This window comes from Pholis gunnellus (genome assembly GCF_910591455.1).
Source record: "Pholis gunnellus genome assembly, chromosome: 4".
NCBI lineage: Eukaryota > Metazoa > Chordata > Actinopteri > Perciformes > Pholidae > Pholis > Pholis gunnellus.
In genome coordinates, this window is record NC_136530.1 from 21644739 (window position 1) to 21716827 (window position 72089).

The following is a 72089-nucleotide window of genomic DNA, read 5'->3' on the forward strand; positions in this document are numbered from 1 at the left end:
TTGTGTTTATGAACCATTCTGCTGGAAACATTGGCATCACGTCTAATTAAGATGGATTTTCTGACTGAATACAAAGTGATAGCTCTTGTGTGTGTGTTACTGCGTTACGGACTAAATGACAGTGCCAAGAGCACCGTGTAGCGCCTTTTTCTCCACAAGGCATTTGTTTCATTGTCAGCACACACACACACACACATCCACATCCGTCACCACCAGCTCTAGCTCCAGACCTGGCCATTTGTGCCTGTCAGTCAGAAATTGCTGGTTCATATCGGGGTGTGTGTGTGTGTGTGTGTGTTCTCTCCGCCTTTTAAATGTCATTTTTGACCTATTGAGCATTCTGATGAGCCGAACTCAGAGGCTGATGGCTGAGATGTAGATGGAATATTGATTTTGTGCATGTGTGAGTTAGGGAGCCGGGGGTTATTGTTAAACATGGAGCTCAGCAGCACTGAGACGATGACAGATTTAACTCTAAATACCTCGCAGGTGTATAATTGGATTGAAAAACAAACTTGGTTTGTCTTCTCGCTCCTTTTTCGTCCCCGTCTCTCCATTTCAACAAGCCTTCTATGTCTAAGGACATTAGTGTATGGCCACAACAGTAGTACAACACAGGTTGGTTTTTCTCTCTTCTATTATTGTATAATTAAACAAAATACAAAGACAACATTAATACAAAAAGATCAAATGAGATGAAGCAGAAAGGTGAGACTATTTCCCAGGAACTCATTTTGCCTTTATTTTCCATTATTACGATGATTCTTTTTTCTTTTTCTTTATTCTCTTGGAATACATTGTTTTTTTTACCTCTTCCTTTTCTGAGGAACATGTATTAGAGACACAGCAACATTGTACTGTTTTGTCCACCCGATGAATGTTTTCCTCTCTTCCAACTCCTGAGAAACATATCTGGCTAGTTTGCACCTAGATGGTTCTTCTAATATCACTAACTTTGTCTATCTCTTGTTCGGTGCTGGGCATTTAGTCTACCGAGGACTCAACAGAGGTTATTTGCTGATAATGGAAACGATGCTCATGCGAGCTGAACCATCAAATTCAGAATTGGGCCTGAAAACCAAAACAATGAGCTAAGAGACGCTAAAAAGCTCTGTAGAGCTGAAGGGAGCTGCACGTCTGTCACTTTTCACATTATGCGCTGACATTTCATCCATCGTTAATACAAACATATTGATCAGAGGAGCTTAAAGAATGACATTTGCAAAGAAATTGAAAGATCTCCTCTCTGAGAAATTAATTATGGCTGCCGAATTCATGTCTTTGCACGCAAGACTGAAAATAAGCGATCTCTTTCTCTCACTGTCTTTCTGTTTCTCCCACTCAAATTTCTAATTCACAACAGCTTTATTCGCATGACTCCCCCCCCCCCCCCCCCCCTTTCAGTTTCCGTCTCTGTCGCACAGAGACAGTTGAACAACGCCTGTGGATGTGTGATGAAAGCACTAATTTAGGAGCGATAGATAAACTGCTGCATATCTGACCAGCTCTCCTTCTCCTGCCCATTATGAGGCCTTCTATTGGTCAGTATTTACTTAGCCTTGTGTCACAATGCATGTAATATCCAAGGGCAGGAGATGGAACATTGATGAATAGTAAACGGGACAAAAGATGTACTGTGCTCTGCTGCTTTTTTTCTCTTGCATGGCCTGTCATATGGGGAAATAAGGCTTTAGAAACATGTTTTTAAGTAAAGAACGATTGTATCACATTAATATAGAAAACAGGGATACATTGCGGACATCTCAATCATCTAAGGCAGGGGTCTCAAACTCATTTTCACTCTGGGCCACATCAGCATCACGGTTGCCCTCAAAGGGCCGGTTGTAAATGTAAGACTGTGTAAATGTAACTACTCCTGACATATTGGTAAGTAACTGTCTCTGCATTTGATTACTGTTTATTCAAGTGTAAAAATATTGTACATGCAGTTATATAAATGTAAAAATATATTTCTGTTATTATAACTTAAATCCTTTTAATTTAGGGTTAAGAAACCCACATTACTCTATCAAACTTTTAAAGAAAATAGCAAAGACAAATATCAAACAAGTTATTACAATAACTTTGTTCAATGCTTAAAATCCTTTCAAGGGTGCGTTTGCACAATCCCACGTGAAGTGTTTCATGTGTTGTAAAGCCACGTTTAAAGTAGTCTTCAATGTACTCACAATACATTTCCATGTCAAATGTAGAGTAACCTGCTAAAGAGCTGCTTCTATGACTGTGTGTTGTAAGTATCTCATTATTTTGACTTTCTATCTCATAATTTCGACTATGGGGATATTTTTATTATCAAGTCTAACTTTTAATTATTATTATTATTATTATTATTATTATTTTTTAACTTTTTTTTTTTTTTTTGCTGGCGGATTCGCGGGCCACATAAAATCACATGGCGGGCCCGCCATGTGTTGCTTTGTGGCTGTTTTGCGCCTCTTTGTGGTAGTGGCGTTATGTCGTCGTTTGGAATCACTTTGTGGTCGTTTTGCGCCTCTTTGCGATGGCTTTGCATCTCTTTGATGTCTCTTTGCATTGCATTGTGGTCATTTTGCACCTCGTTGTGATCGTTTTGCATCTCTCTGGGCCCCGTTCCTCGTACGTGGCTAACTGAGTTAGCCGGATAATTTTCAGGATGAGATTACATAAGTGAGGCTTTTCGGTTCCTCAAGCAAGTTTGGAAAAATCACCATAGCAACACATCCATAAACTTGAACCTGCTCCAGGCTAGATCCGCTGGATAAACTGCCACTCCCCCGGAAAAAAGTGTCAGCTCCCTTCCTCAGAGATCCCATCGATGAGGAAGCGATATTAGTTAGATTAGCGTTTTATAGGGAGAGAGTTCTTCGAGATCGCCAAGATCCGTTATCACATCATGATGACTTGCTGTACGAGCGCTATCGATTCTGCCGACAAGGAATCATTTCTTTAAAGACCTTCTCGAGCCGTACATTGAACACCACACGCTGCAGCATTGACTGTCTCACAGACTGGATGCAGCCTCGCGCTGTGTTGCGAGTGGTTCATGTTTGTACAGTGTCGGCGATGCGGAGAACATCGGGAAAGCCGCTACATGCCGTGCTGTTCATAAAGTTTATTTGGCGCTTAAGAAACTTATGGATGTGTTCATTACATTACCATGGTACATGTTGTATTGACTCACCATTCTGACTAATGTTTGTGTGCTTAGTGTGTACTTGCTCCCGTGTCCTCTTGATGGCTGGGTTGCAACTACATGATGGTTGAAAGCACTCATAATTATATGACAGTATTATTAGTACACCATAGCATATCATTGTTGTAGAACATGATTAAGGTGGACTCATGATAAGAATAGAGAGAATTACACACAATTCATTTTCACCGCTTATTATGAATAATACATACACACTGATCCGCCCATACACAGATTCACACACACATATTCAAACTCCTATTCTATATGGTAATCTACACATACATATATATATATATATATATATATATATATATATATATATATATATAGTACATGATACATAAGTGCATACAGTACATATATCCTCATAAGTAGCCTATCTATTAATTAGTATCAATTAGATACTCTTTGGGCTTGTTCTTATCTACTTATTCTGAAAGAGTTGAGATCATTATTTTCGCTAGCAAGATCTCATTAAGCCTACTGCCAGCAGCACATTTAAAGTAATATCATCTGATTGATTGGGGTGATGAGGCACTTAAAATTAACCTATACATTTTCCCAATACTTGCTCATTTAACGACGTCTGCGATATTTCGCCACGCTTCTTGTCTAGCCCTCGCAGCGTTAGATTTCGCCATGATTATGGTCTTGAATTCCTCATATGCGTTCATGATCATCTCCTGCTCGTCAGCGGAGAAAAAAGAGGCTCTTTCTTTGCGTTTATTTGCCGTTGTACTGTTAGAAAATCATGGTTTCGGTGATCGAAGCTTCCCCCTTTTAAAGTAGGACGGGCACGCGCAAGGATCCTGATGACTGACGTCTGGTTCGAACTAAAAAGACTGTTTGAGCGCGGATCAGCCTTTGAGGAACCGAGATAGCCTGATGTCAATCATCGAGTTAATTTAAGCTGGATAATAGGACATTTGATCGACTTAGTTGAACCACGTACGAGGAATAGGGCCCAGATGTCACTTGGCAATGTTTTGTGGTTGTTTGGAGATGCTTGGTGCTTGCCAGCTAGTCTCTAACTGTGTCCGTCTGCTGTTTGGTGCTGGGCAGGGAGTTTACAGTGGGTTTATCCAAGCTTGTTTGATAAATTGGCAAATATGAAATATTTACACTCTGCAGGTGCTAGTAAACTCTCTCTCTCAATAGATAGATAGATAGATAGATAATAAACATGACTTTGTATTGAAGCTAGACATCTTTCTGAAAAAAGAGGGAACCAGAAAGGGAAGAGACAGAAAATAAATAATGCAGATTAAAAAACAAAATAACATGTCTGTGTCGTTTCCCTGAAGGAGTCTCAGCTGATTCTCGTGTCCAGGTGGCAGTACAAGTACATGGACACTATCATTGCAGCAATCTGAGGAAACAACATAACACAAATTAATCCGTTTTTTAAATTATTTTTAGGCTACTAAAACCGTACAGATCAGATGATAATCAGACATTACAGAGGTCTGTAGTATCAACAAAGAAAAGACTAAAAAACTAAACTGGTCATATACCCACAGGGTTATCTCTTCACACATGTTATTTCTTTTGTATTTTAATTTATTGGTTTATTTGATAACGGACAGTGCACATTAATAAAAACATTTCTGTAAATGCGCCAGAGTTAGCCAAAAGGCTATTTTTCATCTGTAGTCCCAAGAGGAAGATGTTACAAAATAAACCTAAAAACAGAATATAAGATTAAATTATGTATGTATTATATCATTATCAAAAGTTTCTGTACACCTATTCTATATGATGCACATATTGTACTTTTGGGACTTTCATTTTTCCATCCAGATCACATGGTGTGTTTGGCTAATGAGACTGATTGTCAGAAAAGCTGGCTCCATGTAGATGTCTAGGGTTCTAATCCCCCCTCTTATAATAAAGATATAATATTACCACCACTAACTTTAACCAAGACACTGGCCTTGCAGTTGGAGTTTGTTGATTGGGGATTTTTACACTATTTAGTGTGTACCAAAGCACTGACTCACACTTTGTAAAGTTTAGCCTTTCCTGTGTTATTTTACCTCGAAGACTCCAATTCCTGCTGCGATGCCTCCCACGATGTTGGCGTGCTCTTTGAGGGTCTCCAAGATATGTTTGAAACAGCCCTGAGCAAAATGTTTGTGTAAATAGAATGATACATTCTTAACACATTGACACAATTCACGCAATAGACAACAAAGGAAGACACCAATGGCCAAAATATATGACATTCACTGATTTTGCAATATAATACACGTTTTGATAGTAAGGAAATTAGGGCTGGCTGCACCTGATGCACAGTAGCTAATTCTAACTCTCAATGTATTGAAGGTTTTTTCAGTTAAATGAATTGGCCATATTGCCATGTTTAAACAAACATGGCAAATCACCAGTTTTCAGGCTCAAAATCAATGTCCTGAATTGATGACAATGACTGAAATAATTCAGCAACTATTGGATGGACTAGCCATGAGGTCATAGAGGAACCCTCTCTAGCTTTCTTTATGCAGTTTTGTCCCTTTTTGTGTGTGCAAATGAGGACAACGCTATGAATGTCTTCCAGGAGAGAAATAACGTGCGCTTTTTAAGGGATATTGAATCTCCCATTCTTGAGTGTGGCTCAAACTTCTGATTTCCGACGTGGTGAGACAACAAGTCGTACAACGGAGTTCTGATAAATTTACCATATTATGACTGTTGGTAAAAGACATTTTTTGAGTCCCCCACGTGCCCTTTGTTGAACTCTAACATGTTTTCTCATTTTGTTCTGGATACATTTGGGCCTTATAGTTCCTTGAGAGGTCTCTGTAGCTGACAGCCTATCTGTGATTGGACAACCTTGACCAACTTAAATTGAGATAATAAATTATAATATTTATTAAACAATTATTGTCGACGTTGTCACAACCGTGAATAAGGGATGTCACAAGAACCGATGCTTCGGTACCAAGTCAATGCCAAAATGATGAAAACCAGTACGGCAGGTACCAAGCATCAGGGCTCGGAACTAACATCCTCCTGTCATCCTGGGGACAATACGGTATGTTTGTACAACTATCCCTTAGCAAGTGACAAAGTGAGTGCTGACACGTTATACAACTGAAAGGACGCGGTGAACTTATTATCGATGTATGTTGAAGATTTATTGTTTTGTTTTTGTAATTTTACTGGGATATCGAATTGGGTATCGTGAATCATGGAATTCAACTAGCACTGGTATCGACTACGACATTTCTGGTAAATGTTGCCTGTACATGTACCTCTATGAGCAAGAAATTGTTTTACGGTAAAATAAGATTTCCCGTTGTTTTTACCGTTTTAAGGTAATACCATACCCAGTAGTCAATGCAAATTACCATTGCGCCCTTTATGTGTGGGATGGATGTTAGCGTTGACAATATTCCATGTTTACGACTTGCGATTGTTCACGTCATCTATCTGTAGTGCGGTTTTCCACCTCACCTGCACAGCGCTGCGCTCTGCCTCGTAAGGGCTGCAGGGGGCGCTGTTGGTCCAGCAGCAGCCAGGCGGCAGGCTGCCTCCGTTCTCCTTTTCAAACTTGGAGCCGACAAAGTCTGTGTAGTTGGTGAAACCGCAGCACTCCAGCTGGGAGAGGGGGGAAAGCATAGCAGGAAAACACTTGACAAGAATACTTTGTGGATAAAGATGTCGTGTTATCCATGAGCATTGTGCAACCATTTAAGAAACGTAATTAAAGTTTAGTGAGGGCCTTGCTGCTCTGTGAGAGGAAGTTGTGAGTTTAGTCGTTGCTCTGTTTTGTTGTGCGTTTGCATTCAGAACAGATCTGTATTTACTGTGTTGCATTTACTCAAAAAGTGTGAAAGCACTTAAAACTATGAAGTAACCATGACACATTCTCTGGGGCACCACATTGCTTTGAGTTTTACAAATGTCGCTTTTAGACGCTTCGAGTGTCAATAACTAAATTCCATCCACCACACAAAAGCAAATGAAAGCAAAACGTCAAAAAGTTTTTTTGTTTTTTGTTGTTGTCAAGGTCAGACCGCTTAAATGTTTTACTTTGTCAATGTAAACTGAGCCATTGTAGAGCTGTCACACGGTAAGAATGAAAGTTTTTCTTTTGACTGAGTTACCTTGACTGAGAATGTTGTGTGCAGGTGAGCTGAAGTAAAATGAATGGACAAAACGATGTTGCACACAGTGTACATTTCTGTTGTCGCTTTTGTTTGATTTCATTTCAGAAATTCTTGCGCTGTACTTTAGAAACAGGTTGTTTTGCTCTGCTGTTTTACTGAAGGACACAGAGAGAACATTAAGTCCATTAAAATCAACCCTCAGGGGCTCAAAAATCCCGTGGTTCACTCTGTGTTCAGTTTGTGTTCTTTTTTTTTCCAACTACAGCTTTATTTATTAATATGCACTAAAAAAACAATATAGACTGTGTCAAAAACTATCTGTAATGTCTTGATTATTTCCGTTTATGTTGAGCACACATGGTGCATATTCCTTAATAAATATAATGATTTTTCTTAAAGGTGAAGTATACATATGCAATTTCTGTTGCACGCACACATGCAATAGCAGTACTTTAATTAATGCAAAAGTTTAAAAAAATAAAACGTGCCGAAGCTGTACCTCTGTCATGGTGGTATTCCAGATCTTAGTGACCACGGGATCGCTGCCGTAATCTTTCTGTAAAGCAGGGGTCGCCCACGCTTTGAGGATCCCCTCTGCCTGGGAAAAACACAGGCATGTAAGGACACTTATTGACATTTTGTTTTTTCCCGCGCCTCTACAGCACCAAAACCAAGTCTACATTCTCTCATCAGGGCAAAAGTATCTGTCTTCACTCTTCTGAAGTGGTCTCCCTGGCCTGACAGAAATGTCCGCTTTCTGAAGTGTCCTAATCTTTCACCATATCCTAATTTTCTAAATATCCACACTTTCTATAGATGTCTTACTTACTAAATGTATCCTCATTTGTCAAACATGTCCTTCCCCACTTTTCAAATATGTCTTAATTTGCAAAAATGCCATCACTTTCCAAAATCTCTCCCGAAACATTCCTCACTTAAAATGTCATGTCCTCAAAAGTCCACATCAAAAGGTACAAAACACGCTTTTCAGAAGTTAGAACTGCAACCACTAATCATGGATTAAATAGATTCAAAGCAATAATAAAAATAAATGGCAACACATTTCAGCGATTAGTTGGCTCTATGTTATGATCGTAAAGCGCTGTGGCAACGTCTCCAAAGGTGGGGGCAATATAGCAAGAGATACCACGCTTTGTGTAGCTCATGATAATAAAATATAAGTAGCTCAATAATAATTTATGAGTTGATTTGTATTTTTTATTAATTGGATCCTTTGACATTACTATAACTAAAGCTGTCAAAAGAATGTAGTGGCGTAAATGGTACAATATTAGAAATGAAGTAAAAAGTATCATAAAATAGAAATTCTTAAGTACAAGTACCTTTAAAATTGTATTTAAGTACAGCGCTTGAGTAGATGTATTTTGTTACATTCCACCTCTGATTTCAGAAACAGAAACTTGAGCAATATTTGATCAAATTCATATTACTTACATTTACACACTTTTATTTTCAATACATGGCTGCATCCAATGTCATTTTATAATATATGTTGTTATGTAGTTAAAGCGCATGGAACAACGCAATGGAAAATACGTTTTGAATACGCTAGAAATGTTAACATTTTGCTTTTCATCTGATTAATAATCAATTAATCACAGTAACATCATATAGATTAATCCATGATCAAAATAACTGTTAGTTGCAGCTGTATCAAAAACACACTTTTCATCAGCACCAACTCACTGTCTCTTTTAGGATCCAGTATGTATATGAGAGGCCCATACATGCAAATAAGGTCCTGTAGATGGCTATAAAAGCTCATGTCTTCACTGCAGAAGTCCAACAGTGTCACACACATACACACACTTGAGTATACACACATCACACTATGGAAGCCCCTGAAAATAAAATACTGCAGCTGATTTCACGGGCAGGAAAAGTAATTCTCTGGGAGTCACCTATTCATCAGAAATTAAATAAATCTCTCACACAAAGCACTTGGGAAATAAACAGCCCCGGCCTGGCACCTGGAAAAAATGAAAATAAATCAAAAAATGACCTGACATTATTCTCCATTCTTCTTTTCCTTTTTATGGTCGTGAACCGGGGCGGCATTTACATATATATTGATGTTCCTGATGGCTTTGGTCAGGACACATTTTGTCTGCTATTTGTGTTTATCCAAAGTGCAAAAAAACGGCAGGTTATGGTTCAGGCAGTATGGGAGAGTCTTTTGTTGGGGAAGAATTCCTTCACAAACACACAGGTTAGCTTTCTTTCACGGCTTCCCCTCCTCCCTCCCACAGTCTTTTTTTTGCCCATTTTGATTAATAATCCTGTCGCGTACAGTCACGCAAAGACCCATTTGATGAGGAGGGTGAGTGTGTGCTTTACTGTATGTGCATGTGGCCAAGTGCAACTGAGTGTCTATCAGGTTTATGTGTCTGAAAGTGCTTCTTTTTTTCCCCTCTCCTTCTGTGTGTGAGTGTGTGTGTGTGTGTGTGTACAGTGAAGGGGGCAGGCATACGAGATGCCCGAGGGGATGCTGGGATACATGCCACAATTAAAAATGCCCCCCCAAGAAGCTGCGAGAGCGGCTGAGATCAGAGAGGGTTATTACCAGCCGGCTAATTCATCACTGTCACTCTGCCCCGCGCCTCACCACATCCCGTTAAACACACACTCGCATGCTTACACACTGATATGGGCCCCTGCAAACACACACACACACACACACACACACACACACACACACACACACACACACACACACACACACGTCGGACAGGCAGGACAAAGCCTACAGTAACCCACGGCACAGTGAGGCGGGAGGCGATAACACATCTAACAATACAGTAGAGGGAACTCCTGCTTACACGCGCGATAAAAATCTTCAGCTTCATGTGTTATTGATCTCTTGTTGCTTTACCGTGTGTTGCTGCGCCTGAAATAATTATTGATATCTTTTACTTCAGTGACTCGTCGGCTGCTAATTGGTTATTGTTCTTAAGTGGAAAAGCAATAAATGTAGACCGTATTCCATTCAGCTGAGCGTTGCTTTAAGAGGAAAGGCGATGCTTCGTGCCATTAGTCATAAGCTGCATTTCCATCAACCTTTTTGCATGACTATATACAATTTGAAAAGGGAAAAAAAAACGTAGTTGAAAAAATAACAAGAAGATGCAAATAAGGGTGACGGAAGTGCCTATTTGGAATACATCTGTTTGTGCTTCATCTGCTGTCGACAAAGCCCCAGTTTATGCTCTGCATCTATTGTCTTCCAAGTCACAGAGCTGAGCATCACTTAAAAAACAAAAAAAAGACGTCCTCAAGACTAAACGTCTGGAAAAAATCTGCTCCATCTCCTGCACTATATAAAGGTTGCAACTGATCCAAACAAAGACACGGTAATGTTATTGTGTATGAACTACAGCACTGGTGTTGATTCTCTGTGGGTTTGTCACGAGTGACCCCTTCCAAGTAAACACTTTTCTTCCATTTTTGATATAATGCTATTGATTGGTGCAGCATTAAAGCAGAAGTAATTGGAGTTAATCATCTCGCATCACTTACTCGGGCTAATCTTGCCTCGTACTGACGAGATACTGAAGCAAACAGCAATCGGTATTGGATTACGTTTTGAGAGAACATTCCTTAACTGTCCATCGACGTCAGTGCGATTCAATAAATGCCACATCGCATCTATTTCATTCATGCAGTGTGAAGTCCATATCGGCCCCGGTAATAAATCTCCACCCAGGTCACTTCCGAATCACTTGGCGGAGAAAGAACAACCATGACCACTGACGGCCTCTCATAATGCCTGCTGGAATTGCTTATTAAATCTCAGTTATTCTGACCACCTGAAGGTTATTGGTGCTTTGGTTAGATGAGCTGCGGGGGCCCGCTGGCCAAAAGGCAGATTTATGCGGCAGATAAGTAGGACTGAATAGATCAGCGCTTTATTTATCCTCCCCTTTCATTGTCCACGCCTCTGTCTCTTACTTATTGACACAGGCGGCTATATGTATGCATATTAGGTGTATATTGCCCATATTCGTTGTTCTGATGCTATTGTGTTTACTGTGTCTTATCAAAGGCAGGAAATGGACAGCTGGTCTGATGCACTCATAACCGCGATGGACCCAACAATGTCCTTTGTGTTTGTAATGAACAGATGATGCTAAAGCTAACAAACCGCGTTAAATTGACTCTAAGCCTTATCTGTGATCTCCTTCAGGAAGACAAATCTTGAGTTATGTCTTGCATTTCACTGAGCTCTCTCTCTCTCACCCTCTCTCTCTCTCTCTCTCTCTCTCCCCCCCCCCTCTCTCTGCGCTGGCATCTCAGCAAAAGCTGTTTACAATGCTCGCCTAGCTCGATAGCTCACTTTTTGTAAATGACGAGCAAGAGATGGGGCAGATTTATTTCAACAAAACTGCCTCAGCAGCAGCAGCAGCAGTTCTACCAGCTCAGCCTCCAAGGACACATGCACACACATACATGCACAAACACACACATGCACTGAAAAGCACACACATGCACACCCGCTCTTAGCTTCTTTGTGTGAGAGCAGACACAGGGTTGGACAGTATAGCTGAGAGAGAGAGAGAGTAAACATGAAACAAAGAGAGAGAGCGAGGAGGAGAGGTCGACCTGTTCACTGCGAAACAGAAATCATCCACTTATCGTTTCCGTTTATAGTTGAGTCCAATAAAATATAAAATGTTCTTCAAAAATTGAAAAAGATTTGTCAGTGCAGTGAAATATTGTAATTGTTGTCCAATAGAAATCAACATGTTTTCAAGTATTTTCTAGAAAGGAGTTTCTGTATCTTGAAAAATCCGGCTGAACACTGAATCGATGCTCCCAGTAAAGATTTGAGTAAGATTCCGACATTCTGACGTCACGTCTTCATCAGGTATGTGATCAATAGAGTCCATGTAGAATTACATCAGTCACTTTCGTGCAATATCCTTGATCCTGTTTGTGCTGACCTTTTTAAGAGTGCAACCAAACTACTTGTGCTGCATCTAAAAATGGCAGGAAAAAAATTACAAAAATTCAGAGAATTTATTAAAACATCAAGATATCGAGACCAAAAACAATTGCAGGCGGAAATATCAGCCTTCAGATCTCTGTGGTGATCGAACTACTGTTTTCACCATTCACTTTGTGGTATATAACAAATGCCAAGTCACCCTTCAAAACTCTGTCCACAGGAGGACAACTCTTGTCCGACTTAGCCCAAAAACATACTACTAAGATTCCTTGCAGTGCGCTGCTGCTGATCAAACTGGTCTACCAACAATACCAGAACAAACACGTGAAATTCCCAGGCAGTGCAGAGTCCACTCTCAGTTCATCAGCTCCTCCCTGCAGATGGATGCTGTTTAGATTACCTCTTTTACTCCTGGGGACTCAGAGACATCCTCTGATTGGTTTATAAAAAAATCAGAAAAAACTATTTTCTTTATTAGGATCCCAATCTTCACTAACCTCCTTTTACATTCTCATTTGAAAGCGCTGTACTTATTATACGTGGCACTTAATGTACAGGGAGCATGTGTGTGAGTGTGAGAGAGAGAGTGAGAAATAGAGTGAGGGTAACACATATGTAAATAGGCTGTTTTGCATATAAAATGCTTTAGCTTCAATATTCCAGAGTAATAAATTGCTCAAAGTTAGCGACGGCGCACACGGCCCCGGGCTATCCCGGAGTCATTAAGTAGCCCAATGTAGTGAGGCGGACATAAAGCCAGTAATTCAATGATGGCTACGGCTATGATGGAGAATTTACATGGAGATAAAATCCAGAGAGTGGGACGAGGAGGTGAGAGGGTGAAAGAGAAAGGCCGAGAGGGACGAGACGAATTAAGAGACAAAGGAAGGGGAGTGAAGAGGAGGAGAAAGAGGGGTCATAGAAGGGAGGGGATGTGATGAGGCAGTGAATGAAGGTGAAGAGGGGGAGACTTACAAATGAAGAGTAGGCCAGAGCCACGACTCCAGCTGCCACTTCAGCGATGAAAATGATGAGGATGATGGAGAAGAACTGCAGGGAGGGAAGAAGAGGAGACGAGATGTTTTTTTTCTTTCTGTATTTAATGATATAAAAATACTACAAATCATGCAGCTTTCCAAAACCAAGTCTAGAGCTGAAATGACCTGTATTTATATTTGCATGAGAAGGCACGGGTGTGCTCTGCTTAATGTCATAAGCGGTGGGATTACCTTTTGTCAACATTTGCTCTGATGAAGATTGGCTTTTTAAATCAATAATAAATTGGATCTAAGAGTATGGGGCCTTTTTCAAAAAGACTAAATGTGGAAAATACTGAATTAATAAATTAATAATTCAAACATTAAGACTGGTTAAAAAAAAAAAAAGCTGATGAGGTTTGTAACCACCAACACATCTGAATATCCAGGGTCCAGTTAAACAGCTATTGTTGTACGTAACAATCACAGACTTGTCCATGAAGCTTGGCTGATTACACAGAGGGACAATAAGGAGACTCGTAGCCTGAGTGATGCCCTCTTTCAGCTCATCCATTGCAGTTATTCAGTCCATTACAGCTGTTTCTCACGTGAGCCAGATATCCGCCGTGTCCTGCGCGTGTCCAGTCGCAGGATCCGCTGCACCGTCATCATTCAACTCGATGAGAGATGTGGACATGATGGGGGGGCTCTACAGGGGTAAAACGTGCTGCCTGTGCTCCTCATTAGACTCGCCGCAGTGGACTAAGAGGTAGTTAGCATCGTCGTTAATGAGCATAATAATGTACGCCGCTGTTCGGGGGTTGGTGGTGGTGCGGGCATGAATGAGGCAGGAGGGGCGGATGTGGCCATTATCTGAGCTGTTGATGAGCCGGGGTGGAAATGCATGGCTGCGTGGGATACTGCATGAGGAGCGACTGGATGTAAAAGCACACGATGAACCCATACGTGATCAATTTTGGTGTCACAATTGCCTCCTTAAACATCCAGCAGACACAGAGTAACATTGTCATCCCATTGGAATGGTGATTGTGTCCACCTGATGAATGTAAGTTCAATATTCGCTCTCTTTTAGCTCTGGTTTGGTCTCCACCAGCTCCTGAGAGACATATCTGGCTCTTTAGCTGCTACATGTTCCGGTATGTTCAGCAGCCAGTCCGTGACCGTGTCTGTCCGCTGTTTGCTGCTGGGCAGGTAGTGTACAGCGGGTTAATCTGAGACCGAACCAGACAGGTCATGTGTGTTGCGGATAATTCTCTGTGGATTTGTCACCGTTACCAATCTCCTCAATTGTCATTTGATTTGTTGTTAAGAAATATGGACTAGTGGATTGGTCAGTCTCAAGCTGAATTTAGCACATTTTCAATGCATCATTCCTGTTTTTTTGCTGATTATTAAAAGTCTCCTACTTTCGGCACCATTGTTGCATGGAGTTTGTCCGTGCGACAGCTCAATTAGCAACTGAAGCTACACACACTCTGTATATATTTACCTGTCGTTTCTCGCCACTTTCCCTTTGTATGTCTCTTAAAGTCTAGGTATTTTGCGCAATTTCCAATAATCTTCACAGACCTGGCCATAATGTAGGAAACTGCTTTAGAATTCACTTTGTCTACTGTGGGCACACAGGATGAGTGCATCAAATGCAGTTTTGATGTTGAATTTAACAAAGACACTGAGCTTCGTAGCAGCAGCAGCTCCTTGGGAGTTTATCAATGCTCATATTTTACAAAATTACTACAAAATGTTCAAACCTCGACCGTGTTTTGTTGTGACCCTGGTGCAACCAATGAGACAACAGCTGGGACGTTACCAGAAGGTAATTGGGGGGGAAAGGATTATTCTCTTGGTCTCAGCGTTTCTAGAACTCCAGTGTACAACACAGCCTTACTTCCGCTTCGCCTTTGACACCCACCATGAGCAGCAGACACTTGCTCTCCTTGTGGGCCCCACAACAGCCCAGGAGCCCCAGCAGCAACAGCACGGCCCCGATGACGATGCAGAGAAAGCCCACGTTGACGAAGTGCATGCTTTGGCTGGAGAACGGCTCCAGCAGCTGGAGGAAGGCGCCCCCGTCCACGCTCACCCAGATCCCCATGGCCAGCAGGGTCAGGCCGCCCAGCTGCAGGAGGATCAAAGAAAACATCATCAACGTACATTTGTGCAAGCAAAAACTAGTAATGCAATGTACACACACAGTCCCTGTCATTTGTGAAAGCTGGACACTAAGCAGTTATCTTTCCGCAGGATGTAATACACACTTAACAATGGCAAGTTAAATGTCAATCGTTGGGTGGGTTCAACAGCTCTTGAGGGGGTAATATGATTTTGGAAATGAGAGGCCATCTTACATCCCTAACCCCTCTTTTACTATTACCTCTGTGACACCATGACACCTCAATATCATTCACTGCTTTCAGAGAGGAAGATTCCTTTTGTGAGACAGAGGTCCCATTATGTATGGAGGCCAGAGCGACAACTTGGCCTCTTTTTTTTTTGAAATGACTGACCTTTTCAATGGCTGCCTTTATTGGCCCACTCATGTCACACATGGAATCCATTTAGTGATCTACTTGTGCTGCCGCTTAAAGCCAGGTTTGGGGTGTACAGAAGTGGGCTACAGGATTATAGCTCAGTCAAGAGGGGGGGGGGGGGGGGGGGGGGGGGGGTCACTGTCTTGCCCTTACTTCCCTTTTTTATAACAGCCATGTGGGAAGTCGAATCACGGAAGTGCTCAAACTTCAAGCTGGCTGAACTGAATTATGACAGAAAACCATCCGATCGTCCAACAGCCCTTCAAAATAATGGACGGATTGTACCCTTTGAGCCACTGGATGGCTTTTAATGTGAAACCGTTGTGCAGAAAGAGTTACGTTTCATTGATATTATTGAATTAGTGCTGTGAAAATGCGCTGTACATTATCTTAGATTTGTAAAGAACACAATTGGAGATGGGGACATTTTATGCTTGTAACAAAAGCTAATAAAAACAGTCTTATTTGAAAATTAGTACAAACTTTACAGAGAATTGACAATAGTTAAACTTGCTTCATAATCTCTGACTGTGAACATCACAGATGCGAGCAGGCAGTCATTTTGTTCGGGGGACACTGAAGTGCATTTATTGAAACTATTGGCTCAAAACCCGCTCATAACAAACCCGATCAAAACTGTCAGATGTTTCATATTACAGTCTGGAAATCACCTGATCCCACTGTCATTATCTCTCTCTGCCTGCCTCTCCCTCCTCATCCCTCCACCTCTGACCTTCTCCTCCCCCCCCCTTTATCCTCCTCTGTCTCCTCTGTGTATTTTAACCCTGAACTCCTCGCGCTGAGTGATTTCTCCTTCTTTCCTCGTCCTCTGCAGAAACCATGTTTGAAACCTGATATTGTCTGTCAGGCTCCATCAGACTCGTTGCAGTCGGGGGGGGGGGGGCCCCGCTGCGCCTCCCCCCCTCAGGCCCCGACACTCCACATCTCCTGTCAGACGCTGACTTCGCCCACGTGGGGATCATCTCCCCCCTTCTTGGCTTTGTCTCCCCGTCTTGGCCCCGCTCTCCCTATCTATTTTTTACTCTCCTTCATTCTCTCTGCCTCGCCCCACCTTTCACTCCGGGTTTTATTTTCTCGTCTCTTGAACCTGTTCAGTGCCATCAGTGCACCGTTGGCTAAATGTAATACGACAAGCATATTCCCCCTCTAACTCCTCGTGTGCCACCATCATCCCTCAGCAGGTATAATTATAGATGGCACAATGGCTTTCTTTTTTTTCTTTTTTTTCTTTTTGAAAGATGTCTAATCCCTTTGATGGTGTGCCATATGCAGGTGGATGCCCTGTCAGTTGAACACCCACATGGCAAAAGGACTGGAAGTAAATCAGGTTTTTGAAATAGTAAGGGGGGGAGAAGAAGCAGTGTCGTATCTATGGAGATGGGAAATAAAACCTATTAGGGTTAGAGGAGAGGGAATGAATAACAGGCTGCAGAATAGGAGGCCATGGCCTCCAGGGGGAGGTGAATGGAGAGATAGAAAGATACAGAGGTAGCAGGAAAGAGAACGGGCCCGGCCCACCCCAATTTAAATGGAATTGGCTCTCTTTGAAAAGGCTGGATTGAGAAAGACGTCAGTTCAGTTTAAAAACCCATTTTCATGGGTCATATTACTGGGAGCAGACAATCCGATTAAGTTCCTACGCTCGACCGTAGGTCTGAACAAACAGAACGTACATGGAGACACTTCTAATTCCCAATGCATTCAGATCGGCAGAGGAGAGATGCACACTTTGGAGCTGAAATCGCAGGCTTTTTGCAAACTTCTATATCACCGTTACCGTTTGTTCAGCTACGTTTTATTTTCAGATCTTTAAAAGATAATTCATAAATGGAATTGAGAATCCGGGTACTGGTACTCTGTTCTTGATAATGGTAACATGTTTCAAAAGAGCACAGCTTCCTCAACTTCTTCTGCCCTCTCAGAAGGCCCCTATAGATCGTACAATAACAAGTACAAGCTCGTCACTGTATTTTGCATCATTTCATGTCATGTGCTGATTCATTCATTCAGACCGGTCAGACTCACGGGCTGTTTGGTCACCAAAGGACATGTTGGTCGGCCGTCAGTGGCCACGTCTCACGGTGACATCTACTGTACTAGAACTACCTCTTTTGAATGACAACCAAAGATTTCAACATCTTTTCTGTCAACCCTCGTCTTGGACAGCCCAACATTACATAGTGTAAAGTGACTTTCAACAGGACTGCTTGGCCTCACCTGCTGAAGTCAATGGACCGACTGCATCACTGTACAAACCTGCTGCATTTGGCCAATATTTCTCCCCTGGCTTCCACCTGTCTGGGTTTGGTGTGTTCTCCTCTGGTTTATTTTCCCTGAATGAATCTTAATTTAGGTTTTGCTAAGGGGAATACCAAAAAAGTCAATTTGATACAACTGGAAATTGTGAAAAGTGTGCACTTTGAAGAGATATTTCCTTCTTCATAGCATCATATTTAGCAGCTTCACTTCACTGCAAACGTGATTCTGTGACTTCCGATGAAGAACATTGATTCTTATTTTGAATCCTGCCCCCTTATTTCCTCAAAAGATAAATACATTTCGAGATTTTGACTCTAAACGCCGCTGAAAGTGTTTGAGCTAACACTTCAGAGAGACATCGCGGTCAGTGGGCTGCTGTGAGTGTTAGAGCTGCCACACCAGATTCATCGAGCATCGTAACTCGGGGAGAAATGGGGAAATGTGTGTGTGGGGGGGAATGATGACTTGTGCTGGGAGCTTCATCTGTGACAGCGGGAGCCCAGGTGGGCCCGACTCGGCGGGCGGATTCAGCTTACCCTCGCCAAAGTTTCTCTCCATTTCACAAAGCACATTAGTTATCAACATTAAGCCGGGGATGTGGGTGGCAAAATTAGAGCCTTTTGAAGTTAATGAGATGAAAATTGCTACGCTGGGGAGAAAGTGGAGGAGAAAAGAAGCATCATTCTGGCTCAGTGATCCGAAATGTTTATGTACCGTCTGTTTGCATCGAAGGGCGGCATGAAATGATTTTCTAGGCATTGTGTTCGAAAGCTATTGTTTTTCTGTTTTTTACTTTTCATGTTAAGATAAGCATAATCAATGAACACCCAATGAACACCCTCCTCCTCATACGCGAGCATGCAATCAAAGCGGAAACATACTCACAAAGATAAGCAAGTTGAACAAGACCGTCATCAATTTGACGAATGTGAAGCAGCCCATTTTAATCTGTAATAAAAGGGGAAGATAAATTATTGCATTTCCTCTTTCATGAGCGGAGACCTTCTATCTCTCACTCGCACACGATCTTCACACGCACGCTTTGCCATAACATCCAGCCCACATCCCGGAGAAATTGCTGTGAAAATGACATCGCTGACAATGAGTCCTAATGATAACACTCACACAGCTGTGAGGAACGGTGAAGATATCTGTTAATGAGAGATCTATAGGAGCGGGAGAGCCACAATGGAACGGAAAGTTGAACGTGTTTACATGTAGACATTATTGAACACAAATCTTACCTTTTTTTTTAAGTGTGCTAATATTTCTTTATATCCAAAGCTGCTTAGATTTAAACCAGTCCTGGCTTTCAGAAAGCAAAGCTGATCTAAAAGAAAAAGCAACACATGAAAACAAATAAAGAAAAGAAGCAGGCGTTCTTCCAGCCCAGGTGTTTCCAGGTGTGCGGACGTGAGTGCGAGGACAACTCTGCCTGAATGTATCCGTCGAGTGATGATGTCCACGCAGGTAGGAGCTTGTGGCGGAGATCAGTAATCCGATGAGCGGAGTGAGTGGAGGACTGGGTGTGGTCCCGGAGGATACAGGTGACAGCAGGTGGATGTTGTTCAGGTGCGGAGGAGAGGAGCTCGAGTGGCAGCTCTGACCCCTGCAGGTCCACAGTGACACAGAGTCACGGCACAGGGATTTGGAGGTTCGAAAAGATGGACGTGGAAAGCTGAAAATAATCCTCCAAACGTGAGAGTGGAGAGTCGCATGAATATGTTGCACAATATATTATGTCGAGTCTGTTGAGCTTGTATTTCCTCCTGCCAATCACATCATCACCAAACCTGCAGCAGCTTCTCTAAAAGTGATTTATTACAATCCCATTCTGTTTTTATTTACTTTACATGGTCTTAATGCTGTTTTTAATAGCAAACTTTTTTCTACGAGATGATAAATGTTTAAAAGTGATGCCAAAGTTACAAGTCTGCATACACAGAGGGCTGTGAAATGTAGTTGTTTTGTCATAATGTATGAAACAAGAATAGTAAGATTCTCCACAGTGTTGCTGTTCGGGGGGGTTTTCTCTCAAGCCAACTCTGGTTTTGTCACACTGGCTTGTAAAAATAATCATTGTTTCAAACCTGATCCCTCTGTGTTCCCTTAAACAGTAGTTAGCTTAGCAACCAGACAGTAAGTAGGCGAGGAACGCCCTTTTCAAGGCTAGCAAATCCACTCTGTTGTACTTGCTCACTTGTTGTGTTTTCATGTGTCTTGAGTCATGATCATGGGAGGCTGTCATGCAGTAAACATTTGATATTTCTTTGCAGTATATCTCCTGTTGACTTTTTGCCTGGAGCAAATTGATGCCGTCAAGTGCATATTTTAAGACGCCTTCTACATAATTCTGATTTTAAAATGATTTAGCTGTTTGTCTGTAGGCGGTGTTTTCAATTGTCATCGTTATGCAACCTTTGAAGTCGCCGACACAATAAGAGATGTAGCGTGAACGTCTATAAATCGAATTCACGCTCATAAAAACAAAAGAAATACTGCAACGGCACACACTTTGGACCTCCGCCTGTGTTCTGTGGCTGTGTTGCTGCTTTGCTTTCTGCTGTCGACTCCATTGTTCCACCTCTCCTTCCTTTGTTCCTTTGGCCCCCCTGGACCCTGCAGTGGCCCCTGCTGACCACCGGAGGGGGGTAGTGAACTGCAGAGACTGCTGTCAGAGCCTCCTCTCTTCACTACTTGTCCTACAGCTTCAACTGGCCAGGAGTGTTCCTCTTGACTGGAGGAATGTGTGCTCGTCTTTGTCCAGGAGGAAGTGGAAGAAAATAAATTGTTCCCTTATGTTTCTGTGTCATCACCACATCCTGATGCTGTCATTTCAGTGGCACTTTTTTTTGTCACATTTCAAAGACAATCAGCTTTAGATCGTCTAAATAACAGCATTCGAAGGCTCTAACTTTATATTTGATGACAGATGTTGCATGCGTTGACAGTTGTTCTGAATCCTTATCACAGTATTTATGTGTGAATGCAGCAGAGGAAGCTTACGGTCTTCCTTTGTCTCCTCTCTTGTTTCTTCCTAAGATTAGTCTTCAGTCAAAAAGCCCATTCATACTCAGCTGCAGGCGAGAGGTTCAAAAAAAGAAAGAAAAAAAACTCTTCCGAAAAATGTCAGGAGCCCTCCGCCCAATGCCACCTTGTTGGAGAGTTGAGCCCGTATCAGCTGAAGTCTCTCTCAGTAATATAACTTTAATGGCCTTATTGTGAGTTATGACAATCTCACCCACACCGTCATTAACCCACCGGTCCTTAATCTCAGCGAGAGCACCACCTGTCAGGCTTCGTTATCCATTAAACCGTTAATATTCTTCCGCCCCCGCGTGCACACACTCACACACTTCTGCGGCCGTGGCGCGCGTGGAAAAAGAAATGATTAGACGCGTGCTTTTTCATCACCTCTGATGAAAGCAGCGAGGGGTGCTGTGGAGATCTCGGGTGAGATGGAGAAGGTAAAAAAAAACAAGGGTCCCTTAATGAGGTCGGTTAGATTGAGTATTATCAGGGGCCCCCCAGGGCAGCTGCCACATTTATGCATCCACTGCTGCCGAGGCTGCTGCCATTACAAGTATCCCTTGTAAGTCCCATGTGGGCATTGACTCATCCTTTAACTTGATTTTAAGGTTGATATAATATCATCCAGTTTGTGCTCAGCAGCTTTAATGGTCCTAATGCTCATTAAAAGCTCTTAGAAATGTGACTCATTGTAATCAGCCTGGAAATGCGGGATCATTTTAGCAGCTATAATTTACTGTTGACGGGTGAGAATCTCTTAGAACTCCATGTTGTTCGCTGCACTCCATTTGTCTGGAAAACTTTCCTCACACTGGTTTCCTGCCACTGGGTTTGATAACAATTAGCAAAACTACTTAAAAGTGCACATGATAACTTAAATTGTCCAAGCAATATACTAATATTGTTATGCCTTCATTAGAACTGACAGTAGAGAGAGGACTGGAAACGAGGGTAGAGATGGGGAATTAAATACAACACCTGTCCCCAGACAGACCTGAAACGAGGGGCGTTATCGTTGGCACCTTACATCTACGCTCTCAATTACGTTTCGGGGGAAATATATTTTCTACCGGATCACCGTCGCAGTTTGAAATAGTTTGAAACACATTGTAAACTTTGTAAATTGAAACAAAATAAAAATGCAACAACTTAGGTTAGGTCTAGGCAACATAACTCCCTTGCTATTTGACCTCCCCATGCAGACGTCTGTGGACTTATTTGAAACTTATTTGTGATATGACAAAAGCAAGCATACATCCGACAAAACACTTTCCCCTCGAAACGTAATTCACAATGTAGTTTTGTTGTATGGGAATGTGTTGTTTTTTTTTCCCCGAGAGGAGAAAATCACTCTTCGATTGAACTGCTGACACCAGACATGCAACCTATCACGAGAGGTCAAATTAAGGGGTCACAAGCAATAAAAGCGTTAAAGCCGCTGGGTTAACGCTACAAAAACACTACGCCTGTGGTTCAGTTTTTGTAACCATCTTTCGCTAACCTTAACCAAGACGTTTTTGAGTTGCCACAAAAAATACAAATCAGGCTTTAGTTGCCAGAAGTTGCTATGGCAGGAAGTCAATTTACATTTTTATTCAGTAAGAACATTTGACGTTCCTTCTATTTGAAAAGGTTAATAAGCAACATTTCCAGGAGACGGATTTGACCTAATTCCCTGAGGAATTTAAGGGAAAGAAATTCAAGAACTCGCCGGCAAGAAATTACAGAGCTGTGGGAAAAGTGTATTGAGAGCTCAAATTCATAATTAGGGGGAATGGTCTGTTCTTAGCAAGCAGAAATTACTAATTTGATGGGGCCATTTGTCAGAGATTTACTCTGAGCTGTGTCGAAACCCTCTCACATATGTGCTTTGTGCTAAAAGTAAAAAACATGGTTGTTTCTCTTAGTTAGTGCCTGAATTGTTGACAGTGTGAAAATGAAAGGTTTTCACCCGACCGTGATGATCCACTGCCTGCCTGTGTGTGTGTGTGTGTGTGTGTGTGTGTGTGTGTGTGTGTGTGTGTGTGTGTGTGTGTGTGTGTGTGTGTGTGTGCAGCATGGCGCTGACAGGCCCTCTGTCAGACATTTTCTGATATAGACCACAGAGTTCACGACCCCGTGAACTATAAACCACCAGAACGGGGCCTCTTGACTTTGGATTGGCGTAAATAGCCCTCTGGCCATAGACCGTGTGTGTTACAAAAGTCAGATGATGATGATGAGGGTGATGATGGTGATGTATTCTTGCACCTATCCCGACCTCTCCCCCCCCCCCCCCAGGCAGGATGAGTCTCTAATCTGCAGGTTGTTGTCCTCGGTCAATAAAGGGGGGAAAAATACGAGCTGATGAATCTCCTCCAAACGCGTCGCTCTGACATCCAATAATGCCTCTTTGTTCAGACAATAACAATCGCTGCTCCCGATCTTTATGACCTGCCTAATTATTTCCACATGGCAAGTGATATTGAAAGACTTCATCCAAACGAGCAACGCAGTCACTTTATTATTGTTCGTCATCCATTATGTCGACATTACAAATTGATAATTTCTTTCGAGCGAGGGATGAAAATTGGGGGCCGGAGTGGCGCCAATTCAACAGAGAGAGGTACCTCTGTGACCTCTATTGTGCCTCCTGCACTTTAATTTATCACGCACACACATAAGCATTGCATATTAATTCACAGCAATCCATTAGGCCATAGGAGATCCCAGGTCTATAAATCACAACTAAAGGGCTGGCTAATTGACTCACACACAAAGGACCAGGACGGCTACGAGGAAGACGGGAAGAGATAGGAGGAGGGGGGGAGAAGAGATGAGGAAAAGGCGATGGGGAGGAAGGGGTTAATGGAGAATTAAGTGAAGGACGGGAAAAAGAGGAGGAAGAGGAGAAGAGCAGCAGTGTGCAGCGGTGTATCGTTGCCTTTGACCCGTGTGCCTCCTTTGTTCTATGACTGATGGTATCCTGCGATTACACACATTGCTTATGAGCCCCTGTGGCCATGGTCTTGATCTCACCACCTATAGGGCCACTGTGCAGCAGCAGCATATAGGGGCCAATTCTCCCAGGGCTCTTAGCGGCGCTGCTAATTAGCTAAAAGGGGTCATTTGTATGCAGCCGCTCTGCCTCTTTATCTCCCGCTTTTTCTCTGTCGCTCCCTTGGTCTTCTTCTCTTTTTTCTCTCTCGGTTATCAATCCATTCCCCCCCCTTGTCTTTCTCTCAATTTGTCTCCACTACTCTAATTGTATCTCTTCTAATAATTAGCGTAGTTCAGGTCTAATAAATTGGCAGTTAAGAGATTAGAGTTCAGAAACTTTCATTTCCTCCTCCTCAATGCGTCTGATGTATATACAGAAGGACATTGATGCCTTTTAATCTGCTACATGTCTCTTCGATTTCTAGAAGAGGAATTCAAAACAGTTTTGACTTTGATTCGGATAAAGTGTAGTCTTGTAGTCTTTCTAGTAATCAAGACCGGACCTGGAACCGGAGTCAGGACAGGTCTAAATGATGTTCAGTCTAATCTGGTCCCAGTGGGTTCTCCTTCTCTGGTCTGTGTCGAACATGTTCAATACCCAAGTGGATCAATGTGGACTTGCTCTGGTAATTAGCAACAAACAGACATTTAAACAAACTACAAAACTAGTCTCTAAACTTTATCTCTATTTCCCCATAATAACCAACAAATTGTTTCTTTTTTTTGAAATTATGAGGGAAAATTGGACCCATCAAATAAAGAATGACCAAATTCCACTACTTATATGCCAAAAACTAGAATAATAAACCTTAAAATAAGTCTTTAAAAGTCTTTGAAACAGTGTTATTGACCTTTATGTTGGGGAAAAAACAACGAACAATAGAATACAACTGAATGCTAATAGAACAGTTGAGTAAAGCAATACTCTCATATACTCACACTTACAATATGGAAAATCTAAATACTAAAAATCATTTAAAAGGGAGGGGGCGGGGGCTCAGTACTCAGCCCTGGTTCTGCATCATAATCACAGCAGCAGAAAATTATGATTGATGATGTAAATCAAAGAGTGTGAACCGTGAAATGCAGGAAACATGACATGTTTGCTGATCTTGTTGACCACAGCTGCGCGTTAATCGGTGGAACATCATTGCCTCCGCCAGCGTTGGTGTTCTCTCTCTCTGCTTGTGTTTGTTTATTTTCCTGATTTAATTATCCGTGGTTTTATTTTTGATGGGATTGTTCTAGCTGTCCTCTCATACCTCGCAGGCTTCCGGCTCCTGAAAACGTATTTCTTTATGTCAAGTTTGAGTTAGTTTTCGGACTGTACGAAGACCTCTTTCTATTGTGACTGTTTCTTTCTCCTACTTTGTTTGCTCTCCCTCTTTTCCTTCTTGCTTTCCCTCCTCCTTTCCTTCTTCCTTTTTCACACACACACACACACACACACATACACCAACAAACACACTCTGTCAATCTCGGTCCTTTTCCCGGCTTGTGTTGGGGATTGATGGAGATATGGGAGGCTGTCATGCAGTAAATGGCATGGACATTGGCTCCCCGCCACGAGATGGGAATCAAGGCTGCTTCTTGTGCGCTTAATGCTTCCCCTCTCCCACTGTAACTCTGGACTTCCTCTCACCTCCTCCTCCTCCTCACCTGAAAAAGAAAACGTTAAGTACGGACGGTGGAGGGCAGCGAAGCCACTGCGAAACCTCCCTGCCATCCCTCAGCCTGATGCACGAGCCAATCTGCCTTCCCTAACAAAAGCCTCTCGAAAACATTACTCCTTGTCCTCCTTCTCTCTCTCTCTCTCTCTCTCTCTCTCTCTCTCTCTCTCTCTCTCTCTCTCTCTCTCCTTCTCTCCCTCTCCCCTTCCTGCTCCTTCTCTTCCTCTCCGTTTCTTTGTTTGGCCCGCTGAATGAGTTATTTCCCTGCGTCGTTTCATCAGGCATGCAAAGCGCCTCATCGCGGCATCATGGACAATGAGTCCCTCTGGCTCGTGAAAGGTTAATGCTTTGGATGATTGTAAATTGTTTGGCTATTTCAAGGGGCTGTGAAAGGGATAAGTCAACCATAAAATTTGATCGGCTGCTCTTACTCCTACGCCTCTCTCATCTGCAGCGTCCCCTGTCACTTCCCTCAATCATTCTAATTTTCCATCTTCTTTCTATCCATGCCGTCCTCATCCCCCCCCCCCCCCCCCCCCCCCCCATCACTCTCGCAGTTCACATTTGGCATTTTTCCCTTTTGTTACGCAAACACAAGTTCAAAGGTGATGAGACTGAAATCTCATCCCTGTGGCGTCCGCCGTGGCCTCGTCCCACATTAAGGGAGGATTTCAGGGAAATTGCTCCTTCTCGCTTTATAGCTTTAGCCACAATTTACAGCATGAGGCGACAGTGGACTACAGAGTAGAATGACTTTTATGTGCTCACATGGTTATCATTAGGCCCAGCTGGAGTCGACAGCGTCCCAGCGTCCCCCATGTCGCCCTCCATAAAGCGATGACCCCTCAACTCTTTGAACAATAAAAGCTGGCGTCTGGGTGGCTCAGTGGGCCGAGACATGTTTCAGTTTCCCTTCAATGTATAGAATGAAATGGAATGATCGTATACTAAATTAGTTTGCTGACATGATTATTACAAGTATTTCAATGACAAAACTGGTCGTTTATCACTGCCTTCCACAATTCAGTGCTTTTAATCAAATGACTACAACATTAAAGGCTGGAATTCTCCTATATTGTCCCTTTATTGTCATCAACGTATGCATAAAAATACTAAAACCGACAATAGATTAATCATAATAACAAACTACTAGCTGTATAACCAGCTGTGCAAAGCAGGCAATTGCCACAGACCCATAGGGGCCCCAAAATTCACTGCATGTTAATCAATTTGGTAATTTGATTAATTGCATTTATTTTTAGAATATACACCTTTAAAGTACACTATCAACCTGAAATTTAAAATCCTGTCTTATTTAAAGTTATATTGTGTTTACACATGTTCCTAAATAAAGTTTTGTTTGATTAAAATAGCGCAAACTAACTGTCAAGAACAGAGACCAGGTAGTTTTATTTGAGCAAAAGAATTGTTCTTGGTCTCTGGTTTTCTATTGTTGTCAGGAAAATCATTAAAACGATAAAGGGACCATATACAGTATATACCAGAGAATGATCTGTCCACCATTGACATTGTCCCGAACGTACTGTACATATACATTAGTAAACTCAACCTTATAATTTGTGGACAGTATATTCAACCTTCAAGACTTCACTGCACAAAATGACAACGCTTGTAGAAAAGTCCTAAAACAAACTGTATTAGAAACACGATAAAGGGTTTTACTGGGAGGTTGTTTCACTGGTTTAAAGAAAATAGGACTCTGTAATAAACTGGTTCAGGTGTATAACACGGCTGCAGTGTGTGCCCGTGTTTTTCACATGTATCAAATGGCGGCAGGCTGTCACATGGGAGATTCTCTGTATAGACTGCCTCGGGGCAGATAATCACCTACCTACAGTACTGCTGCTCACTACAGTAGCAGTTCAGAGGTGTAGGACACTGCAACACATCTCAGCTCCAATGAACACACGTGTCGACACACATGAACAGCACGTGAGCGCACCAAGGAAACACAATCTAGCAAAATGTCTTGTGTAATGACTGTGTGTAATAGAAGAAGAGCGTCCTGATCTACCAAATGAAATGAATACTTAAAAGGCCAGAGTGTAGGATCTGGCAGCATCTATAGTAGGTAGGTTGCAGATTATAACCAACTGAAACTTGTCCTGGGTGCCAAGCGTTTAGGAGAACTATGGTGGTCAATACAAAAACGTGAATGGCTCTTTCTAGAGCCAGTGTTTGGTTTGTCGGTTCTGGGCTATTGTAGAAACATGGCTGTGCAACATAGTGAGCTCCATGTTGGGGACCCCCTTCATATGTAGATATAAAAGGCTCATTCTAAGGTCATGAAAACACAATGATTTAGGTGCTAATACATGAAAGAAAACCTTGCTATTAAGATGTTAATTATGTGCCAATGAAGGAAACAATGTAACATTTATATAGCCTAACGAAAGTTAAGGGTAACGACTTTGACACTAAGGCCATGTCAACACTACTACGTTTCCATTTTAAAACGCATTTCTTTTGTTATGTTTACACTAAGCGTCCAGACAAGGCCGGAGTTTAAAAAATGCTCCCGAGAACGGATACTTTTGAAAACTCTGGGGTTACCTCCTAGTGTGGACGGGTGTAAACGCATCTGTTTTAATTAACCTCTTGAACCCTCGGCCTATTTTTAGCCCTGTGCTCGAAAATGTCCTACCCTTACGCAAAGGGGCTTATCTCGCTAACTACAAGGTCTATTTGAATAATTTAAATGGCATAATAACACAAATAAATGTGAGCTTTGTTAATATGTGTACATATCATTGTATATGTTATTGGTAAATGCTGGACAAATGTTACACACAGCTCAAATTGAACATTTTCAGGTTCGACTTTTTTTTTAACCTAAAAAGCACTTTTATTGATTTGAAATGATGCAGAAGCTGGCCTAAACTCTCCCAAATCATATCACAACATGTCAGCAGTCCTTTTAAAAAAAAAATTGGCTTTGATAAAGTGAAGTATGCCTGAGAAATCAAGGTCAGCTGAGGTCAGCCAACGTCAATTCTGATTTTGGAAGTAGCCCAAATAGCTGTTTTATTGGACTTGTATATACTATATAACTATATATTTCACTTCTTTTATCACTAATAGTGTTCAATATATCTAATATAGCAGTTTGGCATCATTTTGAGAGCTTTGGCTATATAAAAACCTGTAAAATATGGCTCATTTTCGTCAGAATATGAGTTTTACGTGATGTATTTGAACCTTACTAAAGCCTGTGATTGGCCGATTTGCGCATGTGACATAAGATTTGAACCGGAAGAGTGTGAGGAGTGTGATGCGAACTTCGAGTTGTTTGACAGAATTTTAAGCCAATAAAATAATCGAAAACCGTGATCCGCCCCCATGGGTCAAACCCATTGGCCAAAACTGAAATAGGTTAAATGTTAGTTACCCTAAGTTAGATTGATCCCAATGTCTTCAGGAAACAGTTCAGAGCCGCAACAGGATGTTGATAGAACAGTAGGACCCGGGGAAATATGCCTTTGTTTACATCAAAAGAGCACAAAGGTAAGGAGTTTATGAAATATTAGCAGTGAAGCGGTTTGTTGTTCTGGTGCTTGTTTGCTCACAGCTCTGTGGTGGTTTCACTTAGATAAATAGTGAAGATATCTTTGGATTCAGTGTGTTATTGGCGTGTTTTCTGCTATTTCGGTTTTCCGTGTTAGCATTTAGCTTCTTCTTATTAGCGCCTACCGGAGTGTGTGGTCGGCTCAGCAATGGCGAAAAAAGAGTGATATTGTGGACATTCTTTTAGTTGCTTATTTGAGTTTGTGTATAATTGTGTTTGGAGTGTGTACACTGGCTTGCAGGATAGTGTTGAACAGAATCTCTTCGTTAATTTGGTATATAGCATGTATGAAGCATTAATAATATTTTTGTATGAAAAGTCCATTCTACGACATTTGGAACAGAGCCTTGGAGCAGAATTGAGACCTTTTGGGCGTTCTCGGGTGTCACGTGTTTTCCATACTTTTTTTACTTAATTTACATACTTATTTTAAGGCCAAACAGGATGGTTTTCCAACACCTAATTAATCTGGTTTTGTTGTCTCAACCTATGAAGGTGTTTTTGGCTTGATGTTTGGAAAGCCATAGTTTGACACATTGGGCTACCCAGTAGAAAGTGATCCCAAAGGGGTCCTGACCAAGCGTCAGGATGTGACTCGTTGGGATGAGAACATGTTCAAATATCCCCCGCCCCCCCCGACACAAAGACTGAAAGGAAGCTAGTAGAGGATGCCTAACAATAACATTATCAGACCTGCAGGGCTGACATCCAATATACATTCTACATACACATATTTAATTTAACCCAATGAAAAAAACTAATATTAGTATTTAATGTCCTGGAGCTCCTATAGGTTTGATATCGGCCTTTTCAGAGGATATTTACCATTAGCTCCTTACATTTTTCCTGTGGGGATTTATTAAGTTAATTTATGGAGCCCAAATTAGTCAAATCTAGTCTACAATAGATATAATTACACAGCAGAGTGCTTAAAATGACATGACAAAATAGCACTGTCACACCAAATTTCACATTTCTACTCCAAATCCTTCAACTTTTTGACCTTGGGTCTTAGGCAATATTGGATCCATGTGCTTGGGGAAAAAAAACAGCTGGAGGTGATAATTTATAACTACTGCGGGTTCTCAGCCCAGATGTTTTATCTCTTTTTGGATGTGATGGGGTGTTGGATAGAGAGGGCGGCGAAGAGGTAGCTGCTATATTTGGCCAGTAGATAAATGTGACAAAATGGGTAATCGGTGGCAGCACACACCTGTCATACAGATTTTCATATCCTTGCACCTGACATCTGCACTTGGGATTAATAACGCTATCTAAATAGTGTAGCCGCTCCTGCAGGCAGCAGTTTGCCCACAAGTACATACAATAAACGCGTTAGTCTAAGAGCGAGGAATATGTTTATTGAAACGCATGCATGTGACAAATATACACTCACAAAGAAATATATACGGACTAAAATACAGTTCGATGTGTGCCCTCCAGAGTCTCAGAACCCTTTGAAAAGCCACTAGATGATGACGCCACAACAAAGGGACTTAATAGCAGCCACAACAGTCCACCACTGGGCCTGAGAGACAAAATAAAATATACACTGGCCAGCAGCAGAACTGCTATCTGAAATTATAATTTCATCTCTGGCTCCAAGAAGTATATAAGTCTGTAAAATATATATGTTTATGATTTATTGGACATACAGAGCCGGTTGAGGGCCGTTAATCATATGCCATATATATACCCGCCATATATAGAGCCATATAGTTGAAATATGAACGCCATAAAAAGGATGCAAGACGTATGGGAGAGTGGAAAAAACACGGAGTGATGTGAGAGCTTGCCTTTGATTGCAGGGAGGGAGGAAAGGAGGGAGGAAAGGAGGTAGGGAGAAATAGAGTAAAGGAGCTGGCAGTGAATCTCTTTGTCTCCCCTCTAAGCTCCCCCCCCCCTCCCACGCGAGACGAGATCTGTCCTTGCAGCTTTTTTTTTGCCCATGCATCTTCTGCCCTCGCCACCGATCGTCCCCTGTGCTGCATCGGCTGCTCAACAGATGGCCAGATGGCTCATTAACTTTAATAAATCTATCATCAATTAGACCTGAGGTAATTGGGATGCCGTGGAGGTGATTGCAACGTAGCGGCGGCTGCTGCATACCAAAGCCCTCGCCCCCATAATGAATTGCTCTCATCACGCCCGAAGGTTGTGTGGGTGCCAAAAGGATGGCATTGAAGCCTGGCAGTGCCAGGGAGGATGGAGGGATGGACAGATGATTGAAGGACAGAAGAGACTGTCCCTTTCTGACGCGTTACATCACATCAGCTGACCTTGATGGGTTCATACTCTCCATCTGTGCTCAGATGCCTTCTCTTTGTCCTCCTCTTTGTTCCACTCTTTCCCACCCTCTCCTGTCACTGGCTCTCGAGATCCTTCATGTCTCCTTTCCTGCATTTCTCTCGGAAACATTCCCACCGTCTGCCACGTATCTGTCTATCTCCGGTAACAAGCTCCTCTCTCACATAACAATACATCTCTCTCGCTGCCTATTTTCCGTCTCTCGCTCTCTTCCACCTTGAACTTTTTACTTCATTACGCCATTGTGATCTTTGACACAGCTTTGAGAGATGAGCACCGCTTAACTGTCTTTCTGTGCATGTGTGTGGGTGCGTGTGCTTCTACGCATCCACATACTCTATATGTGCATCATATGTGCATGCATAATCAAAAACGTGTCTTTATTATTTGCAGGTGCATATATCATTGTTTTATTTTGCTGTATATAGCCTAGTCCTGAAATACTGCATATGTGTGTGTGTATCTTTAAATTAGCTGGCGGACAGCTATCCATGTACCTGTCAGAGGGTTGTGCTGACTCAGCCAATCAGTGCAGCGTGTCTTCCACAAGAAGCAGATGCACCTGCCAGCCCGCCTGTCCCGGCTGTAGATGTAGAAAAATTGTGTGTTTGTCCAAACGCATACACAACATATGCCTCATTATGAATGCTTCAGTGCGGAGCATAACTTGTCTGAGAGAAAGGGACTGTACTCTTCAATCTGAACAGATTGTTTTGTGTCGAGACGCTCTCGGCTCTGCAGGTTTCAGCCCGAAATGGAGAGACCGAGTCGTCTCCTCGTGTCCAAAGGATTGGTCTGTCTGCTGAACAAAGCACATATGAGCACATATGCCGAGCTGCCGTCAAGAGAGAAAGTCCCTCCGGTGTTTACCCACTCTGAGTGTAAAAAGAGCTGCAGCATTGCCACTTTAAAAGACAGATATGGGTTGTAGAGCCAACTTTAAAGTTGATAGTATTAGCCGTGAGTGCTCAACGCAATCAAATTAACAAGATCTCTTCACCAGCACATGCACAACATTCAGAAGAAATGCTGCAAATACAAGACAGACAAATACAGAAACACGCTGCGTCCAAGGGACGCTAAAATGCACACGGCTGGGACGCGTTTGTTGTTGCCATGGTTTTTGGCTTATGAAGTTACTGAAGTTGGCTATCCGTCAGTGGGGCTGGAAAATGAGCTAAAATGTAGTAAAAGATTGTTGTGTTTATCTTTTGTGGCAGCATGATTCAAATATTACTGCAGATATTGGCTGTTAACTTAGCGCGAGCCTTTTGGTCATCAGCCACCATTTCAAATATCCTGACCATGCACTCGCAATCAGTTGTGGCTGGGACTTTAACCCGTTTATGTACGGTTAGTTTGCAACAGCAAATGGGTTTCGAAAGGAATGTAACGTCGCCCAAATTTAGTTTTTTTCATCTGTAGGAATGTTTTTTTTATTTTAGAGAATCATGTAGGAAGAGTCTAGAGATATTTAGGAACTGAAACCGTTGTGGGTTAAACCATTACACTTTATCTTTCTGTACTGTTATCCTTTGATCAAAGTCCCTTTGAAAAAGGCACATCCTGTTTTCAGTAAAGCCAGACTATTGCACAGCCAGACTATTGTGGGATTTTCTCAAATGTAAGACAGAGGACGGTGTGTAGGGAGAGAGTCATTTCCCCGAAGCCTTCCTCTGTGTCCCATAACCTGCTCTAAATATGAGAGAGCAGTAAACTCCCATCTGTCTTTAAAGTCTTGTCGCTGGTGTATACCGTTTTTTTTTTCTTCCCGAGAGTGCAGCTGGTGCAGCAGGCGAGCAGCGTCTTCGTGTCTTTGTGTAAATATCAGGGCCGGTCCCTCTGGGCTGATGTACGTATATGAGGATGATGAGGGCTGGTTATGTGTGTTGAGTGTTGGGGTGGTGGGTGGAGGCGTGAGGGGTAAAGCAGACGGAGGATTGGAGATGATAACCATTTACAATGGACTAGCCGGGGTCATCCCTGATTTCATTAGACAACAGGAAATGGAATCAAGGTGGCAGGCGTCGCTTTCTTTGTTCGGGAAACTTATATGGATCCTATGGAGAGCTGAGGACCCACCCCCCTCTCTAATAATAGCTTCTCTAACTCCATGGGTTTTCTCTCTCATCCGTCTTTCTCAAAAGACAAATATTCCTTGGCTTTTCTGTATATTTTCCAGAAGAAAAATGAGCATCTGATACTTTACCAGGCAGTAAAATGTGACTTATCATTTCAACCAAGACAAAAAGACGATAACTTTGTTACCATCCAGTAATATTTCTATAAGTCTTGGCATGCTGTCAAAGCATCGAGGGAGCAGTTGGTGGAAATCCGTTGTTGCATGAAGGCTGAGTTGCTTCAAAAGAACCTTTAGAATTAAGAATGTTGTTTTAAAATCTTGTCTGAAAACCCACTTTAAAAACAGGCCAATTCATCACTTCTACCTGAATTACTGCCGTGTAGATTATTGTTTATCTGTTGTCTGTTTATTCATAAAGCTGAATTAACTTCTCATGACACCTTTCACGCATACAACTTTCAAACAGACCATTACAAACATGCAGCCACATTTTGATAATGTTCGAAATACACAATGTGGACACTCGAACAAAAATCTCCGCAAAGGGCCTCCAAACAACGTATATCTTCATTATTATGCCACAACACTGAGTGAATCAAAGGGCAGCTGTCAGATGGGACTCACATTTCATTCTTCATCCGATCAAATGAAAAGCTGCATCACCCCTTTGTCTGTTAATGATTGTCTGTTGGTATAGTGTGTGGTATGAAATGTGTCCCGCATATATTTGGCCCTGGCAGAACTACACTTGCGTGTTTGTGTGTGTGTGTGTGTGTGTGTGTGTGTGTGTGTGTGTGTGTGTGTGTGTGTGTGTGTGTGTGTGTGTGTGTGTGTGTGTGTGTGTGTGTGTTTGCATCCACTTGGGATATAAAACAATAGCAATGCTTTAAACAGCATAAGTCGCTGGAACAATGAGCATTGAGCTCAGTCGGCTGATTGGGATGGATCACTGCTACAATGACAAAGGCCTGCAGAAACACATGGATGAGCACGAAACACAGACACCACAGATATTAAAGTTGTCAAACTAGCCTCACATAGCCAGAACTATCTCCACAGCGCTGAGTCAGCGCTAAACAACACGAAACAAACCACACGTTACCATTGCGGTATAGGGGGAAAAGAACACTCCGGCTTGTTTGTATTTCTGTAAACCAATCACAATCGTCTTGGGCGTCGCAAAGCCCAGGATGCAGCATCGGTGCCCTTCCAAAATAGATATCGGAAGGGGAGCAGAATGCTACATGAGATAATTACTTGCTTATACCCACAGTCTACATCCGGTGAGTCAGACTATACTGAAACTGAATAAAGCAAAAGGAATCCGATACATTATTAAATAAAAAATAAACTAAACCCTCAAGAGTTTATTTTGAGCCATTTCAGTCTGGACCAAAGTGGTGGATGGACCAACAATTATGCTGTTGGCGCCAGAGGAAGCGTCAGGGCTAGGAGGATACATCCTCTGGGTACAATGATTATCCGCATAATATTTTGTGCGAATCCATCGGGTAGAGGTGGAGCAATTTCATTGAATAGGTGGAAATGTTGACCTGCCGGCTGTGCCAGACGAAAGGTCAGAGAATCACCAAAGTCATTATCATGAATCCTCTAGGGGCCATGAACGTCTGTACAAAATTCCATTGCAATCCATTACATTGATATGGAGTTATTTCTGTCTGAACCAAATAGTTTCGACTGACGACAGAATTGCCATCCGTAGAGCCACTAGATGCCGCTAGCATGGCTAACAGATGTAATGGATAATGGATAGTAAAAATGTTGGTAAAACTGATACTTGGTCCTGAGAGAAATTTCCCACATGTAACCGTGCCGAGTCTGTGGGATTTATTATGCAGTATTCTATCAAATCTTAGAAATAATATGAAATACAAATATGTTACCTTCCCTCCCTCAACACACACATCCAGCCAAGTATTAAACTCCACCACCTGTGTCTTCTCCCAGCTGGCTGCTCTACAGAAGGATTCACAAGTTCTGCTGTGTCCCCAAATGCAAAGACACAATGCTCAGTGTGTTGACCTGCAAATTATATTTGTTTGTTTTGGTCATGATGCTGCAGCGGTGACGGTTCCCCTCCATCTCCTCTGAGACGTGGACCCAGTAGGGCTGTTAGTCGAGTTTTCTGTCGTCCTTGTGAAGAGAGCCGGGTTTTACTGCTCGGTGTTGGTGTGTGAATCCCCCCCCTGGATTCAGTACAGCCGGATTAGATGAGGTTTTGATTCAATGTGGAAACCTCAGTGGGGACGGAAAAGGCCGCTAAAGTGGTGAGGGAGCGAATCAGGAGAGGAGAGAGATGAAAGGAGAGGAGGGAAGTAGAAAGTCTGCGTCTGTTAGGCAGGTGGATCCTGGTGTGTCTCCTGAGAGAGAGATGCCCTGACACCATTCACACTAGCTGTGTGTGTGTGTGACATGGATAATGTTATAGTGTCAACCTTCCCATTGTTCTTTATTTGACTGGATATCCCCATATAAACGAGACTTAATGGTCCATACAGCAACACATAGATCAAGTGATCTGCCAGAGACAGGTGACCTTTCTTTTCCCCAAATTTCATCCTTTTCTAAATATGTCCACACTTGAAAAAATAAATAAAATGACTCGGGAAAAGACTCCAAAATGTCCATAATCTTCAAGAATGTCCCCACTTTAGAAAATGTCCTCCGTTTCCAAAAAGGTCCTCCCCATTCTAAAACGTCTTTAATTGACAAACGATCCCATGTTTATGTTTTGACTTTCCAAAAGTATCCCAGAATCTTGTCTCCTCACCTTCCAAAAATATCTTCAGCATCCAAAAATATTTTCCAATAATGTCCAAAATGTCATGACTCTCAAGGCACATACACACACACACACACACACACACACTGCTTCTTCTCATCTCAGGGCTGGTGAAATAATCAGTATGTTCTACAGCGGAGTCATTAACATGGATAGATTGCAAGAATAAACAATTTGAATGTGATTTGAGCCCCAGGGGGTTTGTGTGTGTGTGTGTGTGTGTGCACACGCTGATTTGGTTCTGTATGGTTGACCTGTCAAGAGGACGTACCAGTTGAACTGCTGTTTGTGTGTGTGTGTATTCATACATGCGTGTGTGCGTGTTTGTCAGTGTTAATACGAGCCAAAAGAGACCCCCCTCCTGCCTCTCTTTCCCATCACAGAAACACGACCTGCCTAACTGCATGCTCACTGACTGTAAAATTGCGACCTCCCACTGAATCAACTCTTAACTAAACACGTCTAATGATTTCACGTTAGAATTTGATTATTGTTGTTTTTTTTGTCATCTTCTGTGGAGTTTAGTTTGGGTGCCTGGGGCTTTGTGGAGGACTGTGTTACAGAAACCGAAATTAAAGTCGGAGACGTGGAGAGAAACCCTGAGTAGGTGACAGATGGAGGTTTTGTGTGGATCTGTATGTCTTTGTCACAATGTTTGGGTTTCATGCAGAGGCATTGGGGATTATGCAAGTACCTGTAGGAGGAAAGGAAATTATGTGAATCCCTTCCCCCCTCAGAAGTATCTCCCTCCGTCACTTCCATTGTCCTTGTTGTGTTGAAAACTCTTTGAATTAGCGATTAACCGATGATTAACAGAAAGCTTCATTTCAATCCAACCGCGGGAACAAAGAAACTGGTTCGCACCAGCAGAAGTGAATGGGGGCTGTGCTTTTCCAGTGCACCTCTAGGGGGCACTGTAGGACATTTATCTGTAGAGCACAAAGGATAAGCAGCTCAGAAGTATAGTATATAGAGCCTATATGATGCAGAGAGGGAGAGAACAAAAGAAAGACAGAGGCGTTCAAACTCTTTTCCTCTCTCTGCCTTCACAGCACATATTTGTTCTCTCATTCTCTCAAGAGTCAATACAAACTTCAATGTCGTCTCTCGGTTTGCAAGGGTTGTCAGACAAAACGGCAACCTTGTCCCTGTGCTGCATGTATGGGAATTGCACAAAAACTGCAAAACATAAATGAGCTACTGTCCTTTTTCTGCCTTCATCTTTCCCTCTCCTCGTTGCGCGCAGGCTCTGAGGAGGTTTGCCTTTGTGGTCGGTGATACGAGCATCTTTGAGAAAGCAGGCTTTACCTTGGATATGAAAATAAAATGAAAATGTAAAGGAAGTTTCATGAAAATATATTCATCAAACTAATGCAAACATGCATATTTTATAAGTGGAAGAAAACATATGCAAAGATGAACAAAGAGCTCCGACATATTTCTGCTGTCGTGGAGACTTTAATGTGAACTTAAAGTTTGAACGACATCTTCAGTGTCTCCAAGTGTGTGTGTGTGTGTGTGTGTGTGTGTGTGTGTGTGTGTGTGTGTGTGTGTGTGTGGCAGCAGGACTAACTGCAGCATTTTCAGCTGGGTTCATTGTTAAAGAGTGCTGCAGAGTTATGAGTCACGCCACACATGACTCTTTTAAATGCCAGGCGTTTGTGCTCAGGTGGTCACCTGTCCCGAGTAAATAAATGAACTTAACAAATGATGGCAGTTTGTGTGCATTCTCTCGCACACAGTTTAAACCTCCAAAGTACCTCCAAGTATTTCCAAATCTTTTTGGCAATTGAGTACAATGTTCTCACAACCGACTTGAACCCGCACCTAAGCCAGCAAAATAAGACCCAAGTTGGCCACAAACTCATTATTCTTACAGACCCCCATTATAAAAGAGACGTCTGTAACACTCAAACCTCATGCAAGGGCAGTTTCATCATAAAGTTCTGCAGTTTCCACCATTATTCGATGGGCTACATAACAAGGATGTTAACGACCTGGGCGTATTAGTTGAACATGGGAGTCCCACGCCATGATGGTTGATGTCCTGCTCAAACCAACACCTTCTCATCCTCAATTTGTCAAATACCGCAGCTTGGTAGGTGCTCCTCTGCGTCTGTGACGCACCGGACATGCAGTTAACTCCAATGTTAACAGTTCCGTGTCCTTGTTACAAGCTCACAGTAACTGACGTGGTATAAAGTGTGAGATAGTCCACACAGGGCAGGTGGAAATAGAGGTGAATGGGTGAAACAAACACAGGACTTTCGAAAGCGCCGTTTGTGTCCCATGTGTAGCGCGTGAATCGTTAGTCACCTGAGTGGTGTTAGTGTCATTAGACACTCGGTTGTCACATCAGTCATTCGTCAGTCAAGTAAACGTCAACCACGCTCATTTCCTAAACCGAAATAAGTGGTTTTGTCGTCTAAACCTAAACTTCCTGTGAAGACGGAAGCTTATTTTGAAAAAAAAACAACATTTTGCATGTATGAGCACATATTGACACGCTGTCCCTGCCACGTCCAAGACTGATGCTAGAGGGGTATGTAGAGCATCACAATTTGAAGCCAAGCTTAGTATTTGGCGCTTTGGGTTGAACATGTGTTGCTCTAACAGCTTCCACAAGTCTGGTTTCAGTCAGACTACCGGATGCTGAGCCTGCTGCAAAGATAAGCTCCCATTCTGCCACAACAGCAGACCACAAGAGGTCCAACACTGATGTCGGGTGATCAGTTTCGACCCTGTCGGTGTTTCAATCCCAAAGGGGTTGTATAGGGTCGAGGTTCTTCAATACTAAACCGGGGAAATGATTTCTTTATGAGGCTGGCTTTGTGCACAGGGATATTGGCATGTTGAAACAGGAAAGAGACAAAGACAAAATGGTTATAGAAAGTGGGAAATACTGTCAAAAATATGATGGATTATTAAGATTATTATTTTCTTCACTGGAACTGAGGGCCCCAAACCGGGAACAAAAGCCACAGAACAAAAGTAAAAGTATGTGGACAAGTGTGAACATTCATGGGTGAAACTTCATAAATCATAAAATCCATGAAATATACTTTAGGACTTTAGTCCCGACAATACAATACGTTTGGTCTCTGTCAGTTTAAACGGTTTGATTTGGGGAAGAAGAGCAGATTCAGCCTCCCCCATACAAATCATACCATCATGCCACAGTACAGCACAGCTGAACCTTTTTTGAGTATTTCCTCTTTCTCATTTACTCCAATTGAAGCCTGTGTGACTAGTGAGTGGTTATTCAAGCCAGCTGCTCATCTGAGGACATAATCATATCAGTTAATCTACATATCGTCCCTCCTCATGTTTCCCTCAGGCCTTAGCTGGGCATTATGCTATTTGCCTTCTATTATTGATAGGGGGGCTAGTGTTATAGTGAAAACACGGGGAGACATCGCTTACATCGTTTGTATTTGAACCCACTCTGTGTTAAACGTGTTTATGATCATTACAGCTGACATGGAAGTGGCACGTCCATACAAAAACGAGAAAAGATTCTGTGTGTGTGTGTGTGTGTGTGTCTGATAGTGTTATGAAGCCAACAAATCAGCCTCAGTGCTGTCTGCCAAATGCACAAGAACAAAACAGCACACGATGAAGATATGCATCAATGAAAACTCTTTGAAATGCATATTTAAAAGCATGCACACAGATATGCGCTGTATTGTATGTCTCTATATATGTATCTATGTGTGCATATTTATGCTGCTCATTTTGAATAAAACAGCAATAGTCGCTGTCGCTGTTAAATATTTGTGTGATCTCACTGACAACATATCAGAGAGATCTGTCAGAACTCCCCTCTGGCGCTGTGTGTGTGTGTGTGTGTGTGTGTGTGTGTGTGTGTGTGTGTGTGTGTGTGTGTGTGTGTGTGTGTGTGTGTGTGTGTGTGTGTGTGTGTGTGTGTGTGTGTGTGTGTGTGTGTGTGTGTGTGTGTGTGTGTGTGTGTGTGTGTGTGTGTGTGTGTGTGTGTGTGTGAGGCTGTGTTTTACCCGTTGTGGGGACATACGTCTGATTACACAGTCACATTTGGTGGGGACTCGGTTCTTTTTGGGGACAAAATGCACGTCCCCATAACGCAGGTTAGGTTGGGGTTAGGTTAAGGCAGAGGTCGGCAACCCGCTGCTCTTCAAGCCCCTCTGTTGCGGCTCCCTGAGTCTACATCCACACTAATACGTTTTAACAAACAAAAACGATCTCCGTCCACACGGTGTTTCAGCATCGTGTTCTAAATCATCTCCGTCCAGACTAACACGTCTGAAAATGAATATCACGTGACTCTTCACGTACACTGGGCATGATGGTGGGTGCCGATGTAAACAGGAAGTAGATTGGTTGCTAAGTTAAAAAAATACGACAAAGTAATAAAGTAGTCTTTAAAAATGAAAGGTCGTGTTTGATACTTCAACACAAAACTTTAGTGCATATGCGTTTTCAAATGGAAATGTAGTAATGTGGACATGGCCTCAGGCTTTGACAAAATATAACATAAAAATAAATAGCGGTTACTTTTATTTGATTTTTTGCACACTGGACAATCTTTCAAAGGGAACACCTCTTATCTTGGAGTTTGAGGAGATACTGTCACTGAAAATAGCAATAAAATGTCAAGAATTGTCTTTATTCTTGTTCTATAATGTCGTATAACAAACCATAGTTTTTGTATATATAATATAACTATATATACAACTTTATAAGCTGTGATATCAAATAGCTTTTGCAGCTACAGACACATTTTATTTGGTGGAAAATATGGCAAAATGGCTCTTTGTCAGATGGACATATTCTTCTTTTTTAGTCCACTGTTCTCCACCCCTTCAAACTGAAAATGAATAGCAACTGAACATGTATGTAGTTAGACTGTCCTCTCCAGAGAAACGACAGCATAGATCATTTGTTCAACCACTACACTACACAAGATCTATATCATTATTGTTGCTGCGGTGCATTAATCGTGCACAGTGCAGATGAAAACCACTTATTGTGCATTTATGATGGTGACATGTAATTAACTATTGGAAAGACAGGCCTACAATATTCAACAAGCAAGTTTGACATTATCGGTAAAGCCAATGATCTAGGTTGTTCCAGACGTTCACATGCATCCATCCACTAAACTCCGCAACATTGTGTGGTCTGAGAAAGTGGAAACAAACCACTCAAACTACCGCCCAGATACAATTTTATTGTACCTGTATTTGCACTACCAGCCGTATAATCTCTACAAATTCTGCATTCAAGTGTTAAAGTCTGTTCAATGTCTGGTCCGACTGATTCTAACATTTGCGCTGTCACACACAGCTCATGCTAAGTCATGCATAATGTCTAGATAAGGTCATGGTTTCAGTGCATGTGTGAAAGGGACTTTAGTCAGTTGTTCCATCACTTTGGTCCAGACTGAAGTATCTCAAAAAAACGGATGGAATTGATTGCAAAGCAGCAGACCTGCTAGCATCACTGAAGACTCTTGGGCTTGTTTTGTTATGCCCTTTGTGGGGATTATTTCATTGACTTCTGATAGACCCCAGGCTGGTCAGGATCTGTTTATGCTGTATGCTTGATAAATAAATGAATTAGAATTGACTTCAGGACAATGTAATCCTTCATCATGAAAATCTGGCCTGTAGTTGTTGAGCTATCTGTTGGTGAAACAGACCAACTGACCACATATCGATAGTAGCACCAAAAGAACATACAGTACATTCTGTACCTGTAGGCAAATCACAGAATGAGTGCTTTTAGCTTAAAATGTTAAGTTGACTCTGCCGAACCAAGACCATATTTTCCACTAGTTAAAAAGCTTAAACTAATGAAGCATCAATTTGAATAATTCAGCAGGATTTATGGTGTGATATATTCGGTTTTAAGATCGTTGTTGGCTGCTGCAAACCCTTTGGGATGTTCATGCATGTGCCAAGAAGTTGTAAAACCCTCCTGCCTACAGTTAAACTATTAATAAAAGAACACACTCCTTGGGCGGGTTTTTAATTGGCTGTGAAGCTACTCCCCAAATTTACATGCAAATGAATACTTTGGTGGGGGAGAACGATGTTCAACGGTTTGAGAAATGTCACCTGTTCGGATGCAACTGGGATTTCCCACCCAACGCAAATTCAAGTTGAACGCTACATTTATTCCTCCACATCCCTGCCTCACTGCCTGGAGCGAGTGTTGGGAACACTGTGTTTTCAGTGACAGCAGCTAACAAGGGGGCGGCGGTTTCCCGCCACTGCTCCATGCTCTCGCTGCCTGTACATAGGGGAGCACCTGGGGTCATGGATGAATATTTAAAACCACTTCCATATCAAATTAGAGGTGACCTTGGAGTACACAGGCTTGTGCCAGATGAAGCCTAAAAAGAGCCTAATTTGCTTTCAAAGGCCCCTTCTGTCATGCAAATGCCTGGAAGGGATCCCCAATCCATGAAGAAGAATCGTAGAAACTCTGCCACCCGTAAACCCCTAACACCCCTTCTCTCCTATACTGTACTCTGCAGAGGAATAAAACCCAAATATGAAGAGGATGGGGGGGAGGATAAGGAGATGGGGATGAACACGTTGTGAATTAATGATAGAGGCTGGGTTGTGTGTTAGTGTGAGCAATGTTGAAGTGTATTTACTCAAGTGCTCTGCTTAAAGCATGCATTGAGGTTCTTTAATCAGATTTTATTGATTTTACTCGGCATATATAGATTTCTACATTTATTGATTCCTTCCTCCTCTCCATACTGTCCATTTCTTTATTGTGAAAGATGGGAGTCGAACACCGCAGTCCTTGTTTCATGCCAAAAAAAATGCGGTACTGAGCTCCTCCAAGGCTTCAGCCGCAAGAACTGGACAGCACGGATACACAGACTGTAGAAATGTAAGGAGGGAATCTCACGCTAAAAAACAGTGGAAAAAAACACTTGATTTGGATAGCTCAGTCTGCTGAAGCCTCACACATTTCAGTTGCCTTTTTTAGCATTAAATGAAGACTTTGGATTTCTATCCCCCACCTCTCACAGTATTGACACATTAGCAAGGGGTTGCAGAATGGAGAGGATCTATTTTTTTGTTTTTAAAAACATTTTTATCAATATACTTAACACGATACACATTATTATTCACCTGCAGAATAACCGGCCCTCAATAAAACATCCACATTTCCACGCAAATGAGGTTGCATCTTAATCATAATTCAATAATAAAACCCCAGCACCCTGCAGACCATCTCTCCTGTGTGTCTGCTGGCTGTGCTATCGGTCAAAGTGGTGATCTGGACGAAAGTCGAGGAAAATGTCAAAGTCTGAGTGGACTAACACTCGGCTTTGGAAGTGAGGGCACTAGAGGAGAGAACAGAAAATGCGGTCACAAGACATGACAAAACGTAGGTAATGGTCTTAAAAGGGATGGGCCCAAAAGAACAAATAGCATAGATGCATCAAACAGCATGTAGCGTGGTAATATGGTCACATTTTTTCTTTTTTCAATTCAAGTTGTTACCCGTTAAGATGCTTTACTTACTTGGAGTGTAAAGGCATAAATAAATTCTTCAGAAGAGACCAGATGTTTCAGTCTTTAGGGTTGTATGGTGTAGCGTTTAGCATTCTGCTAATTAGCTGTGAACCCACTGGAGGAAAAGTCAGGGTGCATCCCAAGTCTCTTGCATCCAGGTTTCCCTCACTTGCATCTTTTCCTTGCGTCGTATTGAAAAATGGCAATTATTTAACTCTTATCGCAGGAGTTATCAGCCTCACGTCACTGAATGAAAATGACGATGAATGATTGAGTTGTTCTTGCCGACAGACAGACTCCCCTTTTCACTCTGACTTAAATTGTATCCATAACGAAAGCTAATGGGGTCAAATAACAGCTCATGTCAAGAAAAATCTTTATAATAAATGAAGAAGGTTGATTTGCTGTTAACACTTGTTGCTGCTCAGCCGTTTGGATGGCGGTGAAACTCTTTAAATCCTAAAGTAGCCACGTTTTTACTGTTATATATATATTTTTTTTTTTGCATATTTTCTTCTCCATGCATGCACTGTGTAGTACCACATCACACCAAAACAACGGCTCACGTTGTCAATGTGAAAGCCCACTAGCCAGGCTGAGATGACCCTGCCGAAGGGACGGGGAGCAGGGGAGATGGGGGCAGCCTTGATGTATTTCCTTGCCCTGGAAAGGTTAAGAGGCTACTGGTTAATTTGTAGCAGTTCACGTGAACCGCAGTGTGATGGCTCTGCAGGACGAGCAGAGGCTGCTGGACACATGGGACTACTGGGGCCGGGATATGTGTGGAAGGCAGCCGTGTGTGTGCGCGAACGTGTGTGTGTGTGTGTGTGTGTGTGTGATTAAGATTGTGAGTGTAAGGATGAAGGCAGAGCAGTGGCTGTTGAGACTCTATTTCCCTCCATTTGTCTCCTTAACGGCCTTGCCTCAGGCCACAGCTGCAGAATGGATTGTACATTCTGGATTGAGTCCATTCCTGCTAAATGTGCCTTACTCTGTGTGTGTGTGTGTGTGTGTGTGTGTGTGTGTGTGTGTGTGTGTGTGTGTGTGTGTGTGTGTGTGAGTGTGAGAGTTCATTTTGGCTGGTTCTCCCCATATATATATATACATACTTCATATAAATGTGTGTGTGTGTTTTAATGCGATGCCCTGTGGCGAGATTTAATTTCGACACTACATCTTCCTCGCCTCACATGAGAGAGTGTGTGTCTCAGCCAGTTTTTCAGTTTGGGAATAGTCTGGAAGCTTTTCTGTTTTCACTTTTAGCACCGTTCTCTTTCTTTCCTCTCTGTCCAACTGTATTTGTCTCATGAATTGATTGACCCAATGGCAATGAACCCACAAAGTACGACAGAACTCACTGGGTACCATGCCCCTTATATATTCTGTTCCGATGATTGGTAGGGAAAAACATTAGAACACAGAGTGAAGTATGTCCTCTACATTTCGACATTGCAGTGTATGGCTGCCGTACTCTGGAGCGGGGATCGGCAACTGGGATGAATAACACGAAGGTCAGGGAACAAACGATTGCGATAAAACAATACCGTGCTCCTACGTTTCTCCGACATGTTCAAGCGCGGCTTTCAGCACCCATCAGCAGATATTGCACCGAGCAGCAGATATGCAGAAGAAGACCCAATAATGGCCGGGGCCACGGACTATTTGCTCAGCAATTTCATCGACTCATATTCTCACAGCACTCTGATCGTTATTGGCTTCTGATTGACAGCACCAGGCACGCCGTACGCTGCTGCCCTCTGGGTCTCTGTGCTTGCATGTGTGTGTTCTCGTGCGCAGGTGAATATTCCGTGAGATGAAAACTACTGTAAATCAACAACGGCTCATTAGCGTTGATTCCCCGACAGGAGAACACACTGATCGTTCAGATTCTCGCCCGAGGTGTACGAGAAAGTCAGACAGCGCTTTGATATTGACAGTCAGACCGCACTTGTCTGTTTTGTCTGTCATGTATATGTGTGTCTTAGACATGGGGGGGGGGGGGAGATGGGCGGGATGGACTCAGGACAAAGGGTAATAGAAAAGGAAAGGCGGAGAGAAATAAAGGAGAAATAGAAGAGAAATGAAAGTCTCCTCTGAGGAGGAAAAACAAAATTGGTGTGTTAAGGGGAAATGATTGAACCTGACCCTGGCTTGAGGGCTGAGGGGGTGCATGGCCTTCTTTTAATTTAGCAAGTGATGGGTGTGATGGGTGTGTGTGTGTGTGTGTGTGTGTGTGTGTGTGTGTGTGTGTGTGTGTGTGTGTGTGTGTGTGTGTGTGTGTGTGTGTGTGTTTTTGACACAAGCAGCCATGTTGAAGTGTCCTCAGCTGCGATACCACCTGCAGCCACAAGAAGCTGCTCTTTAAATCTCGGATGTATCTCGGATACATAGGGGTCTTAGTTCATTGTTTTGGTGCCGCTTTTGAAATGATTGCTCCGTGTAGCATTGAGGGGGATCTCATGGAAGAAATTGAATATAATATTAATAACTAGGTTTTCGTGAGTGTTTCCCTGAAACAAAACAAAAGCTTACAATGAGTCCTTCATATCTACATAGGGAGTGAGTCCTCGGAGTCTGCTGTGTTGCACCACCATGTTTCTACAGTAGAAATGTTTCTCTAGTGAGAGCCTTTTTACTTTTTTATGGGAGCTGAAGGCCACCTCCTACATGCTTGTGAGACCGCTGCTCCTAAAGTAAATGTATCAAGGTGTGGTTGGGCTCTGAACGAGGCCAAAGGCATTATCACGGTTTTGCACTCGGCTGTTGCCGCAGTCTTGGAAACGGAGGAACGAGCAGAGGGGTATTCAGTTGTTTGCAATCTGCAACCTCAACGCTACCACCAAACCCTACACACTGTACCTTCAAGGCTCGTAGAAAAGTATGTTAAAGGCGGATGTCTGCTTCAGCCCGTTTTAATGTTCCTGCGGCATAAACCAACAACCATGTTGCCCAGATTAACTTCATTTAAAAATGTACTTTATTTCTTATTTTCGATTTGTAATATTTGAATTCATTTTGTCATTTAACGATCCTGTTGCGTATGTGTACATGTTATCTTAATGACTTATTTGTAGTTAGCGTTATTTTATTTATTTATTAATGTTTCCTGCGGAAATGACGTCTCACCTCTTCTGCACCTCCTCAGCTCCCGTAGTCCCGTCTTCTCCTCACAATGGTGTTTTGTATTGTTGAGGGAGCAGATGTGCAGAGAGAGTGAGACCAGAAGTCAACTTATATGTGTGCTATTGCTTTCTGCAGCAAATAAATGCTGGAAAAGCACCCTCTGAGTCGTCTCCTTCAATGCGCCTATCCAAGTCGGTTACACATTGTACAAAGCAAAATCACATTATTTAAAAATGACTTTCGGCCTGCAGCACACAATTACCTAATTGTCTCTGACAATAGGCAAATAACAGTATAACAGAAAACGCTGTGGACTGTGACCAGAATCAATTGATAGTGTAAGTGTAGATATAGTTTACTTATATAAATAATTCCCTGGATGCTTAAACTACACTGCAGGCCTTAACCCAAAATGTTACCTTTGTGGGGACCGATTTTATTTTATTCTGGCAGTAATTCTGCGGTAAGTCCTCACAAAGTGATAAAAAAACGTAATGTCTACACACACAGACACACACACGGCCAGGAATAAAAACGTGTGTCTGATTAGTCGACAGGTTTCCATTAAAAGCACATATTGGGCTTGCTGTGAACATATTTTAATCAGTGTTCTACATCAGTCTTCAGCCAATATTAAACTTTGAGTAACTCCTGCAGGTCAACAATGATATAATAAAATAATAGACGGGGGCATATGGTGAGATACTTTACTGTTCCTGTGGGGAAACGTATCTTGAATTCACAGCCCTGCTGATCCACCATAATTACAAACTACCATAAAACTACAGAAAAATCAATAGAGTGGCCAACCATCCAATCAATAACGATACATTCACCCATTCACACAACACTTCTAAATAGCCTTCTCATCCAGTCATTTACAACACACTGCTTGAGATGGAGACAAAAAGCATTCAAACACAAAGCCGAGTGGCGTGCCGTCTGCAAAGTCCATGATTTTCTCTATTAATCCAGACTCACTCTCATACCATGTGTTAGTATTAGAGACTACATTTTATTAAAGTGGGTTTGATGAGGTAAGTCCGTTAACTGCCTTGTTGCTATGGTTACCAGCAGTTTAACATTGACGTCTGATTGAAATGATCAAACGATTTCATGTTTAACGCCTAACAACATGCTGATCATAGATAGAATCAAATCTAGTCTCATCCTGTCCTCACAAATGCAGTACAACTTGTTTGTGGGTGTGTTTGTTTAGATGCAGCTGCGTGTGTGTGTGTGGACGCAGGTGTGTGTGGACATTGTGCTGTTAGGCTGGTGGACGTCTCTGTGGTGTCTGACAGATGGAGGCGGCACGGAGGGCGGTTCGGATGGTGGTGGAGGGGGAGTTCTGTGTTCGACTCGACAGCTAATCTCTCACTCCTCCACCCGGGCACTCGGGGGACCACGCCACATCACATTACTCAAACAGCACCCCCCCCACCTCCATCCGTCCTTTCGCCTGTCTGTCCACACCTACTGTACGTCTTTTCATGAATTGGATGAACCACTTCCTTTTGTCTTTTTGTCTCTGGATGTCTTTACTCACTCGTTGCTATTTTGAGAACAGCCCAAGCCCCATTTCTGTCAGGAAAAAACAACAACAAAGGATGAAAACAAGGGACCATTTGTCCAAAATGGTCGTTTGAAAAAAAAGACACAGGAAGACGAGACTTGAGCAGCTACACTGGAACACTAAAGAAGGTAGAAATAGAGCTAGACCCTGTTGTGATGAACCGAACCAGACTTCTTACCAGATGGTGGTGATGATGTACAATTACACTCCTGCAAACCAACATTTCTTGAAAAGAACAGGATGAGATTTAAACTTTCCTGTTGTTTGGGGGTTTCAGCTGCTCAAAAAACATTTGGAATAATCCTGAAAAGTATTGTCTTTCTAATATTTATTCATTTAACTGTCTTGACAATAATTTAATTATCTTCATTTCATTTGAATTTAACTTGTTTTGCTCAGAAGGAATCACATTTAAAGACAATGAACATGATCACACTTAATCGTCTGTAAATGTTAAAACAAACTTCCTCCGAGGACAGGTGGAGAAAATCTCCAGATTTGCAGAAGCAATTTAGAGAACCCTGCTGCCCGTAAGGTTCCTTGCTTCCACATACTGTATATTCATCCATCCATCAAGAACCTGAACCTTCACCCTACCACTCACTCTCCTCTTCCTCACTCTTCATTTTTCTCCACTTCTACTTCCCTGGCAGTTAGTTATGGGGCAATTAACCTTTTCTCGCTCAGTTCTCCTCACTTGAGGATAAACAATTAAAGGCAGTGTGTTCCTGGCAGACACACAGCACTCCTCTAATTTGATTACTCTGAAGATAAATTGGCAGTAAGGACCGAAGGGAATTCTTTAAACCAGGCACACCTTGGTCTGATGTTTGAGGTTTGACAGCATATCCATCCGTGCAGTATTTGTCTCCAGCTATAGCGCAGGGCTGCCATTTTGGTCGCATGGTCTCCGTTACGGCACAATGGTGCCAAACGCGAGATCCCTTTTAAAACCACAAACAATATTCAAGGTCTGTGAATAGTCGTGGGATATTCACGTTCACATCGTATCACGTCAGCCTTGCCGTTTCCCCCTGCTTCCAGTCGTTACGCTAAGCTAAGCTAACCACGTCCACACTCCAGCTCCTTACAGAACAAATTAATATAAGTCTGTCCTCTCTTCACTCTTGGACAGAAAGCAAATAGGCGTGTTTCTGGAAAATAATTCTACGTGAGTAAATGCACTTTATGAGTTTACTTTCATGCTCCTGACACTCGCTGCACTATAACTTACATGTCTTACGTTCATCTGATTTGCCTTTCAGATCGGCCTCAATGTCATGCAGTATGTAACAGTGTGGGATCCGTGTGTGCGTGTGTATGTGTGTGTTCCTAGAGGGCAGTTAGCTGTTACAGTCTTAATTACCTTACTTGGTCATTAGAGGTGTAATTCTGACCTCATCACACACACACACACACACACACACACACACACACAAAGACAGAGAGAGGTCCAGTATTTGCCCCAGGAGAATATATTGATAACTGTTATATTAATGGTGTCAGAGTTAGTGTCATTCAATTCTATCACCTCAGGGCTCCATGTTTCTAATACAGTGTGAGTGTGAGTGTGTGTGAGTGTGTGTGTGTGTGTGTGTGAGTGTGTGTGGTTGGTAGAAACATCGGGTTTCCATGTTTGTACCTGATGGGAGGTCGATCTTGTATTGATGTGTTCTTTGGCAGCGTGTGTGTGCACACGTGTCTGTACACTGTGGGGGGTTGGGGTTGCGATTTTGGCATCATTCAAACACATGTGAGTGGGTGTGCGATAGCTGTGCTTTGTGTTAGTTTTGGATATGTTTTTGACAAGTTGTCGGTTGTTAGTCCGTTCACACGTTTGCAGAACAACTTGGGCAAAAGGAAACGCTGTGTTATCCCGCTACAAAAGTTTAGCCCAGCCTCAACCGTTACCACAATACAATGCGACATCCTGAGACAAGGCACTGCATTGACGCATGCAAGCACACATGCCTGGGAGAACGATTTCGTTACACGAACAATGTGTCTCCACTGTTTACCTTTTGCATTGTCGAGACGGAGGATAACGTTTGTGTAATTCTCCAGAGTCCCCGAGACTCTCAGTGTTGCGGTGAAGTGTTTGAAACCTTTGAGTTCTTGCATCTATGACTCCAACAAGCCTCATTATTTCATCATCTACATCGGCAATTTTTGAAGTCAATAACAGTGTTGCCCAGCCCCCCCCCCCCCCCCCCCCCCTCCAACACCCCTTATTACGATGGTTTCAGTGAGTTAGCTGCAGGCTACAACTTGAGCTCTGTCTTTTAGCCCATGTGTGTTTATATTTTGGCACATTGGCGACAATAAAAGTCTGCCGAAGTTAGCTGTTAGCAGTTCCTGTTTGCAGTGTACCAATGAATGTATACAGACAACTATCACAGCATTACTTTGATATGGAAGAACACCTAAACACGTTTATGGAGTTATAAGTTATAAGCTTTGTCTTTGGATTTCTGAGTGAATTTATGGACAGTTATTTGCAAAGGATAACAATAAAAGCAGTAAATAAGTTAAAGTAATGAATAAATTAAGAAGGAAGAGTAAAATAAACGAACAACTGCAAATGTAATGCAACCTTTATTGTACCCTGCTCACTCAAAAGAGTACATTTCCATGACATCAAGATTGCATTTAAGCAAGGTACAAGGTTTATTTATTGCCCTTGCGCAAACCTGTTGCGCAAGGGCAAGGGAAAATACACACAAAAATAAATTGTATATATATATATATATGTGTGTAATTGTAACAAATACCACATAGTGTTTTTACTATTGTATTTCTATTGAAACCGCAGGGTTATTACTTCAGAGAAAAGAATTGACATCAATCTGAACTCCAACATTCAGTATTAATGTGAATGTCACTGTTGAATAAAGCAGATCTGCTCTGCAGGAGCAGCCGTGAACACGCATTATAACTCTGGTTACAATATAGGAATGTAATGTGTAATTTACATATGTAAAATCACCAATTGACTTTTGAAACCCATTTTATTATGACGGATATTTGCTGCTGCTGCATATTTCTGTGTTCTGGCACATCAGCTTATGTCACGTAGAATTGGACAATTTCAAAGATTTGTAGTTGTCCGGGGAAAAGGTCAATTGGAAATGACTCTCATTACTTTCAGAGGATTGTTCGCCTGCGTGGTTCTTTGAGGGACTTGATGAATAGAATCAACTGATTCGACGAAAACATGATGGAGGAGAGGTACGACAGCTATTCTGCAAGTTAAACACAAATCAAAATAAAATCAGCCTCCATTACAGTCAGCTTTTATTATCCAACCGTAGTGGTCATATGAACAACCACATTAATGTGACTGCTCCTGTTCCACAACCTTTTCCAGGCAACCCATATCGAGAGCCATTAAACATGGAAACTCAACAAGGGAAATGTTAATGCTGCAGTCTTTATTCAAATGAGCAGAAATGTCATATTGAATGTGATTTTATTTGTTTAAAAGAGCCCAGTTAAGATTTGTCTTTGTCTCATGGAAATGTAAAATGATTTGAGGTCAATATAAAGCTTAGATATATGTTTGTATTTGATTGTGTAGTTTAGTTGTCTTGTGATCTGTCTTAACCCGACAGGTGTTTTCACTTATTTTGCCTGATGAGATGTTTGGTTGACATCTGTGTCTCAGTTGTTGCTTGTCTCCCATCTGAGCGGATAAACATTTTTCCCCTCTTATTTACTGTCCACTAAAAAACGCGTCTCCGAAATGTCAACTTTTCATTCAAATTGTAAAAAATGACCTTGTTTTAAAGGGAACATATCGTGCTCATTTCCAGTTTCATTGCATTTGTTTTTTTTACTAGATTATGTTTACACGCTTTGATGTTTAAAAAGCACATGAATATTGTATATTGTCTGAAATACTCCTTTTTAATGCCTGTTTCTTTAATCCCCCTTTCGAAAAAGCCCAGTCTGCTCTGATTGGCTAGTGAGAAACAATGAACAATTGTGGGTGTAGATACTCAGTAGGGATATATATTCAAAAGAGTCTGCATGTGATGTAGGAAGGGGAGGAGCCATATCAAGCCCCCAGGAAGGGCGCCGGGCTTTGAAGCTAATCTTGCATAGTGGCCAAACGGTGAAATTACAACTTCCATGTCGTTCATGTGATGCCATGGGAACAAAAAATATCCACTAATAGCCAAATTCTGACTAAATTCTTAACCAAAAGGCATCGGTGTGTAAACAGATGATATCAGATAGAAATCATTCTTTAAATTGGTGAAAGTTGTCGAAATAGTTGTTTTCTAAACACATTTATTCATTCTTGATCGCAAATATGTGAGACAGTCGCAGCTTAATTTTCCCAGAACAAGGATGTTTTGATTTGTTTTAAACGTCTCTGCTGCTATTCTACTGCATGTCTACAAAGTGTTTGTTTTAATGCCAAATATATTTAGTCATGATGACCAAACTTTTCCATCACATGACCGGTTTGTGAAGTGTCACTCTGCATCCTCACTGCAGCATGTATCTCTCCATGAAAGGCCAGAACAAACTGCTCTTTGAGCTGGCTCCTAATACATGTTGAATGATCATTAAGTGGATCTGGAGACATGTCACGATCTCCACAGCTGGACTAATGGAGCGGCGAGGTTGCCCTGTGCCCAATGCCTCCGTCCTCCTGCAGCTCTGACTCACTCTCATTAAAGTGCTGCCACAGCTGCTCAACTCCTGAACTCTGACGGCAGTCACGCTAACGTTGGGCCGCGTTCAAGCCAGGGCAGGGCGTTCACCGGGCGTGTGCACGGGGCTTCGGATAGTGTCTGTGCACTGTGCCTCTCAGTCCAGCTAATGCTGGGAGACGTGTACAGCTCTCCACCCTTATTTATTATGCAGCACCATAGATACTGGCACAGTAGGGGAGGGAAGGGAAAAAGTGAAAGAATATGCATACCTATGCTATTTGTCAAGTTCTTTACGAATCCATATTAAAAAAAAAAAAGAAGAAAACTCTGTTATGTGCTCCACAAACTGCATGCTGAAGCTAAATATTACACTTTGTTGAAATCTGTTAAATTATTTTGCAGTTTGATTCACTTCACTTACAGATTCTGGGTACATTTCAGATGAATTAGCATTTTGAATTTGCTTCAGCTCTGACTGATGCGCATTAACTGGTTTCTCCGCAGAAGAGTGTCATGGGTATTGTAGTATTTGGAGCCATACCAAACTGACAGAGAAAACCTGATTTCTCAAAAACTAACAACTGAAATCCTATGAGATTTCGCTGTCCAGGTGTTCCTGTAACAAAACAGAAAGGAGCATTCATCGCAGTGTTTGCATCGCTAATTCATGCTGCAATTTGCACAGAAAAGGGGAACGAAGCAGAAAGAAAATGTTGACTTTGAATGAGGTCGGGGATGTGGAAAACCCTGTCTCTGAGAAGTTATATTTATGTAAAACTAATTTGCAACAGCGAAGATGAGGGAAACCTAATGTTTATCAAGTGAGCAAATGCTAATTAGCTTCTCTGTCAAATATTGCAAAAATGCTGATGCTGATCACATCAGTAAGATATTCCCAGAAAACGCATTTCATTTGTTTCCTGCCATAACAACATATCTGTTTGAAGAGACTACAGCATTATTGGGCTTTTTGTGGTTATGTTTAGGCACGCACAGCCTTTGGTTATGGTGAGGAAAAGATCATGATCTGGTTTGATACAGATGACGCAACATATTTATCACATTGAACCAAAGCCACACTCTTTCCTAACCTTCACCAAAGTACTTCTGTTGCCTCAGTCAGGACTCAGGATGTGAGCCCCTGGACCTAAACGTTGCCTCTGAACATAACCCAGGCAGCGATTATGTTTGTCACCCCAAAGGAAAACAACTAAGTACTATGACATCATTTCTGGGAGACAACGTTGGGAGATGAGGGAAACATGAACGTCATCAGAGTGAGGTGAACATCCGCTTGAAATGATGAGGTGGCTTACACTGCAGTTTAGGGTTTAGTTGCACTTTTGACCAGATTTCTTTTTATTATTTCTCTCGGCTGTACCGATTTCAGTTGTAAATGTAACGAACGTTTAAAATAATGATAACAAGAGCAACAGGCAGTTTTTGGATTGGAAGACAAATGTCTTTGACTTTTATGTGAGCAGTTTCAAGTGCCACTAGCCCTCATAAAGTCTGTGCTTGTTACTGGAGAGCAGCTTGAAGTGTTTTTGGTGGCCTGAACCACACCTTGGTTGCGCAATAATAATAAAGAAAATCAAGGCACACCAAATGACTGTTTGCTTGAAAACGTCACACAGACATTTCAGCATTCTGATCATAGAGGAGATCTAGCAAACGTAATGGGGTGTTACACTTGGCTCAAACTTCCTCCGCTGACACATCTTATCACACCATTAAGTGAATTTTAATGAAGGCATATTTTGGTTTAGATCTCACGGAACATCGGAGTTCTCTCGGCAGCAGCCCGGCTGGTCGCCCTGTGGCTGCACAGCCCTCTCTGTGAATGTGGATGTTAGCCTGGTGTCAGCTGCGCTCTGGCTTCTGATTCTCACTTTATCACAACCAGAACCCACACAGCGGCCAGATCCCTGTGCGCATCACGCCTCATTTACAGTCGAACACTCACAAATCCAAGCTCAAGCCACGGTGGTGGAGCGTCTCCGCCTATGATCTGCGGTGACTCCACCTCCTTGAAATTGCTGCTGATACACGACTCCCCTTCCTGTGACCTTTGACTCCCCATGTTTCACATGTTTGGTGAAGTGGGAGGACTAACAATATTTTAGATGTCCTTATGCACGTCATGCTCACGCTAATGGTTTCTTGCTTAAATGGAGGCTGATTCCATTAGCCTGCGAGTGATGGATGTGACCCTTGTGACGAGTTCCTGAGCATCAGTCGACACAGATTACATTATCCCAGACAGGCTCGTATGGTCAATCCATCTCTTTCCCTCAAGGTCTTACCATCCCTCTCCCATCTACACAAACACAATGGTTGTATTGGATTCATAACTGCAGCCGGGACAAGCAATTAGCGTCTGCTAACGCCGGACTGGTCGATTCGACTCAACTCCACCGCCCGTTTGCAGAGATGATAAAACGATCAATAGAGCTCTAGGAGACACCGGCATGACATCATCACCCGGGGACATCTGATTCGTGTGGAGGCACATGCAACACAAGACACGAACGCCTCCACTTAATCCCTAGATTTTAATAGCTCAATCCCCAGCTGTGAGATCTCAGCAGAGCAGCACTGAGTGTTTAGAAGAGTCTTTTTTTTTTTTTTATGGACAGACCGTTTTTAATGAATGTTTTAGCAGAGCTGACAGGCTTTTGATTTGGATAGCTGGGATGGGTAAGGATGAATGATCTTATCAAATATTTGAGTTTTACGATCATCAGTCAACTGTTAAAAAAAACTACTCGGTGAACAATAGCTAAGAAAAAAAGTATCTATAGCGTAGGTCTTTATAGATTAAACCTATTGATAGTCTTCCCCACAGTGGGTTTATATTCTTTCATTTACTTTGTTAAACTTGTGACGGTGTAAATACACGCCACGTTTCATGACTGGATAAGAGCTGCCATACAGTCACCATGTTCACATTCCTTCATTCAGTGGGACGCTGTGATCGTGGTGGGCAGATGGCTGCAATGGAAATTGCTTTGCTAGTTATTTAAAATACTACATTTTCCAAAAACAACAATGAATTGATCCCAACAACAAGTCTGTGTATCCAAAGCCTGATATCTCTTCTTCCTCTGTGCCATAGAGCTCCATTATTGTAAAAAAAGAAACAACAACACTATTATAAGTCACACTGTTGCACTGGGTGGCATACTCCTTATGAACACACACCCTATAGTTTATCTCCAATCCCACATACACCACTGAAAATAGTCCCCAACAAATACACTATTTCCTCCAGTTTCTTTGCTAAAAAACTAAAGTGACCAGCTGTTTTAGGAAATGATTGAGCCTTAAAAAAAAAACAGCTACTAGAGCTTTTGACAATATCACACAGTCTCCATCAGCAGATGCTTAGATGTCATTAAAATGTAGATGTTGAAACTTTCCTTTGGCATTCGGTGTAAAAAAGCACCTAATCTAAGGAATCTTCTTTAACGAGTTGTTGCCACATTGGGACATTCTGGCCTCCATAATCCTAAAATTCATATTATTTGGTACATTAACCAATAAAGGGAGAGGCCCATTTCTACCTGGCCACCTCTAGAATTTATTATAAAAAGAGAGAAAACTCCCCTGTGATTATTGCCAGAGATGGGCAGTATTTCTATTACTTGTAATTGAAATACGTATTTCAATTACTTTTGAGTATTTTGTAATTTGTATTTGATAGGGCCGATTAAAAATCTAACGTAATTTGTAACAAAATACTTTAGATTGGAGTAATTTTGTATTTAAAATACTCAAAATACTTTCTCCACGAAACAAAAAACAGTTCACGAGTTCAGTCTTCAGATCTTCAAGTTCAACGGATTGTCTGTCAAGTAAAATATTGTATCTGAGTGTGACAGATGTCAACTAGCTTGATGTATAACGTATGCTGGGTCTGGCTACATAGCCTATTGTATATACATGGTGATGGTTATAATATCAAGCTAGCGATCGATGCTAATATGCTAATGACGCTAGCATGCTGTCTAGGCTAGTGCATAGCCAGTGTTTAGCAAGTTAACTTATCAGTCGAGTAGCTAGCTATTTGAGCAAAGCAACTTCACGTGGAGAATCTCCAGAAACTGAGCAGAGTGGATCTGCTTCTGTGTTGAAGGCATAATGATATGAAATGTTCTTATTGTAGAACATATGATGTGTCTACTGAACTAATCTACATCAAATTATTTTTATTAAACATGTTTCTTTTTGTTAACTTGTTTAGAACTTTTCTTCTTTTAGTATACAAGTGTTCATGACAATAAAATCTTAAACTGCCTTTAAATATTAGTCTTGGCCAATGTAAACATTAAGAATAAGCTTAAATAAATATGTTATATATTTGTAAACACACACTGCTATATATTTGTAAACACTGCTATATATTTGTAAACACATTTAGTGAAGCTTAAACCATATGCTATGTGCAGTAATCATAATATGTCTCTAAGTGTAAAGTCACAGAGTGAGGCAGTGTATTCCACCTGCGCAGGGCCCCCTCATTATCTAATACAAATCAGGAACCAGGTACTCCCCGGTCTTGCCACTGCCTGGTACAAAATAACAGTTTCGACTAAGAAGTAGTTAAGCGACCTTGGCTTTAGAATGAACTCTCAAACACACACACACACACACACTGATCTGACTCATCGCTGGAGCGGCTGGCTATCCGTGTGCCGGTGGGGACGGACATCCTGTGCACCAATGAGGCCCTCAGAAAGTTTAAACCAAGAGCCGCCTCCACCAATAGTCAACCAATCACAAAATGCCCTTAAGAACATATAAATTATTGTGACTCCCCCTTGGGGAGCGCCTTTTTCTTTGCTGTCACAGATAGTTTTGATGAGGTCCGAGCTCGTATTGATCTGCTGCGTCAGAATACTCCTGTTATGAATAAACACTTTGTTCGATTTTAAGTATTTTGAGTTCAGTCTTGTCTGTGTCCTCTTTCATTAACACCAACTAAAGTCCAAAGAACCTGAAATGTAGAGATGAGTATTGTTGAGGCTGAAGCTAGTGGAGGAATCGCAAGGCCGCTGCTGTGTTTACTTCATACTGCACAGGCGCATCTAAAAGTAACTCGTTCCGGTCCAAATTCAAAACAGTATTTAATTAAACAATGACGACTGTAAACTGATGATGACAATTACAACCTATAATACACTATCGATAGTATGCATCTCGAGAGCAGAGACCACGTGCAACTCCACTCACAGGCCCGACCAAGTCGGATCCTGCAAAGCGAACTACCATGGCCTGGCGCACGTCCTCGCAAACAGTCCTTTAATGTCCTTTGATGGTCGGAAAGTGTCCGAAATCTGTCGTAAAACACAAAGGCCGTCTTCTGGGGTCAGTGATTGGCTTCCAATCGCTCTGACGCCTCCTTCATCGATCCACTGCTCATCTCTGTGGCTGGCTCCTTGTGACATCACCTCTGACATCACCTCTGACCTGCCCTCTGTCCTGCGGCCGCATGGTGTTACCCAGGAGCCCTCTCTGTTGTTTTATGGCCGTCTGCTTCCTCATCAGTTGTCTCCGGTTCTCCTCCTCCTTCCTTGGCCATTTGTCCAGCACCTCTGTGTCCCCTTTGATGTCTCTGCCTCATGGCTCAGAACCCCATAACCTATGTGACTGTACTTTGGTTCAACACTTCCAATGATTATGTTAAGACTCCTACAAGTAAACTTATTGCAAACATATAATATCTTCTATAAGTAAACATCCTGTAAACCTATATTACATTCCATAAGTAAATACATTGTGACTCTTAACATAATTTACATTCTCATCATTGTGACAATTTCATTCACCACTAGGGGTGCTATAAATTCTACTAAATAATGCTTTTAATTCTTAAATTCTCCACAGTATAGTGTCAGTAAGCCGTTGTAATGAAACATGTTGGTTAGATGTCTTTAGGAGAAGATATATCAACCAACATACTGTTGTCTGAGGTGCAGGGGAATGTGTCACAGACTTTCAGATGTGAAATAACTAAATAACATTACAATGAATGAGAGAGCTTTAGGGCTCTCTTAGTGTTTGGAGCTAAGTTGTATTTCCTAAACGTGCAAAAGGACTAAATATCTGTTTTAAGTTATCAATTTTGTATCAGAAGGCACATTTGTGAGGCTTATAAGGACTTAAGTGTGAAATGTTTGCCTAAAGCAGAACAGCTGGAGGTCAGAGTGGGTGACATCAGCTGCTCCGCTATCGCCCCCTTCTGGCTTGGGCCCCGTTCCTCGTACGTGGTTCAACTAAGTCAATCAAATGTCCTATCATCCAGCTTAAATTAACCCGATGATTGATGTCAGGCTATCTCGGGTCCTCAAAGGCTGATCCGCGCTCAAACAATCTCGTTAATTCGAACCAGAAACCATGATTTTCTAACAGTACAACGGCCAATAAACTCAAAGAAAGAGCCTCTTTTTTGTCCGCTGACGAGCAGGAGATGATCATGAACGCATATGAGGGAGTTAAATGCGTAAGTGTTGGGAAAATGTATAGGTTAATTTTAAGTGCTTCATCACCCCAATCAATCAGATGATATTTCTTTAAATGTGCCTGCTGGCAGTAGGCTTAATGGAACGCATCATCCAATGAGATCTTATAGTGAAAATTATTATCTCAACTCTTTCAGAATAAGTAGATAAAAACAAGCCCAAAGAGTATCTAACTGATACGAATTAATAGATACTTATGAGGATATACGTACTGTATGCGCTTATGTATCATGTACTATATATATGTGTATATACATGTATGTGTAGTTTACCATATACAACTAGGAGTTTGAATATGCGTGTGCGAATCTGTGTATGGGCGTATCAGTATATGTATTATTCATAATCAGTAATTCAATCAATTGAAGCAGTGAAAATAAATTGTGTGATTCTCTCTATTCTTATCATGAGTCCACCTTAATCATTTTCTACAATAATGATATGCTATGGTGTACTAATAATACTGTCATATAATTATGAGTGCTTTCAACCATCATGTAGTTGCAACCCAGCTATCAAGAGGACATGGGAGCGAGTAAAAACTAAGCACTAAAACATTATTCAGAATGGTGAGTCAATATGAAGACAAATCACTGTCAAAATCCGAGAGCGCAAATGAGATCCATGCGCGAGCGAAAATCAAACAGCCGCGCTGTTACTTTGACGAGCGCTTTTATATCACTCAGCGAGCAAAAGTCGCTCGCGAAGTTTAAACCTGCTCGCTCGTGAGTCTTTTTCCTGCTCGCTCGCGAGTAGTTTTTCTTTTTGACAGTAAGTGGGCGGACCCAGTCTCCCTTGTATCTCTACATATAATTGGTTACAAACCTCGTCTTTGGATAAACCGGATATCACTCTGACTTTTCAGATTTTCAGATTGCACTACAGGCCAGGGGCAAATAATGTACATTTTACTGCACGGGTACTTTTACTTTCTGCACATAAAGTACATTTTGCTGATAATAACATACTTGACTAAGGTTTTGATTGCAGGTATTTTACTCGTAGTGGATTATTGTTTCATCAGTATGTTATTAGTACGTTTACTGCAGTGAGGATCTGAATACTTTTTCATCCACTAATTACTTGTCAGTGATTTAAGTTGGGCAAACAGTTAATATACAAATAGTGGTCCCTAATCTCGGCTCCAGATCCTTGAGCGGGTCCAAATTGTTGCTCATATTATATCTCTTAACTTCTGTAAACATAACAGTATGATTAAATATGATCATCATGTTTTAATCAATTAAGATCAAAAAGTGTCACAAGAGGTTTGACTATCAAACACACATTGTCTGTAATAGAATGATGGAGTGAATTTAAACCAATCTGAGCAACTTGACTTTAACACATTTTGTATTATTGTATTTAATAACGCTATTAAATTGAATTGAAAACCACCTCTATCAGACCTAGCATCTGCGTCAGAGTGATATCCGGTTTATCCAAAGACGAGGAATTTAACCAATTATATATAGAGATACAAGTGAGACTGGGTCCGCCCACTTACTGTCAAAAAGAAAAACTACTCACGAGCGAGCAAGAAAAAGACTCGCGAGCAAGCAGATTAAAGTTTCGTGAGCGAACAGGTTTAAACTTCGCGAGCGACTTTCACTCGCACGAGAGTGAATTTTGCTCGCGGAGTGATATAAAAGTGCTCGTCAAAGTAAAATACGCTCGCGGCTGTTTGATTTTCGCGCGCGCATGGATCTCATTTGCGCTCTCGGATTTTGACAGTGATTTGCCTTCATATGCGGCGTGTGGTGTTAAATGTATGGCTTGAGAAGGTCTTGTAAATAAATGATTCCGTGTCGGCAGAATCGATAGCGCTCGTACAGGAAGTCATCATGCCATACCAGACAGTGATGCCTGTGGTGAGGGTGCTCTCTACCAGTCCTCTGTAGGCCTGGGTGAGAGGGCGACGGCTCAGACCAGCTTTCCTGAGCAGCCTGATGAAATAAAGCCTTTTCTGGGCTTTCTTTACTGTGGCTGTGGTGTTAGGAGTCCAGCTCAGGTCCGAAGTAACCTGCATTCCCAAGAATCTGTAGCCGTCGGTCCTCTCCACCTCGGTCCCCTTGATGATAAGAGGCTGTAGAGGGGGAGGATTCTTCCTGAAGTCTATTATTATTTCTTTGGTTTTGTCTGTGTTGAGGATGAGGTTGTTCTCTTCTCCGTAGACAAGAATGTTATTTACCAGGGTCCTGCACCCTGACTCGTCCCCTCTGTATATATGTGGCCTAATTAAAAGGATGAGACCAAACACTCAGATACATTTAGATTTTATGTGGGTCTGTCGTGTAGACAAGTTAACAAATTGAGTTCGAGGCGTTTACTTAGATTCAAGCAATAGTTTTATTTATCACAGAGATATTAGCCGAGCAGTTAAACGTGCACGGTCCTAACAGTTCCTCTCCGAGTGAGAGCAACGTGAAAAGGCGCTTGGACACGGCAGCGCGGTAAGTTTTGTAGGTTCTCCTTAGAGGAGCCTATTGGTCAAAGTCAAGTTGCAGGCGGGATCGATTTTAGCAGAGCGACGGCCTGGTTGGAGCACTGAGCATATCCGCTCACACTGGCTCTCGTCCGGGATCCTCCTTCGATGCGTCTTCAGTGTGTGTGTATGTTGTGAAAGCCTAGCCTAACAGGCTCCAAAGTGTGACGTCTACGTTTTGCTATCTCAAGCTGTGGTACGTACTGTTCTCAGCTGGCAGTTTACTCCAAGATTTGATATCAGTGTATAGTTGCCCAAGCGTGTCCTTCAGAGTTACAGTTTTCTCATTCCTTTGTACAGGCGAGTGCTAGAGCGCCCCGCCTGGAGTTTTAAACCCTTCATAACCTGTAACTCGCAACTCCGCTAATTAGCACATAACGCTCTGATTAAGTGTATTTACATAACAGGTCTTTTATTTCCCCCCGACTGCACTCACAGAGTACAGCGTTAATTAGTCAGATTTTAAGGCACTTTACAATTTACAGCAAACCTAAACCATTGATTTTTACTGAATTTAAGGTTACGATATACATATAGCTACATATAAAACACAACAGTAGTGGCTTCCTCCTGCCAAACAGAAACAAAGAACCTCGGCATCTGGGCCATGCTGTTCAACTCTCCAAGATATGCAGACAACATTCATTTACACAGGAACACAATTTATCACTCCCTCACTCCCTCATCAGCAATCGACCTGTGCGCTCTGATCCACACCCATGGAACTGACGGCAGCTTCCGTCTCCCCTCTAAACGAGGCAGATGTACACAACTCAACACCAGATGCGTACAACTTAACACCAGTTAACAACAAACAGTTAACCCCAATTTCAAGGTGATTCTGCATTTATTCGTAACTTACGCTGACCCGTAGTTCAGGTATTTTTAATCAGCTCAGTCCTCAGCAGCCTCTGATTCCCGCTCTTTATTTACACATGTCGCGTGAACTCAGTCCTCTCGCGTAGCTCACGGTTCTTAAAGTGACAGTACAAAAACCTTCCTACCCCCACTTCGCCTGGCTACATATATATATATATATATATATATATATTTGTGAGCTGTGGCCAGGTTTTAACACGTCAAGCACTTCTACATATCACAATTAGAAGAGCAATATACACTCTAAAAAGCACAACACAGCAAATGTGTAAACCATTCGCCGTCAAGTTAAGGCTCGCTCCGCCGTCAACTGCCGACGGGCTCCGCCCCGCCAAATCTCGCTCCGCCCCACCCTGCCCCGCTCCGCCGTCAAGTGCAGACAGGCTCGACGGGCTCCGCTCCGCCGTCTAGGCCGACAGGCATGCCGACAAGCTCCGCCGAGCCACAAGCTCCGCCTGGCACACAAGCTCCACTGAACCGACAGGCCTCTGCCAATGCCAACAAACTCCGCCGAATCCGACAAACTCCGCCGATGCCGACAGGCTCCTCCGATGCCGACAGGCTCCGCCAATGCCGACAAGCTCCACCGAGCCGACAGTCTCAGGAGACTGTCGGATCGGCGGTGCTGCTCCGCCGAGGCTAACGCTCGGCAGAACCTGTCGGATCAGCAGAGCCGCTCGTCGGACGCTCGCGGATACTGTCGGATCGGCGGTGCCGCTCCGCCGAGCCTGATGCTCGGCGGAACCTGTCGGATTGGTGGAGCTGCTCCGCCGAGCAGGCTCGGCGGAGCCATGAAGGCAAAGCTCCCGGCGTCAAGGCTCAAGCGGCCGCCGTCTAGGCTCAAGGCTTCGCCGTCTACACTCAGGCTCCAGCGTCAAGGCACAAGGCTTCGCAGTCAAGGCTCAAGGCTCTGCTCCGCCAGCTACTACCTGAGGGCAGTTCTGAAAATATGCTGCGGCCTACCACAGAGCTATCCAGCTGTCCTCTGTGGAGTTGTTTTTTTTCCATACTATACAACATTTCTACAACTGTGTGATTATAAATACCGTGGCTCATTGGGTAGAGGGGGTCGTCCGAAGTATACCTGAGCAAGACACTAAACCCAGCCCACTGCTCTCAATATGCTAGGGATTGGTTAAATGCAGAGCTTGAACTTCATATGTATATAATGACGACTATAATACATTTAATTTCATTATATTTTTTAAATAAAGATGTCTACATTTCCCTTTCTCTCCTGTAAGCTAAGCTCTTTTTTATTCTACTAAGTTAATAATCAATGTGAACAATTTGATATTCAAGGAGGGATTTGTTAATCCTAAAATCAGTCTGGTGGCACCAAACATCCTGAGCCAAATAACAAAAAGTGGTAGCAGTCAAAGTCTATTCTGAATCCAAAGTTACAGGTCAGATATGCTACTGGTTTACACGACAGGAGTTTGGTGCAAGTATCTTACCACAGCATCCTACATCAGACCCACGGGAAGCTTGAAGTGAGCTCTGAGGCAGACTGGCACAAAGACTTCCTGCCCCCAGGTAGCACTGAAAACTGGCCGACCATCTTTACACTCTGCTGACGGCAGCCTGCGGCTTGCCCCACCCAGCGAAGTAAGCCACACAGTGACCTATCATTGGCAGGACTCAAGAGCGCGACTGAGTCTTCCCCCCAGTTCAAACACTCACCGTCAGCATTGGCTCCGAGAAGCCAGCTACTACCTGAGGGCAGTTCTGAAAATATGCTGCGGCCTACCACAGAGCTATCCAGCTGTCCTCTGTGGAGTTGTTTTTTTTCCATACTATACAACATTTCTACAACTGTGTGATTATAAATACCGTGGCTCATTGGGTAGAGGGGGTTGTCCGGTAACCGCAAGGGCGGCGGTTTCATCCTTGGCTGCTACATGTCCTGTGCCGAAGTATACCTGAGCAAGACACTAAACCCAGCCCACTGCTCTCAATATGCTAGGGATTGGTTAAATGCAGAGCTTGAACTTCATATGTATATAATGACGACTATAATACATTTAATTTCATTATATTTTTTAAATAAAGATGTCTACATTTCCCTTTCTCTCCTGTAAGCTAAGCTCTTTTTTATTCTACTAAGTTAATAATCAATGTGAACAATTTGATATTCAAGGAGGGATTTGGTAATCCTAAAATCAGTCTGGTGGCACCAAACATCCTGAGCCAAATAACAAAAAGTGGTAGCAGTCAAAGTCTATTCTGAATCCAAAGTTACAGGTCAGATATGCTACTGGTTTACACGACAGGAGTTTGGTGCAAGTATCTTACCACAGCATCCTACATCAGACCCACGGGAAGCTTGAAGTGAGCTCTGAGGCAGACTGGCACAAAGACTTCCTGCCCCCAGGTAGCACTGAAAACTGGCCGACCATCTTTACACTCTGCTGACGGCAGCCTGCGGCTTGCCCCACCCAGCGAAGTAAGCCACACAGTGACCTATCATTGGCAGGACTCAAGAGCGCGACTGAGTCTTCCCCCCAGTTCAAACACTCACCGTCAGCATTGGCTCCGAGAAGCCAGCTACTACCTGAGGGCAGTTCTGAAAATATGCTGCGGCCTACCTCAGAGCTGTCCAGCTGTCCTCTGTGGAGTTGTTTTTTTTCCATACTATACAACATTTCTACAACTGTGTGATTATAAATACCGTGGCTCATTGGGTAGAGGGGGTCGTCCGGTAACCGCAAGGGCGGCGGTTTCATCCTTGGCTGCTACATGTCCTGTGCCGAAGTATACCTGAGCAAGACACTAAACCCAGCCCACTGCTCTCAATATGCTAGGGATTGGTTAAATGCAGAGCTTGAACTTCATATGTATATAATGACGACTATAATACATTTAATTTCATTATATTTTTTAAATAAAGATGTCTACATTTCCCTTTCTCTCCTGTAAGCTAAGCTCTTTTTTATTCTACTAAGTTAATAATCAATGTGAACAATTTGATATTCAAGGAGGGATTTGGTAATCCTAAAATCAGTCTGGTGGCACCAAACATCCTGAGCCAAATAACAAAAAGTGGTAGCAGTCAAAGTCTATTCTGAATCCAAAGTTACAGGTCAGATATGCTACTGGTTTACACGACAGGAGTTTGGTGCAAGTATCTTACCACAGCATCCTACATCAGACCCACGGGAAGCTTGAAGTGAGCTCTGAGGCAGACTGGCACAAAGACTTCCTGCCCCCAGGTAGCACTGAAAACTGGCCGACCATCTTTACACTCTGCTGACGGCAGCCTGCGGCTTGCCCCACCCAGCGAAGTAAGCCACACAGTGACCTATCATTGGCAGGACTCAAGAGCGCGACTGAGTCTTCCCCCCAGTTCAAACACTCACCGTCAGCATTGGCTCCGAGAAGCCAGCTACTACCTGGGGGCAGTTCTGAAAATATGCTGCGGCCTACCTCAGAGCTGTCCAGCTGTCCTCTGTGGAGTTGTTTTTTTTCCATACTATACAACATTTCTACAACTGTGTGATTATAAATACCGTGGCTCATTGGGTAGAGGGGGTCGTCCGGTAACCGCAAGGGCGGCGGTTTCATCCTTGGCTGCTACATGTCCTGTGCCGAAGTATACCTGAGCAAGACACTAAACCCAGCCCACTGCTCTCAATATGCTAGGGATTGGTTAAATGCAGAGCTTGAACTTCATATGTATATAATGACGACTATAATACATTTAATTTCATTATATTTTTTAAATAAAGATGTCTACATTTCCCTTTCTCTCCTGTAAGCTAAGCTCTTTTTTATTCTACTAAGTTAATAATCAATGTGAACAATTTGATATTCAAGGAGGGATTTGGTAATCCTAAAATCAGTCTGGTGGCACCAAACATCCTGAGCCAAATAACAAAAAGTGGTAGCAGTCAAAGTCTATTCTGAATCCAAAGTTACAGGTCAGATATGCTACTGGTTTACACGACAGGAGTTTGGTGCAAGTATCTTACCACAGCATCCTACATCAGACCCACGGGAAGCTTGAAGTGAGCTCTGAGGCAGACTGGCACAAAGACTTCCTGCCCCCAGGTAGCACTGAAAACTGGCCGACCATCTTTACACTCTGCTGACGGCAGCCTGCGGCTTGCCCCACCCAGCGAAGTAAGCCACACAGTGACCTATCATTGGCAGGACTCAAGAGCGCGACTGAGTCTTCCCCCCAGTTCAAACACTCACCGTCAGCATTGGCTCCGAGAAGCCAGCTACTACCTGGGGGCAGTTCTGAAAATATGCTGCGGCCTACCTCAGAGCTGTCCAGCTGTCCTCTGTGGAGTTGTTTTTTTTCCATACTATACAACATTTCTACAACTGTGTGATTATAAATACCGTGGCTCATTGGGTAGAGGGGGTCGTCCGGTAACCGCAAGGGCGGCGGTTTCATCCTTGGCTGCTACATGTCCTGTGCCGAAGTATACCTGAGCAAGACACTAAACCCAGCCCACTGCTCTCAATATGCTAGGGATTGGTTAAATGCAGAGCTTGAACTTCATATGTATATAATGACGACTATAATACATTTAATTTCATTATATTTTTTAAATAAAGATGTCTACATTTCCCTTTCTCTCCTGTAAGCTAAGCTCTTTTTTATTCTACTAAGTTAATAATCAATGTGAACAATTTGATATTCAAGGAGGGATTTGTTAATCCTAAAATCAGTCTGGTGGCACCAAACATCCTGAGCCAAATAACAAAAAGTGGTAGCAGTCAAAGTCTATTCTGAATCCAAAGTTACAGGTCAGATATGCTACTGGTTTACACGACAGGAGTTTGGTGCAAGTATCTTACCAAAGCATCCTACATCAGACCCACGGGAAGCTTGAAGTGAGCTCTGAGGCAGACTGGCACAAAGACTTCCTGCCCCCAGGTAGCACTGAAAACTGGCCGACCATCTTTACACTCTGCTGACGGCAGCCTGCGGCTTGCCCCACCCAGCGAAGTAAGCCACACAGTGACCTATCATTGGCAGGACTCAAGAGCGCGACTGAGTCTTCCCCCCAGTTCAAACACTCACCGTCAGCATTGGCTCCGAGAAGCCAGCTACTACCTGAGGGCAGTTCTGAAAATATGCTGCGGCCTACCACAGAGCTATCCAGCTGTCCTCTGTGGAGTTGTTTTTTTTCCATACTATACAACATTTCTACAACTGTGTGATTATAAATACCGTGGCTCATTGGGTAGAGGGGGTCGTCCGGTAACCGCAAGGGCGGCGGTTTCATCCTTGGCTGCTACATGTCCTGTGCCGAAGTATACCTGAGCAAGACACTAAACCCAGCCCACTGCTCTCAATATGCTAGGGATTGGTTAAATGCAGAGCTTGAACTTCATATGTATATAACGACGACTATAATACATTTAATTTCATTATATTTTTTAAATAAAGATGTCTACATTTCCCTTTCTCTCCTGTAAGCTAAGCTCTTTTTTATTCTACTAAGTTAATAATCAATGTGAACAATTTGATATTCAAGGAGGGATTTGTTAATCCTAAAATCAGTCTGGTGGCACCAAACATCCTGAGCCAAATAACAAAAAGTGGTAGCAGTCAAAGTCTATTCTGAATCCAAAGTTACAGGTCAGATATGCTACTGGTTTACACGACAGGAGTTTGGTGCAAGTATCTTACCACAGCATCCTACATCAGACCCACGGGAAGCTTGAAGTGAGCTCTGAGGCAGACTGGCACAAAGACTTCCTGCCCCCAGGTAGCACTGAAAACTGGCCGACCATCTTTACACTCTGCTGACGGCAGCCTGCGGCTTGCCCCACCCAGCGAAGTAAGCCACACAGTGACCTATCATTGGCAGGACTCAAGAGCGCGACTGAGTCTTCCCCCCAGTTCAAACACTCACCGTCAGCATTGGCTCCGAGAAGCCAGCTACTACCTGGGGGCAGTTCTGAAAATATGCTGCGGCCTACCTCAGAGCTGTCCAGCTGTCCTCTGTGGAGTTGTTTTTTTTCCATACTATACAACATTTCTACAACTGTGTGATTATAAATACCGTGGCTCATTGGGTAGAGGGGGTCGTCCGGTAACCGCAAGGGCGGCGGTTTCATCCTTGGCTGCTACATGTCCTGTGCCGAAGTATACCTGAGCAAGACACTAAACCCAGCCCACTGCTCTCAATATGCTAGGGATTGGTTAAATGCAGAGCTTGAACTTCATATGTATATAATGACGACTATAATACATTTAATTTCATTATATTTTTTAAATAAAGATGTCTACATTTCCCTTTCTCTCCTGTAAGCTAAGCTCTTTTTTATTCTACTAAGTTAATAATCAATGTGAACAATTTGATATTCAAGGAGGGATTTGTTAATCCTAAAATCAGTCTGGTGGCACCAAACATCCTGAGCCAAATAACAAAAAGTGGTAGCAGTCAAAGTCTATTCTGAATCCAAAGTTACAGGTCAGATATGCTACTGGTTTACACGACAGGAGTTTGGTGCAAGTATCTTACCACAGCATCCTACATCAGACCCACGGGAAGCTTGAAGTGAGCTCTGAGGCAGACTGGCACAAAGACTTCCTGCCCCCAGGTAGCACTGAAAACTGGCCGACCATCTCTACACTCTGCTGACGGCAGCCTGCGGCTTGCCCCACCCAGCGAAGTAAGCCACACAGTGACCTATCATTGGCAGGACTCAAGAGCGCGACTGAGTCTTCCCCCCAGTTCAAACACTCACCGTCAGCATTGGCTCCGAGAAGCCAGCTACTACCTGAGGGCAGTTCTGAAAATATGCTGCGGCCTACCACAGAGCTATCCAGCTGTCCTCTGTGGAGTTGTTTTTTTTCCATACTATACAACATTTCTACAACTGTGTGATTATAAATACCGTGGCTCATTGGGTAGAGGGGGTTGTCCGGTAACCGCAAGGGCGGCGGTTTCATCCTTGGCTGCTACATGTCCTGTGCCGAAGTATACCTGAGCAAGACACTAAACCCAGCCCACTGCTCTCAATATGCTAGGGATTGGTTAAATGCAGAGCTTGAACTTCATATGTATATAATGACGACTATAATACATTTAATTTCATTATATTTTTTAAATAAAGATGTCTACATTTCCCTTTCTCTCCTGTAAGCTAAGCTCTTTTTTATTCTACTAAGTTAATAATCAATGTGAACAATTTGATATTCAAGGAGGGATTTGTTAATCCTAAAATCAGTCTGGTGGCACCAAACATCCTGAGCCAAATAACAAAAAGTGGTAGCAGTCAAAGTCTATTCTGAATCCAAAGTTACAGGTCAGATATGCTACTGGTTTACACGACAGGAGTTTGGTGCAAGTATCTTACCACAGCATCCTACATCAGACCCACGGGAAGCTTGAAGTGAGCTCTGAGGCAGACTGGCACAAAGACTTCCTGCCCCCAGGTAGCACTGAAAACTGGCCGACCATCTTTACACTCTGCTGACGGCAGCCTGCGGCTTGCCCCACCCAGCGAAGTAAGCCACACAGTGACCTATCATTGGCAGGACTCAAGAGCGCGACTGAGTCTTCCCCCCAGTTCAAACACTCACCGTCAGCATTGGCTCCGAGAAGCCAGCTACTACCTGAGGGCAGTTCTGAAAATATGCTGCGGCCTACCACAGAGCTATCCAGCTGTCCTCTGTGGAGTTGTTTTTTTTCCATACTATACAACATTTCTACAACTGTGTGATTATAAATACCGTGGCTCATTGGGTAGAGGGGGTTGTCCGGTAACCGCAAGGGCGGCGGTTTCATCCTTGGCTGCTACATGTCCTGTGCCGAAGTATACCTGAGCAAGACACTAAACCCAGCCCACTGCTCTCAATATGCTAGGGATTGGTTAAATGCAGAGCTTGAACTTCATATGTATATAATGACGACTATAATACATTTAATTTCATTATATTTTTTAAATAAAGATGTCTACATTTCCCTTTCTCTCCTGTAAGCTAAGCTCTTTTTTATTCTACTAAGTTAATAATCAATGTGAACAATTTGATATTCAAGGAGGGATTTGGTAATCCTAAAATCAGTCTGGTGGCACCAAACATCCTGAGCCAAATAACAAAAAGTGGTAGCAGTCAAAGTCTATTCTGAATCCAAAGTTACAGGTCAGATATGCTACTGGTTTACACGACAGGAGTTTGGTGCAAGTATCTTACCACAGCATCCTACATCAGACCCACGGGAAGCTTGAAGTGAGCTCTGAGGCAGACTGGCACAAAGACTTCCTGCCCCCAGGTAGCACTGAAAACTGGCCGACCATCTTTACACTCTGCTGACGGCAGCCTGCGGCTTGCCCCACCCAGCGAAGTAAGCCACACAGTGACCTATCATTGGCAGGACTCAAGAGCGCGACTGAGTCTTCCCCCCAGTTCAAACACTCACCGTCAGCATTGGCTCCGAGAAGCCAGCTACTACCTGGGGGCAGTTCTGAAAATATGCTGCGGCCTACCTCAGAGCTGTCCAGCTGTCCTCTGTGGAGTTGTTTTTTTTCCATACTATACAGCATTTCTACAACTGTGTGATTATAAATACCGTGGCTCATTGGGTAGAGGGGGTCGTCCGGTAACCGCAAGGGCGGCGGTTTCATCCTTGGCTGCTACATGTCCTGTGCCGAAGTATACCTGAGCAAGACACTAAACCCAGCCCACTGCTCTCAATATGCTAGGGATTGGTTAAATGCAGAGCTTGAACTTCATATGTATATAATGACGACTATAATACATTTAATTTCATTATATTTTTTAAATAAAGATGTCTACATTTCCCTTTCTCTCC

The 72089-nt window shown here is 42.6% G+C and overlaps 1 protein-coding gene across 1 annotated transcript; it reads right to left on the bottom strand.

The window, feature by feature from the left end:
* Window positions 1-4505: 4505 nt before the first annotated feature.
* tspan1 (tetraspanin 1) lies at window positions 4506-19028 on the bottom strand (the record flags this gene model as incomplete). The annotated part of the gene is made up of 7 exons (XM_079157491.1): window positions 18969-19028; window positions 15185-15391; window positions 13250-13324; window positions 7808-7906; window positions 6653-6796; window positions 5233-5316; window positions 4506-4565 (listed from the first exon to the last, which is right to left on the bottom strand). Exons 1-7 carry the CDS (start codon window positions 19023-19025, stop codon window positions 4506-4508), a joined length of 726 nt encoding a protein of 241 aa, XP_079013617.1. The 5' UTR covers window positions 19026-19028.
* Window positions 19029-72089: the final 53061 nt, after the last annotated feature.